The sequence below is a fragment of the Solanum stenotomum genome, chromosome 4, assembly GCF_019186545.1.
Source record: "Solanum stenotomum isolate F172 chromosome 4, ASM1918654v1, whole genome shotgun sequence".
NCBI lineage: Eukaryota > Viridiplantae > Streptophyta > Magnoliopsida > Solanales > Solanaceae > Solanum > Solanum stenotomum.
In genome coordinates this window covers 4573466-4633323 of record NC_064285.1, presented here as the reverse complement: position 1 = coordinate 4633323, position 59858 = coordinate 4573466, and the positions used below count along the sequence as shown (strand labels likewise).

Sequence of the window (59858 nt, the reverse complement as noted above, 5' to 3'; positions counted from 1 at the left end):
AATTAACTGTTTAATTATGTTTGACATTATGTTAAAATAACCATTGGTGCATATTATATTGTATTGTTAATTAAGACAATTTAAATAAGTTACAAGTTATGATTTGATAAAAATATATGTTTATATATATATATATATATATATAAATTATTATTATTATTGTTATTAATATAAAGTGTGATTTTATTATCATTTACTCTCGTTTTTATTAGAAAATATTAATGATAATTTTTCTTTTCAAAAAATTAATTAAATACCTCTTAAATTTGTAATATTGGGCCCGTTAACGGGCCCTTTCATATCTAGTATATATATATACCTTAAATAAATGAAAAACTACAGAAATCTCATAAAACTAATTACATCTTATTCCAGAAGTTTTCCCAATTACAAAAAATCCCGAATTTTTCATTGCTCTCAGATACATTCCTTGGTTGTATGAAACAACAAATGATGCATTACTTAATGATAGGGATGAGGGGATAGGGATATATCCAAGAGGGGATGTATGTATCCAAGAGGGGATAGGGATGTATCTGAGAGGTGATTTTTGTAATTTTTTTAAGTAAAAAATTAAGCAAATGACATAGTATAAGAAAGAAATTACTTCCTTTCCCTACTCTTTCATTAATTACCAAAAAACCCTTTTTTTAGTGTTTTTCGGATACATAATATAGCAGTGTGGATACTTAATATAGCAGCGCGGATACTTTAATTAATAACGGGCGGATACTTAAATTATTAAGTTGTTAGCAGCACGGATACTTAATTAACGGGCGGATACATAATATAGCAGCGCAGATACTTTAATTAATAACGAGCGAATACTTAAATTATTAAGTTGTTAGCAACACAGATACTTAATTAACGGGCAGATGCATAATATAGCAGCGTAGATACTTTAATTAATAACGGGCGGATACTTAAATTAATAAAGTATCCGGTTAAGTTGAATTGGGGGAAAATAAGGGATTTTTGTATTTTAGTAAAAGAGTAGGAAAATATTGAGAATAGGTAAAGAATTGTTGTGTATTTAAGTAATTTTTCCTTTTTTTAAATGGTAAGGAATTTTAGAGATTATGATCTCTTAAGTTATGTAATCATGTTATTTTTTCTAAATAAAAAACACATGTTCTAATGCTAATTTTATCTCATAATCTTAGAATCACGAGATAAAATCACATGTCAAAATTTCTACTAATTTTTTTTTACTTATTCTGCACCTTGAATTGTAATTTTGAAACTGAATTAAATCATAACTCACAACTATAATTGCATCACAATAATCTCACGCCAAATAGTCCTGAATTGCTACAATGGTCCGTTGAATTAAGTTCAAGAATAGTCCCACATCTTAGGGTGTGGTTGATACGGAGAAAAATATTTTTAATGAAAAATACATTTCTTCTTATCAAGCACACTCTTAATTGAACGCATAATAAACGCAAAACAAACCAACCCATCTCCAAAAAAAACTGCAAGTTGTGTGACACTCTTAATTATATGTTTATCAATCAGTGTATCATGAATTGATATTGACATAAAAATTATCTTTGGAAAAAAACAAGAAAAATGAGAGGAAGTAGTTAGAGGCCCAACTATATTTCCAATTTTTCTTTTCTAGTTTGACATTTGCACATTAAATATATAGTTTTTGAGCATATTTTTGTGACTTATTATAGTTTATAATTGACCAGGACTATTAATTACCAAACCACGAGCATCGTGTTTTAATTTAAAAGAAAAGAATAAAAAATTTTACACCTAATCAGGATTACAGGAAAATTAAATTTTACACGTAATCAGGATTAGGAGATTCAAAACAAATTTGTCCATAAATCATACAACTCTATAAACTTTCTAGCTTTTCTCGTTGTTTGCGATAAATTTCAAGCTCAAACTACAACTATTTATAAAATATGAAGAAAAAAAAATTATTGATGAATATTTGTGAGTACAATTATGTTTGTTCGTTGATTCTTTATTCAGAATTTTCTTCGTGACTCAAGTTAGTAGCTTCTTTATACCTTACAATTTGGACCTCATCAGTAGAAACGTCGGGCAACAAAAGACAATATTTGATGTCTTGATCTCTTTATAAATATTTCAGGAATTTATCGAATTTTGATGTCCATCGTTTTCAGTTGAAAATGCTAAATTTCATCACCCAAAAAATGCATTAAAAACATTATATTAAAATAAAAAACATAAAATGCGGTCCCCTTTTAGTAAAGTATTATTAACAAATAAATCAAATCAATAAAAACACATCACTATCTTTGGACTTAGCTAGAAATCACGCATGCTACGTATATACACAAAGATAAAGACAACAACCAACACCAAACACAAAACAAAGAAACAACATAACATGAAATAAAACTAGTAATGTTTTTTTTCTCTCTTTTAATGGATCGTATGCATCATGAATCTGAAATAATTATTGCCCAATACAGATACCAATCACCATTAATCAAAAACCAAAAATAACACCGAGTGTTCCACTAAATTTATGCTACCTTCCACCGACATAATTAGGGCTAAAGTTACAGTTTTGGCTACGGATTCTACATAATTCAGTAATTTTGACTCACATTCTATATTTTTACTTTAAATTAACTTAATATGTATAAATAACTTATTAAAAATCTATTAAGTTGGGGTTTCTTGAATCAAGGACTCAAACTCAAAATCTTAATTTCGTCTTTGAACACATACCGAGTAAATTTGCTCACGAAGGCCTAAACAATTTTTTAAAAAAACACTTCATTATTTTTTTTTCTCTAAGGATGATTTTCATCCGCCTCATTGACCGTGCCTTCTGTTAGGTGCAACTAATAATGCTTTACATGCCAAAAATCACCATGATTACAAGTTAGATGAAATCATTAACTAGTTACACATGAGATTCTCCAGCTTTTTAACATAATTGGTTTATATACCAAAGTTTTCAGTTTCATAATAATTGCTCTTTTGTTGTTTTATTTTTTACTTCAGTAATCGTATTATTTATTGTTGTTATTACTTTACTTAACGTATGATATGTTTTACTTGAGTCAAGATCGATGTATATTAATAACAATCTTTCTATCTTCACAAGATAAAATTAACTGAGATCGCATACACTTCACCCTGTCCAGACCCGACTGATACAATACACATGATTTGTAAGTAACATGACATGATCAAGCAAAAAGGAGCAAGAAAGTGATAGTTGGGACCCAAATTACTCACCAAATATGCACTTGGCCATATACACAGCTAAGACATGAATGAGACATGTCCACAAAATTTCAATATCATAACCAGTGGTTCAATGTCTGTTGGCTGTTGCTATCTATGCTTATCAAATGTTACATAACTTCTAGTCATTATTTTTCAAAAGTTCTCTAATTCTAGTTTTTTTTTTTTGCCCTTTGCTTAAAACACCCATTGAGCCCATGGAATAGCCAACTTTAACTGTGTTTTTGGTACGAAGTTCACTTATTTTCTTGTGTTCGATATGCAACCGGATAATACTATGAGTTGGGGTGGGTGGTTGCAGAGGTGGGGGAGGAGACAAGCATTTGTTTTCCCACTTTCATTATGAAAGTTATTTCATCATTTTCAAGATACTTGTTTTCCTAAATATTTTAACACCAAAAAAACAAGAAAATATTTTCCTCCGTATCGAACACATCCTGAGTGAACAATGCAAGGATGAGCAAACTAAATTTATCACATAACTATCACTAGCAATTACACAAAATGCGTTCATGTTGCATCAAAAAACAAGGTTAAAACACACAAAATACAGTTCACATTAGCCATTTCGAATAAACGATACGTACATGGAATGAAACTAGAAACATTTTGGACAACAAACTTCAAACCATGAACACATGGTGGAGTAATTCTTAACTTGTTAAGAAACAATAGCAGAGCATATACATAATGCAACAGCTAAAAGAAAGACAGCGTCGCCGCTACAATTGCTGTCATGAGACTAGGAAAACAGCAAATGGTTGCAACTTTGACAAGATCACGCGGAAAAGAGCAAGAGAGTGCAGCAAGCACAACAACTTCCAGAGGATCCTAACTGAGGTATATGTCGTCATCAACTCGTTAACTGAGAGATATGAACGAGACATGACTAAAGACTTCAAAAGCACAGCTACTGCTTCAATAGAATGATGGTATTAAGAAGCCATAAGGGTCTTCGATCTGCATTTCTAGCTTACGAGATTCAGGGAAGTGCTCTTTACCACACGACGCTTGAGCTTATTTATTCACAAAATCTTCAGTCAGAACATTATGTCACGAGTGCCAATACTACTAGTACTCGGACTAGTATTAGCAGGAGCATAGAAGCTCAAAGAGTATCAATTCCTAGAGACTTGGCTTTCACCTTCAAAGATCTCAAGTAACAGATTGCTTCATCAATGACATCCATCGAGTTTTTTCCTTTCCCTCCGGGGATTATTTTCTGCAAAATGCTTATAGTCTCGAGAATTTGATCTTTTCTTGGCCTCTTTTTCCCAGATAGAGAAACAAATTCTGAAACTTGATTATTGTGACTGTTCCCACAACTGGATTCTGCATCATCTTCTAAGTCAGAACAAGTACAGGGTTTTGCAGACGTTGCAGTATCCATGAGTGATGGTATATCGCAGCCACCATCTAACTGCTTACGTCTTTTGCTTGGCCATTCTGAACTATTTACTTCTTCACCCATCTCGTCATGCCACGATGGTAGACCATGAGCTGTCATAGTACTAGGCGAGTGCCCTGTGCTCATTTCATCACCATCCTCCGAATAACTATCATCGTCATCCGAGTAGAGTAGCGCATTCAATTCTTCAGTATCCTCGTGCAATTCACTTTCTACATCATCTCTATGATTTTCTTCATAATATTCACCACCGGAGTATTTTTCAGATGGATAAATTCCGTTCCCTAAAATCTGTTGGCCTTCCTTAATCAGATTACAAGGTGCAGGGGATTTTGGATGCCAAGAGGGGAGGCATTGCACAGGAGTACCATTTGGAGAACTGTAAAGTAAAGTTGTTTGATCACCAGATTGATCAAAAACAAGAAATCTTTTCTGCGCGGATCCGGGGCCAGCATTGGCTTCTTCATTTACTCCGGAATTGTCAACTGACTGAGGAGCAAACTTCTCTTTTGATATAGTGCTCAAAACAGGAGCAAAACCCTGATGCAACTGTGGTAAACAGTATAACCAATTGTGAGCTTCAGTTGATTGGCTTGCCTTCGATTCTAGCAGCCCGGAAAACGGAAAGGGAGAATACCCTTTTACTGGAACCTCATTCGCGTACGGAGGCATGTAAATAGGAACAGAATTCTGCTGCCCAATATTGAGTCCACGACTAGATAAGTTCGAATGGGCAGATTGCAGATCAGGATACTGGCGACGGAACCACGATACAAAGTCTCTTTCCATTCAACCACAACAATCACCTGATGATCAAACCAAATAACATCCAATAAACCAGATGATCCAAATATAAAAACTTAATCTTCAAAACAATACAACTTTCCAAGAACAGCGAAATTGCAAAACTTACCAGTTCTAAATAACTCAGGTAATACAAATTGCAGATTATTCCTTGTACACTTGAGAAACAACAGAAAATCCAAAAAATTCCAGCTTAACTAAGATGCAGCAACAAGAAAGACGAAAACTACGTGACAGGTTTCAACAACTGTCGGAAATATTCAGCCTGAAATAAACAAGAACAGAAATAAGCTTTCTTCCACAACAAAGTACAAAAAAAGGCAAGATCAAGGATACAACAAATACACTAATGTTGAAATCTTAATTCAAAATTAAGAAACATGACGAACGCTAACCTGGCAATCTTGAAGAGGTTGAAAGCATGCTATAACTCTAACAATTATGGTGGCACACCCCGCAATTCCATTTTCATGTTTTAATGCCCGAAATCTTGTCTGGCCAGCTGCTTGACACACCATAACTACTTGTTCCAACCCTTCCACCACAATCTTCCACCAGAACAATCAAAAAGACCAGTGATTTCAAACAACTCCCACCAGAAAATGCTTGGAAAACAATACTACTTCGCGCGAATCTTTCTAATAAACTCAACCTATCTCCTAGAAGAAATGACAAAGATAACTACACCCGAAATTATCTTGCAACAGCAAACACTAATATCCCCAATTCAACAACAAAGTTCTGAAGAGGAATAGATTCTCAGCTAATCCTCAGAACGTAACACGGTATAACGATGAAACGTGTGGATCCCATGGAAGATTACTAACAAGAATACGAGTTCCCGAGGTTCAAAAACTGAAAAACTAATCAAGATTTCACAAATAAACTGTTTTTTTTTCTCAATTCTACAGAATTACATGACAGTACAAGTTCAAGGAGATGACTTTCCGATATACATCAACAGATAGACAGCAACACAGCATACTGTTCCTCAATTTAGACAATAACCTCAAGACTACTGTTTTTCTGTGTTTTCCACCAACTCTTAAGCTCCTGTAAACAGTACCACAAACAACATCAGTTTACAAAGTCAAGAACATCATATGAAAGCATGTTATTGAAAAAAAAAAGTTAAGAATCTTGTAATAGCACGCCTTATTAGTGGGGTAATTGAGGGGTGGGGTAAATTATTACTAATTAGAACAAAGATTTGTACTTTTTTGCTTTTGGTTACTTTAATCTTTGTTTCAGAGATTTACCAGTCATAAATTAAGGCAGTACAAAAGTAGTGTAAAAATTGGATCTTGGAAACATCAGTGTGAATAAGTTTTCTAATTTTTGTCAAAATCTATAGCACAACTTGTAGTATTTAACATAGATCTTAGTGAAAAATACAGCAGAAAATGCAAGAAAAAATCCATAAAATTCAGAATTCAGAACCCAACAATCAAAAAACAAACCCCATGTAATAAAAAACTGATACATAGCAAATAGACTAAAAAAAAAAAATCGACAGTACATTATCAAGAAAAAGGGAAAAATCAGAAATTAGGAACTTACAGTGAATGACAATTGCAGAAACAACACCCAAATTGAGTATAATTAAAAACCCAGAGAGATTTTTAAAGGTAAGAAATTAAAAGCAGAGTGAATTATAGAGAGAGAGGAGAAGTAGAGTACAGTCAAAGATAAGGGTGGAGACTAATATAGACTTATAAAAATGATGAAAAAAAAGAAAAAGAAAATAAACATTTTAAGTCTTCCGTTGGTTGGTTTGGAGGGTGGTTATCCGTGTAGATGACCAGGACTGATTCCTCCTCAATATTTTCAGAGTCAATTCTGTTACATAGAATTTGCATGATACGATTTATATCTGTTATGTGATTTGCGGGCTATTATAAAGTGAAAGTTTACCCAATATACTCAAAGTGTTTACCCGAATGATAGAAGTTGTGACAAAGATTGTAGTCGTTGCGGGTTATTCTATTTTTTAAAAAAATAAAAAACATTTTAAACTTTGGTTGCTGAAATTAATTGCTTTCATGCGTGCGAAATGCACGCTTGGATTTGTGTACAATCATATCACCTTTAATTTTTTGTTTTTTATTTTTTGGTCTAGAAGGATTCCACTTGTTTTTTCTTTCTCTAAAAAATAGATCTAAAACATTATTTGGTCATGTTTTGAACTAATTTTATTTTATAAATTTTGGAAGATGATTTTTCAAGTTAATTGGAGCAAAGTGTAGGCCAATTAAGAACTCTCAGATTTAGAAGATGAGAGTTGCGGAAATAAGAATGTTGAGGTGGATGTGTAGGCATAATAGGAAAGACAATATTAGAAATAAAATATTCGGGACAAGGTTAGAGTGGATTTCGTGATGGACAAGATTAGGGAAAGTGAGATTGAGATGGTTCATACATATGAAGAGGAGATGTGTAGAAGTCCCAGTAAAGAGGTGTGGAAAGTTGTCAGTGGTGGGATGAATGAGGGATAGAGGTCGGTATGGGAAGTTCGTTGCTATGTCTACTATACGTTTGTATGTTGTTTTTAAAAATTGTTTGGTATGAGTTACTTGTGTCGGGATTTTTAAGAGACAGTCTCTCTACCTTCACGAAATAGAGATAAGATCTATGTATATCATATTATTTCCAGGCCTCGCCTAATGAGATCAGACTAATATTGTGGTTATTGTTAAAAAATATTCACCTTGCTATCCTTCAATTTTTTGTGTGTTTTTGTTTACGAAATAGAGATAAAATCTACGTACATCAAATTCTTTTTGTTACATGCTCTCGAAACCAAACAAGACTAAAAAGAACATAAAAATTAGTGGCATTCATATAAGTGCTTTTATTTTGTTTCTTCAGGACAATAAAACGAAAAAACATCCCTTTCGAAATCTCAATTTCGATTTAGCATCAAATATCGCTTTGAAAGAGCTTCTTTTTTTTTTTGGTTATAATGCTTTTATTTCTTTTAATGACCGATATATCTATAAATTTTAGTACTACTAATTTTTCACCTCTAAAAATTGAATCTAATGCCCCTTTTTTTTCCTTTTCTTTTATAAACCCTTTTTTGGGGGTAATTCTACCATTGAATTAGCAATGCTAAAGGAGGAAAGTATCCAATGTGGGAAGAGAACACCCAATCATTTGAAACTTGACCATTCAAACCATGAATGATACAAAGCACAATGTAGGCCCCCTCTAACTAGCTATGGCTACTTGATTATCAAGATTCAAATATTATTTCAATCCATTAACATACTCGTTAACTTCAACTATGAACAAGGGTGTGATGAACCACCAAAAGTTAGGGCAGGGTGATAAGTATCTCTTTATTCAGATTTTAGGTATGAATTTTAAGAACGAAGTTGATTTGATAAGGAGAGTTTTATCTTTTAAAGTGAGACTTTCCAACATTATTTTGAATTAATCAACTTTAAAATGGAGATGGATTTACACTTTTAGCTCTGTGTGTCCAATCTTTGAAACTTTAGTATTGAAATTTTCATATTTTTAGAATTATGGATTTATGTATATACTATCTATTACAATTTTAATGAATTTATATACATAAATTAATATTATTTCACATGAAAAAGTATTGGATTTTAGATGAATTCGCTATATAACAGTTGCATCTGTCCTTGTTCCAAAGCGAATATCAATCACTAGGTGAAAATATAATTTGGAATATTCCTTCACGCTTAATTAGACGTTATCAACTAAAATACTGTAAATGAGGAACTTTTCAATAAAATAATTTTACACCTTTTAGTAGACTTGCTTAACTCGAATTCAAATTAATCGATCTAGTAAATTTTGAATATCAATAATTGATTTTTTTTTAAAATGAGGGGGGTTGAAGGGGCAAGAAGAACAAAGAACAAAGAAAATGGTGAAATAACAAATAGTAGTACAATAAAACTTTTTCATCATTAAAAAAAAAACAGCTTTATTCCACACACTTTGCAAGAAATATTTAATCAAACATTACTACTATGACTACTTTACTCTTCAACCTTGAATCACTTTTTCTTTTACTTTACTATAAATAATAATAATAATAATACATAGTAGTGAAATACTACATGATTATAGCATGCAAAATATTAACTATTGCACTTTGGCCAGTCATGCCCATACATACGCTATTGTCTAGTAACTTTCACTATAAACCTTAGACCTGCTAAATATAGATTTTATTATTACCAAAGTTATTTCACAATCATGGTAGTTGGCATTAAAATCATCCACTTCATAGTGCAAAGTTTTTTAAAAATAAAATCAAGAAGTTGTCCTAATAATGTTGAATTCTAAAACCAAAATTTGCTCATATTCAAGGGTGGATTGAGTTAGGGAGAAAGCTATAGATTCGATTGAATTCAGTACCGTTTTGGTCAAAATTTTGTACTTATATTTGAAAAAATCATTTAATTTATTTAAATAATATACTTAGCTAGATTGTCCCTTTTAGAATTTAAAATCAAGAAACTCAAAAGTTGATTCTACACACACACACACACAGATATATATATATATATTGTCACTTGCTTAGTGGTATCGTATAAGGGAAAAGAGCCAAATATATCCCTCAAGTTTGTGATTTAAAGTGAATATATACACATCGCTAAAAAAGTGGTACATACTTTCATTGTTTTATAAATGATGCATACATTCTCTTGTCGTCTAACAAATGGTGCATAATTACCTTTTTCGTAAAAACACTGAATTATAAATTATAACCTAAAACACATTTTTTAAAAATTTAGAATGTCACTTGGCTTTAAAAAAAAATCACCCTAGTCATTTTCTTTACACCTCCAGACCCGTCCAAACAAAAAAGAAAATTGGAATCTCTATTATATTCAAATCCGATCCAAATTGATTTTATGACTGATTGAAAGACGAATTGTATTCTTTTCATTTGAGTTGAGTCTAGGTCTGGTTTGAAGGGATAAAAATAATTTTTTAAAAGTCACATGATATTGTTTGAATTAAAGAAAAAACAGATTTAAGCTCTCTTTTTTTAATTCAGTAAATATAGGTCAGTTAACGAAAATGATAAATATGCACAATTTGTTAAACTATGAAGAATAAATATACTACTTTATCAATGAGTAATATATTCATTCTAAATCACAAAATTAAACAGTATATTCACCAATTTTCCCTTTAATTTAATATGCATGTGAAGAGAATATATTATTTCTATTGGATATCTTTTCGTGTATATATATATACTATACTATACTATTTTTATTTTCTTGATTTAATCATACTTTTATTTAGAACATAACTATTAAAGCAGGTGAATATTCGAAAAAGACAGTCAAATTCTCAACTGTTCCCTTCTTTGACTATTGCTCTAATAATACCTAAATTAGATATTTGTTAGGTTATATGTGACATACATGGAATACCCCATCTAATTAAATGACATTCTATTGTATCGCGAAGTCAGAAATTTTATTAAGAGCGAAAAATTATAATATCAAATATAAATTAGATATCTATAGATCAAAATTTATTCTGTATACATATACGTCAAATTTTAAATATTTTTGTAAAAATCCTGACTTCGACACTAGATATTAGGAACATTATTCCTTAGTGAACTTATAATATTGTGAATTTGAATTAATCGAGGCAGTACACTTTAAATTCAAATACTTAAAAGCCAAAAAAAAGAAAAAAAAAAAAGAGGAGGAAGACAAAGAAATAGTATAAAATAAACAATAAGTAGTTAATTATTAATTAGTTAAAGAAATGAAAGTGAATGTACTATAAACATATAAATAACCCTAGAGACCATCATTTGATCACCTGAAAACAAATCTTTTGTACAGATGAAAAGATCCAAGGCAGACATTAATTAATTTATAAACCATAATTAAATTTAAACTTTGGATAATAATAGAAGATGCTTTGATAAATTAAATGCATGATGTTTGGAGTGGAGGGAACAATATAAATCAAGATTATTTCACTTTTGGTGGCAATATATAATACTTAAACCATCCATCACTACACTAATTTATTTTAATTAAATGTAGTAATACATAATTATAGCAATGTAAAAAGCAAAAGGATTCCTCTAGGCACGTCTTAATTAATTAATCTCTAATTTAATCATCCTCCATACTTGCTTTAATTATCTTTTTCGTACACTAATCAAGATTCTACTCCATACTTCCATCTGTATTGAAAAATATTTTATTTTATTTTACTCTTAATAATAAGTATAAATTTATTGTTCCATTTGATAGGTGTCAAGGAGTAATTAACTCAAGATAAATAGATATTAATTACAGTAATTACCACTTTATTTGAAGTGAGACAATTTTTTTGGGGGTCCTTGATGTTTTCAGTAGTACTACACCCACCCACAAAGAAATATAAAAATATACTAATTCTATGTTAGATAATTTTTTACTTTATTTGAAATTAATCAACGTTTGGTCAATAAATTCGATAAACAATTTAAAGTTTTATTTGGAATTTGAAAACACCCAAAATTCTTTTTTCACTTTTATAAATTTTTCATTTTCAAATGTATTCTGGATTTTATATTTAAATTAAAATAAACACATTTACATTATATTTCATGTTTAAATCATCTTTCATATATTTTTTTTAAAAAACATCCAAATTCTAAATATTTATTACTAAAAGTATGATCAAACACAACTCCAACTTTGAAAATTCCAAAAAAAATGATATGATTTTTTCATTATTATTATTATTATTATTATTATTATTATTATTATTATTATATATTTTTCTTACTACAACATGATTCAACTATTTTTATCATTATATATTTTTCAAGATCGATAAATATCCGAAAGTATATAATGTACATAACTATATTGTATTTTTCTTAATTCGAATTTTATAAATGGGTTCAAACTCGGTAATGTCCCTTAAAACCCAAAATCATCAACTCTTAATCTTGCATTAATTTTTAAATTTCTATATGATAATAATTACAAACGTGAGGCATTGAGGTGTATTAATATCTCTAATGATTTTTATTAACTTTTATATGAATATATATCTGATTGGTTTTACTTCAGGCTAACCACTAAATCATTTTTTATAGCATTTCCAAAAGATGCACTATAAATAAATGTAATACTTTTAAAGCAAAAGAAAAAAAAAGTTGCACTATAGATTTTTATTTTTATATTTAAAAAAAGGAGGCACACATGGGGCACTTATGTCCAATCTTTATGTGATCACTGGTTTTTCCTATGCAAAATTATTGCTTTGGGGTTCATGATTAATTGACTAATAAATTTCATCAATATTAATCATTATGTCAAAAAAAAAAAAAACTTTGGGGAATTCATATTTCTACATAAATGGATTATGAAAATTCAAATTTCAGATTCACCTCAAATTATACTTTAAAAACGATTTCTTAAATATGAAAATGATATAATGTAATTTCTCGAAAATTTAAATATTGTCTTTTCCTTTAACAATCTAATGTTACAACTTTGATTTTATGATCTCAAAAAACTTATTCATACTCGATATTTATATTCAACTAGTAACAAATATGCATTCACACATCAATTTATCACTTAATTATGCTAGATTATATGATTTAATATAAATATTATTTTTTAAGATGGGGATAGTGATAATATTGGTGGGACATGAAACCCCATTTGGTTGTGTTTGTGGAATTTCCAACAGAAAATTTCCACGCTTGTAAAGCTAAATTTCTTTTTTCAAACTTTAATACATATAGTACTTACTAAGTAATATATTTTTCTATTATTACCCACAAACCCAATACAAAAAGTGCAGAATATAAAGGAGGGAATCCCTTTGCATGCTTCATATTGATTACTCACCCCACCACCACTTAATAACATATTTTATATTCTAATTCAACCCACTTCTTACACTTTTTTATCTCTAGATTTCTTGTTACACTTTAAACATGAAAAGGGCCACCACTAAAAAAAAATGTTTAGCCTATTTCTCCGATATTTTGATTGAATTAGCGAAAAAAGAAAAATAGTAATAATGTTTTTATATTGACAAACTAGGATCAATGAAAATATGTTTTTCGTTGTGTATTTTTTCAGTAAGCTAGTTCATGGAAAAATTATATTTTATATAAATAAATTTTATATTGATTTGTGGTGGAAAAAATCTTTATTTCTATTACGGAACATATTTTGTATTTTTTTATCAATAAAAAAAAGTGGGGGTGTGGGATTTCCATTAATACAAAGTGGTAAGTGGTAACCTTCTTATTTGGTCCTAACTAATTACCTAGTTTTGATTTATCTATTAACCTAATATAAAAATACTAATAAAATTATGATGTCTTATGGCTTTAGGTCATGGGATGCATCATATCTTATACTGTTAAAGAACTTATTAATTAATGAATATGCCACATTAATTAATTATATATGCAATCTACACATATATATGTTGGATGAAAGAGAACATTTCATGAGTTTAGGAGTTATGGAACATCATTTTTGGAACTAGTTTTTTGCATGTTTGTTTCCCTTGGAGGGTAAGGAAACATGAACTTCCTCATCATATATGTTCTCCTAGTAATTGTGATGTTCAAGTTTTGAATATGTGTTAAATAATATAAGTTTGTGGGACTTCATCTTATTTCCCCCTCAACAAAAAAGAGTGAGTTGCAATGCAAGTAACAATTAAGAAAAGCCGAGATCAAGGAGTGTGATGGAATGAATGAGACACCTTCATAGTTAATCAGAGATGTGGGGTTTAAGTCATAAGAATAAAGAATTATTGATAGGAAACATTTTCGACGAAAATTAGCCTACATATGTGAAACAAATCTTAATTAGTCAGGTGACACAAATATGAACTTATGTGAGTGCTTTAGAAGTGAATAGTTTCTTTTTGCATATGTCAACCCAACAGAAAATATTGGGTTCAATAACAAGCCAATAATATCTTGGTGGAAGATGAAGTAATGTCATTATATATATATTACTATATAATATATGCTTCCACTTATAAGTAAGTCAATATATATAGTGTTTGAGTTGCCCCTCCACATATTGAGAAAATCATAAAACACGACATGAAATGAAAGTAGTAAAGGAGGAAAATTGTGTCATGACCTAGCATGCAATTGCTTTCTCTAAATTTGGATGTGTAGGCTAAGATACAAAGTTTTGGTTACCATGTAGATTTGCACACATGTAGGTCTGATTTTCATCGAATCTTTTTTTTATCTTTTTTGAGAATTGTCTAAATCTTTTTGTTCAATTAATCTTCGTATGTACAATGTTGCTATTAATGCGAGTTGTAAAGAGTCTTGGTTTTGAGTCAAGTTGGGCCGACTGTCCCCCTTTCCACCTCTAATTAGTTGATTTATATTTAGACTTTTATTATAATTTTTGATGAATTCCATATTTTGGTTAACCACCTTAATTAATTCCAATGACGATTTTAATACCTCATTTGAGCTATTTTAATTCACCATCAAGAATCTCATAGGCCATAACTATATTCATCATCTTTTTCAATCTTCCCGTAACTACCATTAATGATATTCTATGATTATATTCTTCATTATTGGCAACCTTTAACCACCAATCAAGCCCAAGAATTATCATCTAATATCATTATTATTTGTGCATCATATATGAGAAGGAAGTGGTAAAATTACCTCAACTCAACCAAATCTTAAAAACCAAAATTTGATTTTTTCTACGTAGGTGTTCAATTAAAACAGATCATAATTAAAGTAGGGGAAATTATGCGGATAAACAAATATATACTCCTCTGTCCACTTTTAATTGTCATGTTGTCCTGTTTTAAGAGTCAAACTATAAAAATTTTGACTAACATTTTACGATGTATTTCTTCATCATCTTGATATCCAAAAAATTGCAATTTATAATATTTTTCGTATAGTTTTTGAATATCTGTTTTTTTTTAAAATATCGAATTAATGTAATCTAATTTAACTTTGAAAATTAATCAAATTGACTTTCGAAAAATGCAATATGACAAATAAAAGTGGACGGATGAAGTATTAGTTAATTATCTAATATAACTATAGTTTCCATTAATTACCACTCACAACTTAATTTTAAATATAATTATGTGCGCCTCTGTCCTCTCTTCCTCTCTCTCGCCTCTCTCCTCAATTATAGATATACAAATACAAATTATACATATACATATACAATTATATGACCAATATAGAAATACAATTTTTCTCTCTCCACCGTTTGCCCTCTCTCGCTCACCTCTCTCTTCCCTCTCCCAATCTCACTCGCCCGATATACTAATACATATGTATATCAATTACATATATACAATTATCTAACAGATATACATATATAATTCAATAGATATATAAATACAATTCGCTCCTATCCACTCTCTCGCTCGCCTCTTCTCCTTCTCCCAATCTCGCTCGCCAAATATACTAATACATATGTATATACGTTACATATATACAATTATCTATATACATATACAATTCAATAGATATATAACTCTCAACTCTCTCGCTCACCTCTCTCCTCCTTCTCCCAATCTCGCTCGCCTCTCTCCTACCTCTAATATGTAGTTACGAATTATAATTAACAAACTATAGCTATAAAAGCTAATTAAATTTATTTTAATGAGTATCTGCAAACTTTCCTTATTAAAGTATCTAAATAAAATTTAGTACTACTAATATTGACCAATTAATATCTTAAATAGTTAGAAATTGATGAGGTAAAAAATAGGTCAAACCATTGTTTATTGCCCCTTTGGTTTTGGGGATTGCACGCATGCTACCATTAAATATTTAGGAGGATACGACAGACACGCTCTGCTGACCGCTGGTGATAAATATTTCTCTGATTATAAATCACTTTATTGAGAGTATAATGAATATTTTAAAGTTAAATTGCTACTTAATATAAAAATGTGTCATTTTTTTGAGAATGACTAAGAAAAAAAAAGTGAATCATATAAATTGAGACAGAAAAAATATTTATTATTTTCTTAATGAGTGTGACAAATAATACCCGAGGCACTTTTACATATCACATTTGCTTTTTAAGAAATCATGTGTTTAGTAGATCTTTTTTTCTTAATCTCTCGCCAATAAAATAAAAAGATGATTAAATATGTAATTAATTTTTTAACATACACTTATTTTTAATTAATATTATTTTTGAACAAGTAAAAATAAACGGAGAAATTTAATCAGAAGAGATGGAGGCATGAGAAGGGTTTGGCATGTGAAAGTTAAAAGTAGTGAGTCAGTCAATCAACACAGCGGCTGTTCCGGAAAAATAGCTTCGATCGCGCCGTCACTGGTGGAGAGCGTGCTTCATTTTTAATTTTTTTTTTTTACACCCACCTCAACATTACTTTTTTATATTTTATATATTTATATTATACTACTAAATATATTTATTTTATCCACTGTGTAATTTGGTAATTTGGTCCTTTGGGTTTTGTCTCTTCCTCTAATATTGCTGCTTTTGTGTTGAGCAAACATGATTTTTTAAGAGTTCAGAGTTAAAAAGGGTAAAAAAAAAAGGAGTAGAGTATTAAGAAGGCAATAAAATTGAGTATGAAATCAAAATGACAATACTTAGATGAAGGGGTATACGTCAGACGACGTTAAATGGTAGGTTGTAAGGCTCATGCTACATGAGCCTTCCTTTAAAAAGAAAACGGCGCATTTTTTTTTTAAAAAAATATTCTTTCTTCAATCGTTTTGTTGTTGTGTATATTTTATTTTGGTTTCCTATTTTCACTATTTATATTAAATGTAAATAAAAATGTAAGTGATGCGGTCAAGTTTAATGATTTATTTTTTATAATTTGATAATATGGAGGACAAAATATAGAAACATGAAAAAGAACATCACAATTTAGGCGTATCGTTCGATTCAATTCAATTTTGAACCATGACCAAAATTCAAAGCTTGTCCGAATGACTAAATCATTTACATCATAATTAACTACCAAACGTTGTAATAATTTATACGAAAATTAATACATGAACTCGATATTTTTTCTATTTGTTCAAAGCAAGAGAGCATGTTTAAGGGTCAATTCTTTGTACTCCACTTTTTCCAAATTCCAATGATAGATAGCAATAGGTGAGTAAGTGTGCAAATCTCAAACACAGAGAGATCTCCTTCGCATGCCCTTCGATTATTGAACCAAATTAAACGTCAACCCTTTACATCACTAAAATGATGTTGCCAACAGAGTCGGACTCAAAATTTTGATATTTATTTAAATCAAAGTTGCTGAGTTCATTGAATCGTATCTGAACTTCTAGTATCGTAGTCTTTTTAATGGGATAAGGCAATTTTGTGCTTGGATTAATAAAGTGGTGGACTAATATAAATGTCAAATTAGAAGTTGGATATAGGAAAATTCATAAAGCCGATCAGAATAGTTTTCTTTTTGTGTGTAAAGACTATACGAATTGACTTTCTTATACAAAAATTAAAAAAGTTAACTTTACTATATATTTTTTATTGAAAAGGGTCATATTTGCTTCTGTTCTCTAAAAAAGGATTATATTTATTTCTTATCATTCTTTTTTGATGTACTTTCCCTTATCGTCAAATTTAGGGCTCATATTTGCTTTTGAACTGTTAAGTAATATGTCTTCAGTCTAGTTGTCTTATGTGACACCTACATGAATTTATTTTTATCACTATTAAAATTTGCTCTTCACTATAACTATTATACCCAACCTAATATTATACCTATCCATCTAACCCATTAAACTCAATTCCTAATACTATATTTCCTTTGTTACTTTTCCATAGAAAAAAAGTCATCGACAAATATATATATATATATATATATATATATATATATAGAGAGAGAGAGAGAGAGAGAGAGAGAGAGAGAGAGAGAGCGCGCTATAGCTAGGGATGCACATTCATGTCTTGATCGAAAGTGAGGCTTCACACAAAGATAAAATGACTTATGCTACATAATTTTCATTAGTTGAGTGACTTAACCGCTCTATGCGGTTAACTCTTCACCTTATTGCCGTTTGCCCATCCCTTCTTGTTGGTTAAAGATGTCTATTTGTATATCAAAGATATGGAAATGTTCTTTGGACCAAACAATATGTATATTTGTGGCCCAAACCTTGTTTTGAACAACTGGTCTGGCCTGTAGAACAAGTACTATCAATATGCTTCTTGAGTTTAAATTATAGAATGGGCCATGATAAATTATCATCATTCATTTTCCTACCCAATGCTACTTAATTTGTTAGGTATTTAATAAAGATCGTTTCAAATATACATAATAAAGTAATTAGTTTATAATAAATATAGCCATATTTTTATTTACATAGAAAAATGGTCAAATGTCATTGAAAATATACACTAACTATACAATATAGCTTATCAAAAGTTATAGAAAGTATACATTGACAATACAACTTACCTATACACTGACTATACATTATGATACACTCAAAGAGTTGAATATTATAACTTAACTATACATGAAGTGAATATTGACTATTAAATATGGATCAACTTAAAATTACCTTTAAACAGTCTCAAATTTTAGATATGAAATCCTCTTGATGTTTCAAGTCTTTTGATATATAATTCTCTCAAAATGATTTACATTGATTATGAAGGGGTTCAAATGTTGCCACCGTAGCTCCACCCTTGTACTTTTCCATATCGAACCTAAAAGCACACTTAAGAGCCGAGCGGCGCTAGAGTGTAGGAAGTGAATTTGGTAAAATTCAATAGTTTTGATATAAAATATATATTTGTCTTAAAAAAAAATCTTTCAAAATATGTATAAATTGTTAATTATAACCCAGTAATTGAAATGGACTAATATTTTGAACTCAGAAATTTCAAATTGGATTCCCCTTATGAGCACAAAAATCATTAATATTAATTAGCTGAGAAAGAGGTACGTGTAACAAACTTCTACTAGCATTTCAATTGTTGTAGAATTAAAAGATACAAAATGGATTAACAATGTTCTTTATGTATTTATACTAATCTTTAAGTAGAGGAGATTAATTATACAATCTTTAATATGCTTTTCCAATTCAGTGAAACAAAGGGCAGAACAATTTTTTATTTTAATAAATTTTCATGGATTATAAATATTGCCGTTGTTCTTAACAATATTTACGGGTAACTTATCGAAATTTCACCAGTTTAGACTTCAGATACATGTATCTAGCATTCAAATATGTTCAGATACATGCATCTCGAATATATGAGGTCAAAATTATGTATAATTTGTTGTAGATATACTATATCTAAGTGAATTCACATGTATCTGACTCTCTCGCCTCGCCACTCTCCTCTCTCGCTTGCCTCTCTCCCTATTTTTGGCATCCCAGATATATGTATCTTGTATGATTCACATATATCTAGGATACATATACCATCTTGCTCACCTCCCTCCTATCTAGCCCGCCTCTCTCCCCATTTTAGTGTATTTGGTAGCAAAAACACATGTATTTAGGTGCATCTGACTTGAAATATGATATGAAAGTACTCATTAGTGAGACAATATGTAATTATTTCAAACTATGATAGGAATGCTTGTCTAATTAAGTAATTTTTCCAATATTTATTGATTATTCATTTTACAACTAATGAGATAATTTATTATCACACAAATATATAATTTATTTTAGATTATAAATTATAAAATTATTTAACTAATACGATTTAAAAAAAATTAAAGTTATGAATATATATCGAGCTTGTGCACAAAACGACTAGTCTTCGCAAAAGACAAAACTTAAGTCCTCAAACAATAAGTGATGAATTGATTATTAATAGCTCAAAATGAAGCACAAATCTCAACTTTTTCGTTCCTATTTTGGCCCTTACTGTTTAATATAGCCCCAAACATAAAACAAAATTTACCTTTCTAAAACTTAAAAGCAAGAACAATTTTATTTAAAGTCTTTTTTTTTTTTTGATTTTTTCTAGGTGTGAAGAAGTCTAATGTTCTCCCATGATGTACTTGACTTGAACTGCGCGCAAGCTGTTCTGAACACCAAGCTTATGCTTTCACTCATTCATTTCATCCATCTTTGTCCTTTTAGTAACTAGTTCATCATCTAGGGAACTTGGACCTGAATCATCATCACTCATGTCACTTGAACTTGCAACATCCCATACACCTGTTGGACTTGGAGGAACCATGAGAGTTGAGGCACCAAAATCACTTAGCAAAGATGATTCTTTGATCAAATCAACACACTTCTTTACTTTATCCTACAAAATAGTCACAAAGCCGAAGAAGAAATCTTTTAACATTTTGGATTAAATGTAAAGTTAATCAAGATGAAAGACATAAGATTGAAAAGTAATAGTAAATAATCAAAAGTACTACTATATATGTTTTTTTTTTTTAAAAAAATCAATCTAAATAGCAGCACACTCAATCGCTTAAAATAAAATAACCAACATATGATAATATGTGTATATAATTAATATATAATATATGTATATGTATAGTAGTTTCATCTATTTGATGTTAGGTTAGTGTGCTTTGAATGCTTTTCTCGAAGCTCATATTGAAGCTCATCGGTCAAGACATTGCATTCTGCCTTGAGCGACAGGGAGAAATTCTGATCTTACAATTGCGTCAATATAATAAGATAGATGTCTAAATCGTTCCGTGACTTTATACACCCCAAAAAAAAATGAATAGACGCTCAAATAGAAAAATTACAATAGATATAAAGCTTGAAAATAAAGGATGCAGTCGCAGAAAAACAATGAGATCATCAACATAAATTTTGAATTCCAAGAAGTGAATTGAAAATTTACCTTTTGTACTTGCTGAGTCAGGGTAGATATTGCTTTCTCAATGCCACTTGTCTTATTTTTCACCACAACATAGATTGCCACAGCTGCTGCAATCTCAGAAGGCTTGAATTCCAAGAAATGAATTCCTACATTAAATTTTCACCCTTATAAAATTTGAATTACATATTTCATTTTCATATTTCTATAGTCAAAATTTTGCAAGATGAAAATTTTACCTTTCAATGTTCCTATTATGAGATTAGTAGCTTTAAACATTGTAGATGTTGAAGCAATTTGATCACCATTAATCTTCTTAATGAAATAATCAATGAATGAGAATGGTGTAATTGCATGCATTCTCCAATTCAATGTTTTCAACACAAGAAGCTCCATTCTTTGTATGGTGCTTGCTTCAAACTCAAATTGTGTTCCCTCAATCTGTCAATAATCATTACAAATTTATTAACAATTATTAGACAAGTACCCAAAAATTAAATAAAATGACCCTTCTATAGACAATTTATGTGTGTTACTATTTCTTTTAGTCTGTTTAAAAAAATAACGTCACACAATATAATACTCTTTCCTTTTTAGGTAATTCAAAAGAATGATATACTTCTATATTGGTAATAGTTTATAGTCAGAAAAATATCTGACTTATTTTAGACCATAATATAAATCAGAACAAAGTCTCACCTGATATATCTAAAATCACAAGATTTAATAATATTTTGATACGTTACACACATCTTTAATTTAATATCTTAAGAATAATTTTTTTTTTGACTTTTTTTTTTAAATTTCGTGCTTAGTCAAATTAAGACATGTAAATTAAAACGGAGGGTATATATTTACCTGTAAATCTTCAGATAGAGGAACTTCAACCTCTTCCAATTTAGCAGCAATAGACACACATGCTATAGCCAACAATTGCATTGTCCATGCTCTTTCCTCCTATAAAACAAGCAAATCATATTAAAATTAATAAAACTTGATGATTAAAATGAAACTACAATTAAAAAAACTTGATGATCATATGAAGTTATAATTAATAAATTTGATGATCAATTAACTTACAGGTAACTCAAAGACAGAAAGAAATCTATCAAGATAGTTCACAGACAAATATAGACACAATGGTCCAAATTTGAAATGTGAATGAGCCTGCATACAAATAATTAAGCCAGAATTAGCATTGATCAATACTTAATTAAACATTAATTACAAATTAGATTGTAAAAATCTATGTTTCACAAGTAGAACAAGACAAGAATAAACGTAAAAAACTCAGTCAAAGACACCTAAAAATTTAATAAAGTAGGAAAAAGATAAAAATACATTCAAGGTACAAAATTTATATGAAAAAAAACAAAAAAGATCCTACCAACTCATATAAAAAGATTTTCCAATATAAAGTAAAATCCAAGAATTATATCATCATATACCCCCCCCCCCCCTCCCCCTTTGCCCCCCACCACACACACAACAATACACAACATCCCTTTTTGAAACAAGAAATGAAGTTACCTTGCAATTTAAAGTTAGATTTACTATTTACGGGGCGGAGCTAGCCTTAAAGTTATGAGTTCGCAAGAACCAATAAATGAAAATGATTGTGATTCAGTACTAGTAAACAAAAAGTTCGACTCTGCCTATCCATGAAAGTAACGTGTAATTGAAAAAGTTGATTCACTATTCACACAGACGGAATCAACCTAAAATTTATCGAGTTCGACAAAATTCAATAAACAAAAATTATTTATGATTTAAAATTCATAAAATAAAAAATTCAGATTCTGCCTATGATTATATCAATGAAAGTATCCTGTAATCGAAAAAGTTGATTCACTATTCACATGAACGAAGCCAGCCTAAAAGTTATCGAGTTCAACAAAACTCAGTAAACAAAAATGATTTGTGATTCAAAATTCATAAAGTAAAAATTCAGGTTCCACCTCTGACTATATCAATAGAAGTACCTTGTAATTTGAAAAGTTGATTCATTATTCACACGGGAGAAGCCAGCCTTAAAGTTAACAGATTCGACAAAACTCCATAAACAAAAATGATTTGTGATTTAAAATTCATAAACTAAAAATTCAGGTTCCGCCTCGGACTAATCACAATCCATCAAACTTTAAATTGAAATCTACTTAACATTAAATTGATTAACAAGTACTAATCAAGAAAATTTCCACTAATCACATCAAGAATCTAAATTATAACCAACCAACCTGGCAAATCCAATCAAGAATTTGCTCTCTTTCCCCCAAATCAAATTCCCCATTTTTCAACTTTTCAAGATAATCATCACAACACATATATTCACATTCTTTTTTAATCATCAAAGCCACACAATCATCACTCTGAAATGGCATAGTTTGCTGATTGTTTTGATGATCCCCATGAAACAATGTATGAATATCATCATACACATTTTCAAGCATGCTTTTATTATATTCAGCACAAAAAAGGCCAGAAATTACAAAATCCATAGTTGGAGCCATTGAAAATGCCTTAAAGATTGTATCTTTGTATACTAAAAAATAAGTCCCCTTGTGAATATAAATGTATTTAATGTAAGTAAAATCTTCTAGTTTAAAAAATACAATGCAAATAAAGAGAAATGAATGTAAATTTCATGGTATAAAGGGGAAATTTTTCAAATCAAAATGATGAATTTTTAATAGAAATAAAAGGGAAAAAATGGAAATAAATAAGAATGTAATGAAAGACTGTGAAGAGTAATAGTGCCCTTTTATAGGGACTTAAGGTGGAGAGAGATTGAGGGGTGGCACTTCTTCTGTTTCATATATTTGTCGTGTTTCTCAGTTACACGTTTTTTAGCAGCTTTAAAATATTTGTCGTATTTCTCATTTACACGTTTTTTGACAGCTTGTTTAAATGATTGTTATCTATTGTAATATGCTGAGTTATTAGTTTGAATACAATATTTATGTTAATTGTAATTTAAAATTTTAATGTATCGTATCATTAAATTCAGCGGTGAATAACTATTGAAAGTCTAGTTTTGTATAATGACCGTTTTAATGTGATTGTATCATTATTTTTTCTTCTTTCTTTTTTTTACTTATTATATGACAATCTTATTATTTATCCTACCTTTTATAATAGCTCTATATTGTACTCTATTTTTTTTTATAGGTTTATCTTTTTAATTGTTGATATATAACATTATATATGTAATAACGCAAAATGATATAATTAATTCAAATAGTGAATTCATTAAAATAATACAGTATGATACAATACAACCGTAATATTTCACCATTGATCGCTCAAAAAATTTCCTTGATAAAGGCTGATATGGTGAAGCACTTCTATGAAATCTCTAGCTATTATAACTTTGAATTACGAATTTCTAACGAAGTTACCTAATAAGGTTTTCAGGAAAATCTACCTCTAAGGTTGAATAATGAATTTTCGTTGTTCGTGCTTCCAAATATCATATTTTTCTCAAGTATTTGAAGAACCTTCGAGAATTCTCCATGAAAGTATTTATTCTCTATGATATGCCTATTTCCTATAAGTTGTACAAGTCTCACAACGAAATTGCAAACAACATGAAAAGGGAATGTTATTTTGTTGATAAGAACCTTATGATTTTGAATCATGAAACCTACTTAAGAATGTAAATATTATAAAACTATGATATGTTTCTATTGATTATGAAAAATGATATAATATTTCATGATTGCAATTAGTTATGATACTAGAACTACAAACTTATGAGCATGAGCCCTCAGATAAATTTACCACTTAGCATAGGCATAGCATGTTGTACATTTCTAAAAGAGGTTTTTGGGACACAAATTTCCTGCTAGCTAGCACTTACCTTTTCACATTATCCAATTACTATATATTTCAAGATACAATAAATTCCTTTCGTTTTAATTAAATTTTCAATTACAAATTTAAATTATGCGAGAGTAATTCATATTTTTCATATTATATACCACCCTATACTATGTGAGGATTCTATCATCCCCTAAACTTATTTTTTTTTAAATTATTATTTATCCTTCACTTTGATAAAGAAAATACGTTAAAATATATTATGTGCATACACACACTTACGCTAGACCAAAAAAGGTTAAAATGTCTTATTTAATTTATTCTCGATAAATATATCAAAATCGATAAGATCTCATTATCCCTCATATCTCAAACAACAATGAAGTACAAAATCAAAATTCTGAGTAATATTTCACTATAGTTTAAGGAGTGGTGGGGTGTAATTGAATAATTTACTACAATTTTAAGTGTATTTTTTTTTAACATATGCCTTGTAATATGGATCTCTGGATTCTACAAAAATGGCTACCTTACCTAGGATTGCTCATGGTTATGGTTTAAAAACCAAATCGAATTATAATTCGAGCCAAATCGATTAAAAATATTAATATTTGGATTTGGTTTAGTTTTAAATTTTGAAAATCGATACTATTTAATTTGATTTTGGTTTTACTAAAAAAACAGTTGCAAAAATAATCAACCTGTCACGACCCGAGTCTACACCCTGGACGTGGCCGACACTCAAGAACCATTGCTGGTCCCCAAGCGAACCCTCATCCTGGCTGACTACAAGCGGAAGACTAACTTAAGCATACAAAAGCTTAAAACTGAAATAAAAGTTCATAAAATTTAAATACAAACTTTAAGTCCAAAGAAAACTCTGTATAATAAAATATATATAACTCACCATAAAGAGGCAACTTTAGTATTTAAAACATTTAATAAAACAAATGATATAGACTTCTCAACTATACTGACTATCTATGAAGCCTCTAACTGATAAAGATGGAAGTCGGGACAAGACCCACGACGTCCTAACAACTGATATAAATGAAAGGTAAATGAAATCCTCCGGAAGCAAGGAGGCTCACCATAGCTAACTCGAACTCTCAGATGTATTAACGAAACTCCTATTGATGATCCTAAATACCTGTGTCTGCATCATGAAAAGATGCAGGCCAAATGACTCAATATGTGGAATGCACGAGCATGTAAGAGGAATTCTAAAGCATAAACATAAGCTTGAAACTTGATAAAAAAGAAACATACTTACCTCTTTTCAATCTTACTCAACTCAAGGTATACTCTAAACTACTCAAACTTACTCAACTCAGAAGTACTCAAGGATAAGATACTCAACTCAGAGATTAGATACTCAACTCAAGGATATGATATTCGACTCAAAGATATGTTATTCGACACTGGATACTCTTCAACTTTGAATACTCAACTCAATATGACTGAACTCATTTCAATATAAAACAATTTAAAACAAGTGCAATATAAAGAAACAAACTATTTAAAAACATGCTGTCAACTATGTGTGCATGCAAGGATATAACATAACTCTGAAATTTATGTGAAAATACAATAAACTGATGTATATAAAAATACAATAACTTCTGTGGGAGTTTTTCTAACCGACAACCATCATTATGAGCCTAAGTGATGGTACAACGTTTTACCTCACGTTGCCAAGGACAATCCTATACCTTGCCATCGGTATAGAACCTGAACTACTAAGTGGATCCACTAGTCTATGCTGAAAAGCACTAAGGAATCATCTAAAAAGTATGACCTCTTTTCTGTCCATGATGGCTACATGGTTTATGGGGGCTTGAGTTAATATGAACTCGCGTCCCCATATCGGTGCTCAATACTACTCCCAAAATATACTTAGCTCATATGTTTTTAAAACAACTTGTTCTCTGGTTTGAGATAATTACTCAAACTTAGCTTAAAAACTCTCTTGGAATCAATGTTCCCTTTTCTTGCTCAAAACTCTTTTGGAAATCTCAGTTTCCTCTCATCTTAAATGTGAAAACATTTACTCTTGGGAATACTTAGTTCCCATATATTATTTTAAAGAAAATGAACTTTACTATTACTCTTTACTCAAATTCAAAGCTTAAGTCTTAAAACAAAGTTTAAACATTTGTAAAAGACTTATTAAAATATGGTTCGTGCCGAATGATGGACTTGAACGACTCAATGCAAGGTTTTTAATAACCATAGATAGAACTCAAATACTTGAAACTCAAGAACTTCAATAATACTACTCATTTCAAAAATGCTCAATTCAGAGTTCATGCGGAATTATGAGCATGAACTACTCAACTCAATGACTCAAAGATACTTCTCAAAAAAGATTAGGAACTCAACACTTAAAGGTTTAAAACTTGAAGATACCACTTATCTGAAAGATGCTCAACTTACGAAGTTCATGCGAAATTATGGGCATGAAACAACTCGACTCAATGGTCTACATAACTATATGGAACTCATGTATAGGACTCTTCTTATTCTCTGACTTACTTCCTCAAAACTTAGTTCAAATCGATAGTTGATCTCAAAGGATTCACAATTCACTTTTAACTCTCTTTTGAATGTGAATTATGAATTCAAGAGTTATGGTTCATGATATGAAGGATATAGATGATAGTGTAGACTCATGAATACATTTTCCTCACTCTCATGCTCATTTACTTGAGTCTTGAAACAAGTTATTTAGAAGTTGTAAAAGACTCCTCAAAAAGACTCACAGGGACTTTCTCAAAATGTTCAGAAGAACTCTCAAGACTTAATTCTTAACTTTACCTTGAATTTAAATTACGAATTCAAGGTTATGATCATGTTATGAATGATTTCTAAGTGTTTGGAAGTAGTTTGAAGTGTTTAGAATCAAAAGGGGTGAAGATATACTTCATAGGAGTTCAAACGGGACAACCGACGGAGAATGAGTGGGGGCAGGCGACCCTGGCGCGTTCTGAGAGTGGGGCGCCAGCCCCTAACTTCAGAGACTGCATATGGGCGCACTGCAAGCGTGCTGCCCCAGCCCCTTGGGCGCATCTGGGGCGCGTCGCGCCATCATCTCCCCAAGCAAAGTTTCGACGAATTTCGCCTCTCGTTTTCTGACCCTAAATCGCTTTTAACCGATTTCTTTTCTCATGTTTTCCTTAGATTCAATTACCTAACCTAAGTAAACACTAATACACTCAAAACAACACTCCAAACAATCACTTTCAACTCAAGAAATCATCAAAACCCCAATAAGACAAGATTTATAATAAACCTCAAGAACACCTATCAAGAACTTAAATCCTTCAACTTTTTGAGAATGAAACTTCGCTGAAAATAATATGTTTGGCGTGTTGGTGAACAAACCCAACACTATGGAAGCTTACATACCTCTTAGGGATCAAACCCATGGCGACAATCCGCAACAACTCTCAAGAACGTCGACAAACGCCTTCATCCTTTCTTTTTCTCTTCTTCTCTCTTCTTCTTTTCTCTTCTTGAACTCTCAACTAAAACCCTAGGAGTAAACTATGATTATAAAAATGAACCTAATCATATTAGACCCCTAAAATATTACTAAAAACGAATTAAACTAATTGGGTAAGGAAAAGACTAAAATACCCCTCTAAAATCCGGTTTTGACTTTCCTTAACTGGAAACCTAACTTTAAAAGGCCATATCTCACTCATCCGACCTCGAAACTTATCAAACTCGGCGGCGTTAGAAAGATAATTCAAAGGTCTTTCCTACGGTATCTTGTGTCACACCTAATTCATCCTGAGCTAGAAGTTATAGTCGTTTGAAGTCGACCCAAAACTCATACTTAACTTAACTTGCAAAATTTCAGATTTTGCTATCTCCAATTTTATTCTTTTTGGAACTCAAGGTGCTACATCTAGTGACCTTAAAACTTAAGAAATTTTAAATTCCTCGGTAAAATCCTACTCAAAACGAAGGACGGTTCAAGTCTTAGCTCAAAAATTTTCTGGAGTGTTACACAATCGAACCGATAAATTAGATACATATATTTTATAATAATTATTTACATATTATTCATAAATAAAAAAAATATTTTGTTAAATTTTAATCAACTTAAATCTTTAACTTTACCATTTTCTCAAGCCCAATACTTAAAATTTTAGCCCAACTATTACAATCCTAAGTTCAAGTCCATCAAAGTTCATTACTTTAGTCTTTACCTACCCTACCTCACATAATATAGTCATACTTTCCCTTAATTGAATCACTTTATTTGTGTAATGATAACTCTAGTATTGCTTAATTGGACCAACAATAACTTTTCTGTGGATTGTTCATGCATTAGGTGTTTGTGCCTATGGAGATAGTATGTCCCCAAAAAACTTATTACATTCAAACCGAAAAAATCAGAAAAACTTAACCAAACCGACAATAACCAAAGCGACGGTTATTTTTTCATTTGGTTTGATTTGGTTTTAGAAATTTAAAATACCGACTAGATTGGTTTGGTTTTAATTTTAATCAATAACCGATCCAAACTGAACCACCAACACCCCTAACCTTACCTTCAACTTATTAGCTAAAGCATGAGGTCAAGAATCACCTAATTTCTGTAAAATGGCTAATAAATATTTAAAATATGTGTAAAAAATGGTGATGCTGCGTTACTGATGTTTTATTAAAAATGTATTTTAGACTAGGACTGGTTTAAGAGTCGCCACTTAATTTTTAAAGAAATATCAAGAAAACTATTTTTTCAATCGATTAAACAGAGAATCAATTTGAAAATGTAAGGGGGGTTCGGGGGTTCATATTAGTGTTCTAGGAGGGTTTTAAAGCACCTAGAACACCCGCTAATGCGGTTATCCGATAATTAATTATTTGGCTAAAGTAGATTAAATTGAGCATACATGACTAAGTTATGAAAATGAAGAGTTTGAAACTTGAAATCATTTTTTAAGGGAAAGGACAGTATTATAAGAGCATTTACTTAAGTGAAATATAATAAATATTAAGGTCAATTAAAGAATGAGTTGGTTTTAATTTGAATTCAAAACGGCTTTCTTTTGGGGAGTTGAATTTTTAGAATCTTAAGATTAATTTTAACAAATAAAACACATAGTAGCAATTGAATAGACAAGGAAAGGAAGTTTGGGCCCAAATCTGGCTTCTGTCCGCCTGGGCCAGTATTTGGGCCTATTTTCGTTTTGGACCAAAGGCCCATTTGAGTGACACCTGTTCAAAATTAAAAGAAATAATTTCCTTTGGGCCTTTGGCCCATCCTTCACCTGTTCTAAACTTTTAACATAAATAATAATAATAATTAAATAGGCTTAGGCCCAATAAATGACAAAAATACAAATTTTTCTTTAAAGAAGAATGGGTCTCTTTAAGCCCAATCCTTTCAATTTCTCGACCTGTTACTTCTTTCAACTTCGAGACCTGTTCGTCGGTTTCAAAAGGGGCTGGCCGACTCAAAAACTAATGAAATTTGGGCCTTCATGGCCCAAATGAGATGCGAATGGAGGAAGAGGGAGTTCATGGCGAACTTGGGTGAATTTCCCATGCAATAAAAAATGATAATAAGGATTAGCCTTCGAAATAACAAAAACAAAGGAGATATAATTTAAATAAGATGGGATTTAATTACAATGAAAAATCACTTAAGGAATTCAACTTAGACTGAAGCATACGACCCTAAAGAAGACCAAATGAATCGAATTAACAATGACGAGGTTAATGAACAAAATGCAACATTAAACAGTAGCCAATATATATATATATATATATATATATATGTATGCTTATGAGCATGCTATATTCCAGGGAATACATAACCATTAACCAAAATAAACTCAGATGTTAAGAGGAAATATGCCGTATAATTAGCAAGTAAAATATCACGGGCTTGAGTCTAACCAACTCTATTTAATGAAATCTAATAATGTTATACGTGGATAAACACAAAAGTGCAAAGAGAACTATGTTGCCAAGCAAAGACACCACATGGGTAATTGAGACAGGTGGCAAACCAACAATTAGGATAGGTATCCTCAAATTTAGACAAAACAGGAGAACCATTATGATTTTAATTAACACACATGCTGGAAATTAATTATTAAGCCCCAAAACATCAAACAATTAGCAGGGTTGAAACAACAAAGCAATTTTCAGACTTGAGCAAAATAAGAAACGAACATCCTATTCAAGGTTATATAAAAAAAACACATAATCATGTTACTGGGCAGCATACAAAGCTGATGCAAAATATTAGACATTTCTTTTGAAAGGCTAACAAAACTCGAAGGGTATATCGCATAGATTTCAATGCCTACAAAATAGCATAACAAGACCGGTGAGATTCGACATTATGAAGGACCGAACTAATAAGACTAATAAGCCTAGTAATGACATGATCAAATGCTATTCAAATTAGGAAAAAATTACAACACCAAACAATGAATATTCGATTGGACTTAGCCATCACTACCAATGGCAAAACACTTGACTCTATCTTAAACTAGAAAATAAAAAAAAAATAAAAATGGACAGCAGCTACTCATGATAAAAAACAGAGGAATGAACACTAAAAAAAGAATGGAGCAGGTCAACAAACAAGGTGGATCACAAATGCATAGAAAACTGAAAATAATAGTGTAAATCAGATATGATACTTTAAATACATTGTGAGATAGATAAGGAGTAATCAAGAGTCTATACTCTTCCCGTTTAATTGATAAAACTTAAAAGAGTATTCATACTTAACATGTAAACTTACACGAGATAAAAATATCATACCAAGTCCGACAAATTTGAGCTTGAATCATACATATGCTTGCTGTCCACAAGGGTTTAAAACAATTTTTTTTCCCATCTTTTATCTTTTTCGAGTCATTAGCTTTAAGCTATATGAAATTTTTTTTAACATTAGAACACAACCAGCCGTTCAATGAAGAAAGCGAGCTCCTATAAAAGCTTAAACATCTCAAAACACACCGAAATTCGCGGCAATGCCACTAAGCCTCATTTCAGATTTGTCATAGTCAAGAGACTTAACAGAAAAATACAACTCAAACAAGCATAATAAATTGATTAGAACATGAGATGTTTGATACAAATATCTCACTTCTAAACATGCTTGAATACACACGTACAAAATGTATTACATGAACAGACTAAAAAAATAATGATTACCTATTTAACAAAGAAGAACAAAAAGTGCAAAAAGTTAAGTTATTACCTTCCACAGGGCAGTGAACTGGGAAGACAAGTCGGAGACGACACTTCTTCCAACACCACGAGTGAAAGATTCCAACGGAAAGCTCTAGTATCCAAAGGAACGAACCAGAAATTTATTCGAATACTATCGCCTTAAATGTAGAATAGTAGTTCTTTCTTTTGCTCTTATCACTGTTTCTAACTTCGATTTTTTTTTTTGACTCAAAAGATCCCCTCTTAACACTAAAGAGAAGAGAGTATATAAAGGAGACTTCTAGGGTTTCCTATTTTCTGGGGGAACGGACGAAATCCAATTCCAAGGCAAGGGACCATTTCAAAATTCAAAAATCCAAAAATCTTTCACAATTCGGGATAAACAACTTTTTCTCTGAAAATTCACTCCATTCCGGAAGAGGAACAGGGAGATGAACGAGTGGGATTGACTCCCTTGTCCTTGCTGCTCGACGTGGCATGATCCCGTAGCCGTAAGGACGATTCTTGCAGAAGCTCTGGACTAGAGTAGCATTGCTGTCCGTCTGCTCTGTGTCGCGTTTGGAACTGGCGTGAAGACGCCGTTCCTCCTCTGTTTGTCGTTGCTACTGGAAAAAAAAAATAGTTTGGGTCTCTTTAGAATTGAAAAAGTGGGCCGGGTAAGAGGTTGTGAGGATGGGCTGGCGGAATTGTTGGAATTAGAGTTGATTTGGGCTGAAGTGGGTCCTCTGGAATTTTTGTATTGCCGGAAGTTGCATAATAAAAAGCCCCAAATTGGTTAAAGAGTGAGGTAAGAGTAATGGCTAGTAAGTCACAATTTTAACCGAATGGAGTGGTTAATTGCATTACAAATTTAGCCGATGAATTAGGAATGTAGCCAAAATTGAATTTATTTAGTAAATTCGGCTAAAAACTAAATAAGGTGAATCAGTAAAAATTAACTAATGAGCTTCTTAATCTTAACGAAACAAAATAATTAACTTAATAAAAATAACTAATTCCACAACATAGTTATAATTCAAACTAAATTAGATTAATAAAGCATTTAACGTTATAATAATAATAATAATAATATCAAAATCTTTTCAAGATAGTTTTCAAGTATTTATAAAATATATTAGTTACATACGCGACAATATAAAACATATTTATTAGTTAAAATATTATAAAAGTGAAATAAAATTCTTAAAAATATCTTGAAACATATTTTGAATTTTTTTTTTATAAAGTTAGTTATTTCAAATCGTTTGAAATTAAGGAAGCTCGCAAATTAATTCTTATCGTGGAGGGTCAAAATTAGGTGTCAACAACTGTCCCTCATTTTACTTGGATTGATGCAAGAAATTCGAGGAAAATGAAATTGACAAATCCAATTTTGACCGACCACATCTTCATCCTTTAGGAGAGGGATTTGGTACGGACTTTAGGAATTATGGCCGAACCCCGGAAAAGGGTTTCCTACATATCTCAGGTTATATGAGAATTCAGGCAACTTGTAGTTCGATACGCTTGATTTAACGCACAATTTTGAAAGAATTCAAAAACGATCTGATATCAAATTATGAAGAAATTAGAATGATCGAAAATAAGATTTAAGAGCGAATGTTGGAATACAGCCGAGCTTTTCAACATTGAGCCCGCCTACATATCCCTCTGCTTAGGGAATCTGGCTGCTTGTAGTTCGACTCTATCGGTTGAAAAGGAAATCTATTATGCTAGATCACCTGTGGTTCTGGAAAAGTGACAAAGCAAGTCGAGTATGAAAAAGAGGCTTGCAACCTCTTAGCCATGAATGTGGCGCGCTTCACACCCATAATTAAGAACTTACACGGACATAATTCCCAAAGCTCTTGGCACATTTGTCACTCGGACTGGAAAGCTGTTTCCGGTAGAGGCGAAAAATTCTCGGATGCAAAATTGAAACCAGGAAACCTAAGGAAAAACCCACATGCCTTCTGATGGGGTGTGGTTTGATTGTGGTGGAAGTCGCTCCTCTGCTCGTGTCCTAAGAGTTTGACACTCCTCTTTGGACTATGTCCCAGTTCGCTGCTAAGAAAAAGTTCTACGTTGTGCTGCATCCTTTTTGATGTCGTCCGCACCTGTGGTTCGTTTTGGAGAATTCATCCTTTCGGATGCTCTCGATAAAGACTGAGATAAAACTCATTAGCATAAAAATGCAAATTAAATAGGAGACAGTGTCTTTTACCGTGTTGACACTTAATTGCTCTTCTTGAATATCTGACGTCAACTCCATCGGGTTTGACGTAAAGCAAATAAAGTTTGTGTCTCATATTTGCAATATAATCTTCAATGTATTCTTCTTTTGATGACAATAATAAAATAGGCTGATGCAATATGTGGATAGTTCTCTTGATGTCGTCTTTGCAAAGGAACATGATGCAGTTGATGTTGATTCTCTTGTGATGGGTAAATCTTCCTCTTGCGATGCATAACTCCTTCTCTTGCTATGCATGAATCCTTCTCTTGCGATGTATGAATTCCTTTCTCGCGATGCATGAATCTTTTTCCCGCGATGCATGAATCTTCTCTTGCAATGCATAAATCTTCTTTTGCAATGCATGAATCTCTTTTCTCGCGATGCATGAATGTTTTTCCCGCGATGCATGGATCTTCTCTTGCAATGCATGAATCTTTTTTCTTGCGATGCATGAATTTTTTCCCGCGATGCATGAATTTCTTCTCCCGTGATGCATGAATCTTTTTCCCGCAATGCATGAATTCCTTCTCCCGCAATGCATGAATCTTTTTCCCGCAATGCATGAATCTTTTTCTCGCGATGCATGACTTTTTCTCTCGCTATGCATGATTTCTCCGCGATGCATGACTTCTTTCTCTTGCAATGCATGACTTCTTTCTCTTGCAATGCATGATTTCTTTCTCTTGTAATGCATGACTTCTCTGTGATGCAGGGCTTCTTTCTCTTGCAATGCATAACTTTTCCGCGATGCATGACTTCTTTTGATGATGCCTCCCTGATACCAAATGAAGATAATGCTTCACCGAGCAACGTATGTGATCTTCTGGGTATCTTTTGGGACGGCAGTATCGTCTCAATCGACAATATAAAAAAAATGACCCTCGGAGTAGTAGTATCATCTCATTTGACAATACAATATAAATGACTCTCCGGGTAGTGATATCGTCTCAATTGACAATATAAATAAAAACGACCATCGGAGTAGTGGTATCATCTCATTTGACAATACAATATAAATGACTCTCCGGGTAGTGGTATAGTCTCATTCGACAATACAATAGAAATAATCTTCAGGGTAAGAATATTATCATATCTGATAATATAATGCAGATAAATATCTTCCAGGTATCTTTAGTTGCTAGAAAATAATAATATTTCTCTCTTCAAGGTTTTAATTTGTCCCATCTCCGAACATAATTGCATGTTCGTTATGAACCTTGCCTTGCTGAGAATTTGAATAAATTAATGCTACTCATATTTCCAATTCTTGGTATAAGAAGCATGAAATATTTCCTGCATCCACAGAAAAGTTGTCAATTTGAGGAGCTCTTCGCCCTTTTGACTTCTCCATATTCATTGAATGGAAGAATATGCCGATCTTGAGGCAAACCTATAGACCTGCATCCATAGAAAAATTGTTAGTTTTTTAGAAAATGAACTGATCTGTATTGATCTCTTCGGTTGTCTGCTCCTTGTCTTGCTATCTCCGGTTGATTTCTCCGATCTCCCGCTTCTTGATAGATAAGACAAAATATTTTTATGCAAAAATAATTGAAACATGTAGGAAAAGTTTTAAGAAAAAATAGATTTTCAAAAAGTAGCATTTGGAAAATGTCACTGCCAAGTGTCATGTCACGCCAAGCTTAGTGGACACCATTTGGAGTTGATGTTTTGAGATCTATCTGATTACTCATTGGGAAGTATTCAAAGTTGTTCCAAATTGCAGATAAACTCAGTTGAAATTTTTGAGGTCTTTCTAAAAAATTTCTGTCCCAGTTAACTGTCTTGGTGTATCTTTAACCATTGGTGATCAAATCACAGAATTTTTGAGATCCTCTCGAAAATTCTGTCCCGGTCGCAAATTTCAAAGTAATTTCAGTCTCGACTTTGTTGGAGAGACTTCTTTCTTGAGAATTTTTGAGTCTCTCTCAAAAATTCTGTCCCAGTTTCTATTGTAAAGAGAAACAAAAATCTTACGGGAGATATGACCGAACCTTTGTGGCGCCTACGTATCCCGTTGAGACAGGAATCAGGTCAAACGTAGTTCCCCCTCGAGGGTTGACAACAATAAGAAAAATTACCAAGAAACACGACCGAGGCCGACATAGGACGCCTACGTATCTCATTCTTGAGAATTCAGGTCGAACGTAGTTCAAATACAAGAAAAAAAAATAAAATAATAGGGATAAAGGGGTGACCGAAGCCGACATAGGCCGCCTACGTATTTCAATTCTTGAGAATTCAGGTCAGACGTAGTTCATTACATAGGGATAGATTCTAAACAAAGAAATTACAAACAAATGGAACGATTACAAAGGAATGACAGAAAATACAAATAGAAACTTCACACATAATATCTCTTGACAGCATCTGAGTTGATTGGTTTCGGCCATTAGGTGCCATCCATCTTCGACAAGACCAATGCACCTCCAGATAATACTTTGCGAACCAGGTAGGGTCCCTGCCAATTTGGTGCAAATTTCCCTTTGTACTCATCCTGATGAGGGAAAATGCGTTTGAGAACTAACTAACCAACTTCAAACATCCTGGCTCTTACTTTCTTGTGGAAAGCACGAATCATTCTCTGTCGATACAACTAACCATGACAAACGACAACCATTCTTTTCTTATCAATTAATGTTAACTGATCGATTCGTTTGCGGACCCACTCAGCGTCACTCAATTCAGCTTCTTGAATGATTCTTAATGAAGGTATCTCAACTTCGGCAGGTATAACTGCTTCTGTTCCATATACAAGCAAATATGGAGTAGTTCCAACTGATGTTCTGACAGTCGTTCGGTAACCCAACAAAGCATATGGCAACATCTCGTGCCAATCTCTGCGATTATCAATCATTTTCCTCAAAATCTTCTTTATGTTCTTGTTGGCAGCTTCTACGGCTCCATTCATTTGGGGACGATAGGCGGTTGAGTTTCGGTGAGTAATCTTGAACTGTTCACATATCTCTTTCATCAAGTGACTATTGAGATTCGCTCCATTATCCGTGATGATGGATTCTGGTACTCCAAACCTACATATCAAATTGTTGCGAACAAAATCAGCTACAACCTTCTTAGTTACCGATTTGTACGAAGCTGCTTCTACCCACTTGGTGAAGTAGTCAATGGCAACCAAAATGAATCTGTGTCCGTTAGAGACAGTTGACTCTATTGGACCAATGACATCCATGCCCCAAGCTACAAACGGCCAAGGTGAACTCATAGCATTGAGTTCGTGAGGCGGTACTCGAATCAAATCACCATGCACTTGACATTTATGACATTTCTGCACGAACTTGCAACAATCATGTTCCATAGTCATCCAAAAATAGCCGGCTCGAAGGATCTTCCTTGCCAAAGTGAGCCCATTCATGTGAGTACGACAAACTCCGGCATGTATCTGTTCCAGAAGCTTCACAGCTTCACTAGCATCAACACATCTGAGAAGACCTAAATCTGGAGTCCTCCTGTAAAGGACTTCCCCACTTGTAAAGAAATTGAGGGCCATACAGCGTATCGACTTCTTCTGGTTAAACGTTGCATTCTCAGGATAAGTCCTGTCCTCTAAATACTTCTTGATGTCAAAATACCAAGGTAAACCATCTGGTTCCGCTTCAACATGTGAACAGTGGACAGGCTGCTCTTTTATCTCTACATCCACTGGATCAATATAACTTATATCTGGATGCTTAATCATCGACGCGATGGTGGCAAGAGCATCAGCCAACTCATTCTGTGTCCTGGGAGTATGTTTGAACTCAATCTTGCAAAATCTCTTGCACAACTTCTGTATATACCGCACATACGGTGTGATCTTTGGATTTTTCACGGCCCATTCCCCTTAAACCTGATGAATCAGCAAATCTGAATCTCCAATAACCAGCAACTCCTGAACATTCATATCAATTGCCATCTTCAGACCGAGGATGCAAGCTTCATACTCAGCCATGTTGTTCGTGCATTCAAATCGGAGTTTAGCCGCCATAGGATAGTGCTGACCGGTTTCTGATACTAAAACCGCTCCGATTCCTTTCCCTTGATGATTTGCCGCTCCATCAAAGAATACTCTCCATCCGGGGTACGCTTCAGAAATATCTTCACCCACGAATGAAACTTCCTCGTCAGGAAAATAAGTCTTGAGCGGTTCATACTCTTCATCAACTGGATTCTCTGCAAGATGATCAGCCAAGGCTTGCGCCTTTATCGCCTTCTGAGTCACATAGACAATGTCAAACTCACTCAAAAGCATTTGCCATTTAGCTAACTTCCCGGTCGGCATTGCTTTCTGAAAAATATATTTCAACGGGTCCATCCTGAAAATAAGGTATGTGGTATAAGAAGACAAATAATGTCTCAACTTTTGCGCGATCCAAGTCAAAGCACAACATGTTCTCTCCAAAAGAGTGTAACGAGCCTCATATGGAGTGAACTTTTTGCTCAAATAATAAATGGCTCGCTCTTTCTTCCTAGTTTCGTCATGCTAACCAAGCACGCATCCCAATGCATTATCTGAGACAGACAAATATAGCAATAATGGACTCCCCTCTCGCGGAGGGACCAACACCGGCGGATTGGACAGATAGTTCTTGATGGCATCAAAAGCAGTTTGACATTCTCCGGTCCACTTGGTCGAGGCATCTTTTTTCAATAACTTAAAGATAGGCTCACACACCACGGTGGATTGAACTATAAACCGACTGATATAGTTCAACCTTCCTAAAAAACTCATCACCTCTTTCTTGGTCTTCGGATGAGGTAATTCTTGGATTGCCTTGATCTTGGAAGGGTCAAGCTCAATGCCCCTCCTGCTGACTATAAATCTCAACAACTTGCCAGCTGGCACTCCAAAAGCACACTTGGCAGGATTTAACTTCAAATTGTATCGGCGCAAGCGATCAAAGAACTTCGTCAAGTGAGTCAAGTGGTCCGAACTCTCGCGGGACTTGATTATGACATCTTCTACATACACCTCGATCTCTTTATGAATCATGTCATGGAAGATGATCGTCATGGCCCTCATATAAGTAGCTTCGGCATTCTTGAGACCAAAAGGCATCACCCGATAATGATATACACCCCAAGGTGTAATGAAAACTGTCTTTTCGGCGTCTTCTTCATCCATCAGGATCTGGTGGTAACCTGCATAACAATCCACAAACGATTGCATCTCATGCTTAGCACAATTATCAATGAGAATGTGAATGTTTGGCAATGAAAAGTTATCTTTCGGGCTAGCTTTGTTGAGATATCTGTAGTCAACACAAATTTTGATCTTTCCATCTTTCTTGGCAACCGGAACAACGTTGGCTAACCAAGTCGGATACTGCGTCACTTCCACTACTTGGGACTCGATCTGCTTTGTAATCTCCTCTTTGATCTTCAAACTCAACTCAGGCTTGAACTTTCGAGTCTTTTGTTTTACTGGACTAAAATCTGGTTTGATCGGCAACTTGTAGGACACCATATTCGTGCTCAGCCCCGGCATGTCTTTATAAGACCAGGCAAATACATCAATGTACTCCTTAAGCAAGCGAACCAGGTCTCTTCTTTGAGCTTCCGTCAGATGGACACTGATTCTTACTTCTTTAATACATTCCTCATCTCCGAGATTCTCAGTTTCGGTTTCTTCCAAATTTGCCTTATGTTGATTTTCGAATTGTCGAAACTCTTCAGCAACATATTCGAGAACCTCATTTCCTTCTTCATATTCCTCACACTCATCATCACCTGTCTCATTTNTCCTCATCTCCGAGATTCACAGTTTCGGTTTCTTCCAAATTTGGCTTATGTTGATTTTCGAATTGTCGAAACTCTTCAGCAACATATTCGAGAACCTCATTTCCTTCTACATATTCCTCACACTCATCATCACCTGTCTCATTTCGTTCAATCGGTTCATGACATGACATGACATTGGCAGGTTTTAAATTAATATTACTGAAATCATAAACAAACAAAGTTAGGAAAGTAAAATATAAACAGACAAGTAAACAAATTTCGATAAAAGAGGCTTTCATTTAGATTGAAAAAACAAACACAAACTTAAGCCATGGCCGAGGGCCATTGCTTTTTTTTTTTAACATCACAAAGGAATTAAAAACTTCAAACAAATAAACTGCATAAATGGTGGGTCTCGGGCCTCGTCCGAACTACCACCGATTTGAAAATAAACAAAGACACATGTCTTTTTTACCCAGATGTGCGGGAAATCAGGAGTGGTGTGGAGGTCCAGTTCTGCAATCGCTCCTCAGGTTCTGCATCACGGATGCCTGATGTCCCAGCCTCTTCCTCGATGACTGCATCAATCTCCTCGAAAAGGCCCCAGATTCCTTCCCCGAGACCACCATCATTGACATTTTCTCGTACTGGAAATGATTGGTACAGATGAGGAATTGGCCTGGCCAATGCTTGATCAACATTCCTGTTCTTCATCTCTGCTTCGTTATCTGTTGGGACATACCCCAAACCAAACTTTGCTCCTTTGGCGGGATTTTGAATAGGCTCAACGATTCCTTGGAAATGCTTTCCCAATCCAAATCCTAGTTCGAAACCATTCCGGAGCATAACAGTAGCAATCATCTTGTACACGGCAGGCATAGGAGGCTGTGGAGCCAAGTCATCACCGGTGGCATTTACCAGCTCCACCGTGTAGAAATCACAACCTCGAAAGACATCATCAACGATCGGTGCATACCCATTGGAATGACTGCCTTCACCATAAATGACCAATTCTTTGTCCTTCCAAACAAACTTCATTAATTGGTGAAGGGTAGAAGACACAGCCCCAACCATATGAATAAACGGTCTTCCTAGAAGTAAGTTGTAACTGGTGTTGATATCCAATACCTGGAACTCCACATTAAAATCCGCAGGGCCCACCTGAATATCCAAGTTTACCGCACCCAATGTGTCTCTTTGCACTCCATCAAAGGCCCTCACATTGACTTGGTTCTGGTGAAGCTTTCCCAAGTCGAATTTCAGCTGCCTCAAAGTCGAAAGTGGGCAAATGTTAAGACCGGATCCGTCATCAACCAAGACGAGATTAATTATCTTGTCTCGACACATACAGGTGACGTGCAGAGCTTTGTTGTGCATCTTCCCCTCAAAGGGGAGCTCTTCGTCACAAAAACTGATTCGATGTCCTCGGATGACCTGGTTTATCATGGCTGCTAAATTGTCACTGTTAGTACCCACCGGCACATAAGTATCATCTAAAGCCCTCATCGGAGCTTGCCTATGTAACTGCGAACTCATCAATAAGGCCCACACAGAGATCTAAGCCGGCGTCTTCTCCAAATGCTTCACAATCGAATAATCATTCGGCTGCATTTTTCTCCAGAACTCCTCAGCCTCGGCTTCACTGATCAGTCTCTTTGTTTGGTCCTTCTTCTGCCCTCCTTGGGCCAATTCTTTCGGCGTGTAGCACCTGTCAGATCTGGTCATGCCTTGAGTAATAGCCGTTTCAATCACAAATTTTGGTCGGGTAAGAGTTTCTCGTGGCACCAAGGCAACAACCTTCTCGGGTGTCAGAATCACAAACTCTTTCTTCTCTCTAATGCTCAATGAAGCCACAGCCCTTTCTAGTTCATCAGGAGCAATCGGAACTATTGCCTTCGTCACGCACCAATCATCATCTGTCTCTATCATATTGATAGTGGCGCATCCATGATTTGGCAAAGGATTACTATTGACGTTGGGCGCAACTGTCTGAAGAGAGACCACATTCTGGTCAATTAGGTCTTGGATCTTATGCTTCAGGTTGATACAATCTTCAGTATCATGTCCAACATTGTTGGAGTGATTCACGCACCTCTGATCAGGCCTGTAAAACTTTGAGCTAGTGTCAATCGGCTTGGGTCCCACCGGATGAATATATCCTGCCGTAGTTAATCGTTCGAACAACTTTGTTCGGCTTTCAACAAGTGGAGTGAAAAATCTGGCAGGCTTCTTCTCAAATCTAGGACGGGGGAAATCGTAATTGCCTTGTTGAGGAGGAGGCATTTGATGATAATTTGGAGCGTTTGGACGGGGGGCTTGATAACTGGGATATGAGTTTGTTTGGTAGTTTGGTTGTGGAGCTTGGTAGTTCGAAGGGGTATTTTGGTAAAGTGGAGCTGGGGTTTGGTACATTGAGGGAGGCGTTTGGTAATTTGTCTAAACGTTGGCACAGTTGGGGGCGGCATTTTGGTAGTGATGAGATGGAGTCTGGTAAACTGGAAGGGGAGTTTGGTAGATAGTAGGGGGAGTTTGGTAATTAGGATGGGGTGTATTTTGATAGTTGGGAAGAGGGGTATTTTGGTAACTAATGGAAGGGGTATTTTGGTAATCAGCCTGTGCATAACAAGCCGGGTATAAACTCTGTGAAAGTCGAGAACGACCTTGGTATGATGATGACTTCTTCGGGGTCTTCCTCCCCTCATAAGAGATAGAGGACACATCCTCTCTTTTCTTCTTCAACAAGCCCGAAGATTCGGGCGAGGCAGCTACACAGGAAATCTTCCCGGTTCTCAATCTGTCCTCGATAGTCTCACCTACCTTGACTATCTCAGCAAATTTTGCTCCAACGAGCAACATGATTTTGTCATAATATTCGGGCTCCCGCACCCGCACAAACACTTCAACAATTTTCTTTTCTGACATGGGAGGTCTAACTCTAGCCGCCTCCTTTTGCCATCTATATGCGAATTCCTTGTAGCTTTCGGTCGGCTTCTGCTTCATCTTCTCCAAGGAGTAACGATCAGGAACGATCTCTACATTGTAGGCGAATCGTTCGACGAAATCCTTAGCCAAAGCGTTCCAGCTAGACCACTGCTTCATCTCATGAGACGTAAACCATTCTAGAGCCTCTCCGTTCAAACTTCGGCTAAAAAGCTGCATTAACAAAGCTTCGTCTCTCCCAACTCCCACGAGTTGGTCACAGTAGGCCCTCAAGTGTGCTAAGGGGTTCCCCGTTCCTCCGAAGATGTCGAATTTTGGCACCTTGAACCCTTCTGGGAGGTCCAAATTCGGGTGGATGCACAGGTCTTCATAGCTCAATCCGGCGACCTCAGGAATGCAGTTCAGCTCCTTCATGGCTTTTCTAATTTCCTCCTTCATATCCATCTTGGCGGTCTCTTCCTTTGACCTCCACTCTCTCTCCCTCTCCTCATAGTGGTCGAGCTCCGAACCATGGGCGTCATGCTCGTTGGGGACGGGTATTTGAAAAGTGGGTTTTTGTGGTAGTGGTGGAGCAATGGAGGGACTTTGGGCATTTTGAGTAGTTTGGTAATTTTGAGGGAAAGTCTGGGGGTTGGTATGTTGATTTTGGTAATGAAGGGAAATATGCGGGCGGTTAAGATTTTGGCTTTGAGGGGGTAGGCCAGTTTGGTGGTTTGCAATGGGGAAAGGGAGTGGAGCTTGGAGGTTGGTATTTTGAGGAGGGGGTGGTGTTTGATAAGAGGTTGAGGCATAGTGGGGGTTTTGAGTGGTAAGGTCAATGATAGAAGGGTTACGAGCAGGACTCGAAGGAAGGTTTTGAGCTTGTTCCACGTTAGGAGGAGGAATTTGAACTGGAGGTCTTCCGTCTGGTGGAGTGTTGACAACAAAAATCGGAGGAGGTAAATCTTGTCTTTTCTGCATCTTGACCCTCATCTCAGCAATTTGTTGCATCAACTGCAGGATTAATTCATTCTGATCAGCAAGGGCGGGCTGAGCCACCACGACATCAGTAAGGCTAGGTTCTTCGTTGTTATCGCTCATTGCTGTTTTTCCCTTTTGTGAATTTTGGCTGGGAAAGGAATCTGTAGGCCCAGTGTATCAACACAGATCAGTTCTAACTACCTGTAGGGAAAACAACTCAAAGGCAAATCTGTTAGTATTAGTCCTGGATGAATAATGCAAGATATTACATAGAAAACAGATAAACACATAAAAGTTGCTTTGTTTGAGAACATGTCAACCCACGAATAATGGGGACTGACTTTTGAACAAGCAGGAATTTGTTCGTTTTTATGCTGAGGTTGGTGACTCAGAAGGGTTAAATTGCGTTGAGCTAAGGTCTTCTTGTTGCATCTCTCGGCATGTTTTGATGTGAATTCAATGTTTCCTTGTAGAATGAAAGAGGGGGAAAAGAAAATTTGAAAAAGATAGGGGCCGGACCGTGAAAGGCTGCCTACGTATCTCCGAAGAAGAATTCAGGCCCTACGTAGTTCGAATACAAAGGATATTTTCATTTTCATTCATTCATTTCTAGTGGTTACAAGGAAAGTGAAAGACAAACAATAAAACTCCTAAAAGATAAAGTGGTGCCTTCACCGAAGCTCCTTCCTCTGACTGCCGTATTAACCACGGGGGATAAACTCAACTTGAATCTTTCCCATGTTGATGAGGGATTCCACGTCATAGCGAAACTTAAAGCACCTCCCAATGTTATGATCGATGGCATCATGATAAGGGCAGGGCTTCCAGATCTCAATTCCAACGGGATCGATTGCTTCGTCATCCTTTCTGATAGAGGCCAAGACCCCTTTTTGAACTAATAGACTGTAGATGTCCAGCAAAGTTTTCTTGAAAGGCGTGAAGTAGTGACAATAAAACAAAGTGTGCTTAGTGACCGGCATATTAGGCTCCTGTTGGTCACAGGTAAGGACGGTGTTCCTACCCCACATATACGGGATCTCCCCAATGTTGATCAGGTTGCAGATCGCTGCCTTAAGCTCCACACATTCCTCTATAGTGTGTCCTCTTTGGTTCGGGTGGTAGGCACATGTCTTTTGAGAGCTTTCATTCCCAAACCTGAAAGTGGTTCCTTCGAGAGGCTTCAGCATACCTGATGCCTTAAGGTGCTAAAAAATGAGAGCACACGACACGACTCTTGCCCCCACGTTATGTGTCCGCTCATAAGCCGGGAGAGTGATCTTTTGGTCCCCTCCTTTCAGACGTCCCAGGAAGGGAGGCATATAGATGATTTCCTCATCGACATCTTCTTCAGTAGCTCTAGGGTGAGTGTCTTTTGGACCACTATTGGCTTCTTGATTGAAGAATGAGCATTTCCCGCGTATCTTCTGAAGTCTCATAGTTGCATCTTTGAGGGCATCGCATTTCTTCCACACAACAACTATCTTTTCACTTATAACATCGCATTTGGTCATCTTTGTTGCCAATTCCGCGTCTAGTGCCGCATTTGCTGCTTGTGCGATCGCTGTGGCAAACTCCACTTCTACTCTCCTTTCTCTGGTTTCTTGGACCTCTTTCCTGAGCCGCTGCAATTCCATCCTCAAATCCTTCTTAGTTAGCTCTACGTTGATACCCTTGCTTTTTTCCATCTTAGCAGCAATCTCACCTTTTCTGAGATGATAGAGTAATATTTTAGGATTTGGTAGTAGGTTTGTATTTCTTGCTGAAAAACTTAAGACTCGTGAAATTTTGGTCGGACATTTTGATAGTGACTTGTACTTGGTATTGTAGAGATTCTTGGAAAATTTTTGAAAAAGGGTGGGCTAAAATATCCTTAGTCAAAGCAACAATATCACATAAACAGTTAAAGCACACAAGCATATATCGCGTGTCCTAAACAAGTAGGGGCCCCTTTTGTGCCAAGGGTAGGCCTAGCGTATTTGAAAGATGTATGGGTAGAATTGAACCACTTTGTTACCCCAAAGCAAATTTCGCATATAAAATGCTATTCAAGAAGCGAAGTAGGGAATAAACGAAAATCACAAAGGAAGGGCCCACACAGGGGTCATTTGAAAAGAGTACCAAAATACGAGAAAGGCAAGCCCACGCAGGGGCAAATAACAATAAGTACATATAGAAAAACCCACGCAGGGGCGAAATCCGCTAAGATGTTCCCGATGGCCCCGCCTCTGATCTGCTCCTCTTGTTCTGCGCCATGAGATGTTGAAGCCTATATTGAATCATTAGCAAGTATCCTTTGCTCCGGCGACCTTTCTCTTCCTAATCTTCGAGGCACATTCCGCTTTTCTTATCTCCAATCCATAAGTTAAGCTCTCCCAAATCGCTTCTCAAGCTTTCTAGTTCTTGAGTTACGCTCTCGAGGGCGTACTTATCCTCTTCTTGCTTTCGAAGAAATTCCTCGTGCATTTCCTGGGCTTCTCTTCTTACCTCTCTCAGTTCTATCAAAGCTTTGGACTTTTTGTCCTCTACACTGCGGTAAATGTTCGGAACTGAGAAGGAGATACCCTGTATATTACGCTTCAACCAAGCTTTATAAGTTTCATCATACCCCGCATTAAATCGATCTACGGCAATAGTGTCCTTGTTCATTCGCACTGCTCTTTTCCATTCTCTCAGCATCTTTGAAGCCTCAGGCACTCTATCATCCCCAATGTCGAACACATAGATATGGTAATATGCTTTTGGAGGTGTAGTCTGTCTTCTTCCAAACTGTCTCAAGACCCGAATGGGTGCATATGGGCGAATACCTCGAATACCTGGCAGAGAAAGCACAAGTTGTCTGTCGCCCCGCACTATGGCATCTTTCGAGATGAAACGGTCGAACATCCATTGGATGCTTTCTTCTCTCAACTCAGAGAAAATTTGAGCCCATCTTTCTCTAGTTCTTCTTTTTTCCAAGTCTGCCCAGAACAACATGTCATTCAAACTCTTAAGAGCATTATGTTCATCGAGGGTATGGAGTTCTTGAGTTCCATGTCTCTTCACCAAGTGACTCATTATCCACCATTGAAGAAGAAGGTTGCAACCTTGAAAGTAACGATGCCCCTCTTTGCATTTCCCCAAAGCACGGTACATGTCGGAAAGGATGACAGGTGCAATAGGATAATACTTTATTTGCCCTTGGTTCAGATGTCCGTGGAAGAGAGTGTGTGCAAGCATTATTACCCGGGTGTTGATACTGAGGCTTGGGCCGTGTGGGAAAACCATGGTGCCTAACAGTGCGATGGTAAATGCCAAAGGTCTGATCCCGTCCCATTCTCTGAAAGTGACCCTGAACTCTTGGTTGTAATTCACATAAAAGCTCGCATCCCCGAATCTAACATAGAGATCCATGAAAGAAACGCTAGAACCTTCGGCCCAGTAAGAACAATCGTTTCTTAATCCGAGCTAGTTTACAATATCCTCGAGGGTAGGCTTGTTAGGGATTAAGATGTTTTCCCATTTTCTCACTCTTCCTTCAAGCCCTGTACCAACTGTGTCTATTTCGTCTCGAATTTCCTCAATTATCGGGGTGATTTCCATGGTTCCAAATCGGAACACCATTTTCTCGCTGTCCCAATAGCCTGTGAGGACTTCAATAAGTTCGGGCCATCCAACCATGTTGATGAGTTCTGTTAAGGCCCCTACATATTTGTTGAGGTCTCTTTTGTGAAACGTATTGAGGTCGTTATACCACATCTTGAGCAAAACTGGAGCTTCCACTATAATGTCGAATTTAGGAAATCGATCCATACCTACAAAATAAAACACGGTTAAGATTCCCTCCCCCACATAGGCAATAATCAGGTTTCCACGCATACATCTTTCAAATGTCAAATAATATGATAGGTCGTTAGGTCGTGGACCTTGGACATGATTTTGGCGGTTTTACTAATGAACTTAATACACCTTGGGTATTAAGCCGTCTTAGGCTAATGCTTAGATTTGGATTTGGTTTCGCTCTACTCTAGGTTGACTCGAATTGGTTTTAAAATAACGGTTACCCGAGTCGGACAAACAACGGGGTGAAGTCTAATAAACGACGTTGGATGACCATAAGCCAACTATTCGTTTATCACTTCCAAAGAGTTCAACCTGTGTTTTTCTGAAGGACAGCCGTGGTAAGCCACGTAACCACCTTTTTCCTAATGCAATCTATTTGCCGTTTGGCGGAATCGGGTGCCATGAATGCCACAATTCAATAAGATACGATAATTTAAACAAGTAAGCAGTTAAACACATAGCCAAATAAATTAATCTTAAGGTTAGAACCATTCAAATCCCCAGCAGAGTCGCCATTCTGTTTTATTAAAAATGTATTTTAGACTAGGACTGGTTTGAGAGTCGCCACTTAATTTTTAAAGAAAAATCAAGAAAACTATTTTTTCAATCGATTAAACAAGCAATCAATTTGAAAAAGTAAGGGGGATTCGGGGGTTCATATTAGTGTTCTAGGAAGGGTTTTAAAGCACCTAAAACACCCGCTAATGCGGTTATTCGACAATTAAATATTTGGCTAAAGTAGATTAACTTGAACATACATGACTAAGTTATGAAAATGAAGAGTTTGAAACTTGAAATCATTTTTTAAGGGAAAGGAAAGTATTATAAGAATATTTACTTAAGTGAAATATAATAAATATTAAGGTCAATTAAAGAATGAGTTGATTTTAATTTCAATTCAAAACAGCTTTCTTTTGGGGAGTTGAATTTTTAGAATCTTAAGATTAATTTTAACAAATAAAACACATAGTAGCAATTGAATAGACAAAGATAGGAAGTTTGGGCCCAAATCTGGTTTCTGTCCGCCTGGGCCAGTATTTGGGCCTATTTTCGTTTTGGACCAAAGGCCCATTTGAGTGGCACCTGTTCAAAATTAAAAGAAATAATTTTCTTTGCGCCTTTGGCCCATCCTTCACCTGTCCTAACCTGTCCTAAACTTTTAACATAAATAATCATAATAATTAAATAGGCTTAGGCCCAATAAATGACAAAAATACAAATTTTTCTTTAAAGAAGAATGGGTCTCTTTAAGCTTAATCCTTTCAATTTCTCGATCTGTTGCTTCTTTCAACTTCGAGACCTATTCGTCGGTTTCAAAGGGGGCTGGCCGACTCAAAAACTAATGAAATTTGGGCCTTCATGGCCCAAATGAGATGCGAATGGAGGAAGAGGGAGTTCATGGCGAACTCGGGCGAATTTTCCATGCAATAAAAAATGATAATAAGGATTAGCCTTCGAAATAACAAAAACAAAGGAGATATAATTTAAATAAGATGGGATTTAATTACAATGAAAAATCACTTAAGGAATTCAACTTAGACTGAAGCATACGACCCTAAAGAAGACCAAATGAATCGAATTAACAATGACGAGGTTAATGAACAAAATGCAACATTAAACAGTAGTCCATATATATATATATATATATATATGTACGCTTATGAGCATGCTATATTCCAGGGANAATCAGGTTTCCACGCATACATCTTTCAAATGTCAAATAATATGATAGGTCGTTAGGTCGTGGACCTTGGACATGATTTTGGCGGTTTTACTAATGAACTTAATACACCTTGGGTATTAAGCCGTCTTAGGCTAATGCTTAGATTTGGATTTGGTTTCGCTCTACTCTAGGTTGACTCGAATTGGTTTTAAAATAACGGTTACCCGAGTCGGACAAACAACGGGGTGAAGTCTAATAAACGACGTTGGATGACCATAAGCCAACTATTCGTTTATCACTTCCAAAGAGTTCAACCTGTGTTTTTCTGAAGGACAGCCGTGGTAAGCCACGTAACCACCTTTTTCCTAATGCAATCTATTTGCCGTTTGGCGGAATCGGGTGCCATGAATGCCACAATTCAATAAGATACGATAATTTAAACAAGTAAGCAGTTAAACACATAGCCAAATAAATTAATCTTAAGGTTAGAACCATTCAAATCCCCAGCAGAGTCGCCATTCTGTTTTATTAAAAATGTATTTTAGACTAGGACTGGTTTGAGAGTCGCCACTTAATTTTTAAAGAAAAATCAAGAAAAACCAATGGCAAAACACTTGACTCTATCTTAAACTAGAAAATAAAAAATAAATAAATAAAAAAATGGACAGCAGCTACTCATGATGAAAAACAGAGGAATGAACACTAAAAAAAGAATGGAGCAGGTCAACAAACAAGGTGGATCACAAATGCACAGAAAACTGAAAATAATAGTGTAAATCGGATATGATACTTTAAATACATTGTGAGATAGATAAGGAGTAATCAAGAGTCTATACTCTTCCCGCTTAATTGATAAAACTTAAAAGAGTATTCATACTTAACATGTAAACTTACACGAGATAAAAATACCACACCAAGTCCGACAAATTTGAGCTTGAATCATACATATGCTTGCTGTCCACAAGGGTTTAAAACAAATTTTTTTTTTCCATCTTTTATCTTTTTCGAGTTATTAGCTTTAAGCTATATGAATTTTTTTTTAACATTAGAACACAACCGGCCGTTCAATGAAGAAAGCGAGCTCCTATAAAAGCTTAAACATTTCAAAACACACCGGAATTCGCGGCAATGCCACTAAGCCTCATTTCAGATTTGTCATAGTCAAGAAAGACTTAACAGAAAAATACAACTCAAACAAGCATAATAAACTGATTAGAACATGAGATGTTTGATACAAATATCTCACTTCTAAACATGCTTGAATACACACGTACAAAATGTATTACATGAACAGACTAAAAAAATAATGATTACCTATTTAACAAAGAAGAACAAAAAGCGCAAAAAGTTAAGTTATTACCTTCCACAAGGCAGTGAACTGGGAAGACAAGTCGGAGACGACACTTCTTCCAACACCACGAGTGAAAGATTCCAACGGAAAGCTCTAGTATCCAAAGGAACGAACCAGAAATTTATCCGAATACTATCGCCTTAAATGTAGAATAGTAGTTCTTTCTTTTGCTCTTATCACTGTCTCTAACTTCGAAATTTTTTTTTTTCGACTCAAAAGATCCCCCCTTAACACTAAAGAGAAGAGAGTATATAAAGGAGACTTCTAGGGTTTCCCATTTTTTGGGGGAACGGATGAAATCCAATTCCAAGGCAAGGGACCATTTCAAAATTCAAAAATCCAAAAATCTTTCACAATTCGAGATAAACAACTTTTTCTCTGAAAATTCACTCCATTTCGGAAGAGGAAAAGGGAAATGAACGAGTGGGATTGACTCCGTTGTCCTTGCTGCTCGACGTGGCATGATCCCGTAGCCGCAAGGACGATTCTTGCAGAAGCTCTGGACTAGAGTAGCATTGCTGTCCGTCTGCTCTGTGTCGCGTTTGGAACTGGCGTGAAGACGCCGTTCCTCCTCTGTTTGTCGTTGCTACTGGAAAAAAAAATAGTTTGGGTCTCTTTAGAATTGAAAAAATGGGCCGAGTCAGAGGTTGTGAGGATGAGCTGGCGGAATTGTTGGAATTATAGTTGATTTGGGCTGAAGTGGGTCCTCTGGAATTTTTGTATTGCCGAAAGTTGCATAATAAAAAGCCCCAAATTGGTTAAAGGGTGAGGTAAGAGTAATGGCTAGTAAGTCCCAATTTTAACCGAATGGAGTGGTCAATTGCATTACAAATTTAGCCGATGAATTAGGAATGTAGCCAAAATTGAATTTATTTAGTAAATTCGGCTAAAAACTAAATAAGGCGAATCAGTAAAAATTAACTAGTGAGCTTCTTAAACTTAACGAAATAAAATAATTAACTTAATAAAAATAACTAATTCCACAACATAGTTATAATTCAAACTAAATTAGATTAATAAAGCATTTAACGTTATAATAATAATAATAATAATATCAAAATCTTTTCAAGATAGTTTTCAAGTATTTATAAAATATATTAGTTACATACGCGACAATATAAAACATATTTATTAGTTAAAATATTATAAAAGTGAAATAAAATTCTTAAAAATATCTTGAAACATATTTTGAATTTTTTTTTTATAAAGTTAGTTATTTCAAATCGTTTGAAATTAAGGAAGCTCGCAAATTAATTCTTATCGTGGAGGGTCAAAATTAGGTGTCAACAACTGCTTCCCCAACTCCCTACGGAGGGTTCCGTAAATGTTCTGCAAAAAAAATTGTTCGTGAGCCATATCACAAAAATATTCATGGGCTAACACATACGAAAAACTGAGAAAATCACCTTATTCCTATAAAATGGATCCTAAATGCCCAAAATACGTGCAATAAATAGTGAGGATTCACGTAATGCTCCCCATCCTCCCTACGAAGGGTTCCGTAAGGTTTTGCAAAAAATTCGTCTGGAAGCCATATCACAAAAAATATTCATGGAATAACAAACATGAAAAATTGAGAAAATCTCATAATTCCTATAAAATGGCTACTAAATGCCAAAAATATGTGTAAAAAATGGTGAGACTTCACGTACTGCTAGCCCAAATCCTTACAGAGGGTTCTGTAAAGGTTTTACAAAAAAAAAAATCGTCTAGAAGACATCACCAAAATATTTATGGACTAACACACACGAAAAACTGAGAAAATCATCTAGTTCATGTAAAATGTCTCCTAAATGTCCAAAATATGTACAAAAAATGGTGAATTTTCATGTATTGCTTTCCCAACTGCCTACGAAGGGTTCCATAAAGATTTTAGAAAAATTATGCAGAGTCTTACTTCAGAATTTATCCTTCACTTTGATAAAGAAAATATGTTAAAATATATCATGTGCATACACACACTTATGCTAGACCAAAAAAGGTTTAAAATGTCTTATTTAATTATTCTCGATAAATATATCAAAATCGATCAGATCTCATTATCCGTCAGATCTCAAACAACAATGAAGTACAAAATCAAAATTCTGCGCGTTATTCCACTATAGTTTAAGGAGGGGTGGGGTGTAATTGACAATTTTACTATAATTTAAGTGTATTTTTATGCCATATGCCTATGTAATATGAATTTATCGATTCTACAAAAATGGCTAGCTTACCTTCAACTTATTAGCTAAAGAATGGGGTAAAAAATTGGCGTCATTAATTCCTATAAAATGACTATTAAATACTCGAGATATGTGCAAACAATGGTGAGGCTAAGCTTTCTGCTCTCCCAACTCTCTATGGAGGGTTCTGTAAATATTTTACAAAAAAAATCATTTGTAAGTCATATGAAAAATTGAGAAAATCACGTAATTTCTATAAAATGGCTTTTGAATGCCCAAAATGCATGCAATAAATAGTGATGCATCACGTAATATTAATGCTCCATATCCTCCCTATGAAGGGTTTTGTAAGTTTTTTTTACAAAAAAATTGTTAGGAAGCCATATCACCAAAATATTCATGGGATAACACACACGAAAAATTGAGAAAATCGCGTAATTCTTGTAAAATGGCTGCTAAATGCCAAAAATATGTGCAAAAAAATGGTGAGGCTTCACGTATTGCCACCCCAATTCCCTACAGAGGGCTCCATAAAGGTTTTGCAAAAAAAATCTCCAGAAGACATATCACCAAAATATTCATGGGTTAACACACGAAAAACTGAGAAAATCGCCTAATTCGTATAAATTGACTCCTAAATGCCCAAAATATGTACAAAAAAATGTGAGGCTTCACGTGCTGCACCCCCAACTCCAAACGGAGGGTTTGGTAATGTTTTACAAAATAATCGCCTAGAAGCTATATCACCAATACATTGATGGACTAATGTTGACACCCAATTTCGGCCCTCCCCGATATAGATTAATCATCGAGCTTTTTCAATTTCAAACGATTTAAAATAATTAGTTTTATAAAATTTCAAAAAAATAATAACAATTAATTAATTAATAATAACATAGTTTGCAAGTCATTTAAGGATAGTTTTATCACTTTTTAGATAATATATATGTTTTGCATAATTATGTATATAATTAGTATATTTTATGATTATTCGAAAGTCGCCTCAAAAAGATTTTCTTTTAATTAAATATTTGGTTAATTAATTTAATTAATACTTATATTTTTGCTTTATTAATAAATCATTAAATTAATTATTTTATTTCGTTGAAATTAAGAAGCTCATTAATTAATCAATATTAATTCGTCTTATAATAAATTTTAGTCAAATTCTCTAAATTAACTAAATTTGGCTAACTTCTTAATTCCCATTGACCATGATTGTAATTTTTTGTATTACAATTCTAGCCCTACCTTAACTCATTTGTAAGACCACTTTTTGGCCGTTTCTTAAAAATTTCCAGCAGCCATTTCCCATTCTTAATTCCAACCAGCCCACTAATACTCTTAGCCCAATATTCCCTTTATTTCCCAGCCCACAAAGACCCATAAGCATTGCCAATTAACCCACCAGCAATATCAATACAATCAGCAACAGTACGTGACCCCAGTACACGTTCTTCTTCTTCTTCTTCTTTCACGCCAACGCATCGAGCAGCAGCCCAGCGAGCAGAAAACCCAAAAAAAATGCAACCCGAGTCCAGCAGTAGCGCGCGTCTCTCTCCTCTCAATGTGTCCCGATCTCCGCGATTCACTCGTCCTTGCCAAGATCGAACGACTCTCATCATCTATCCATTGAAAATTGTACAAGATTGGTACAATTGATAGTTGGCCAACCTTATCTCCTAAGAAAATTTTTGAATTTTAAATTGGAAAATTCCAAAATTTCACACCCGCTTCCCCCCTTTCAACTTTAGTTTCCCCTATATGAACCTTTTCCTTCTTCATTGTTTGAAAAAAAAAAAAAAGAGGAGGAGAGTTAGAGAGTTGAAAATAAAAGAAAATTGAGAGACCTGCAATTAGAGCCGAAGCCACAGTAAAATTGCTAGCTATACATTTATATATAAAATACTTAAGATTAGGTCCTAAAACCAGAGAGTGAGGGTTCAGATTTTGTTCGGTCTTCTTGCTCGTGTCTTGTTCACCGAAGTTTATTAGAATAGTCGCTTGTGGTGTTGGTGGTAAAAGCTTTGCTTAGCTTGAGATCTCAGTCCGCTGCACGGAAAAAGGTAACATTTTCCGCCATAATCTTCTTTCGCTCTTCTTCTAGTTATGCTATGTCTTGCTACTGTATTGTTGCGTTACTGTTATTCGTGGTTGAAAATGGTTAGCTTTCATATTGTATATTTTGTTCTAGAGTGATGTGATTCCAAGGTTGGCTCAAGTTTTTTGTTGCTTTGTATGTGGTGTTGTTCGTTTTTTTTTGCTTCTTGGTTTAAGTGTGTCCCATTTTTCCCTTGTTAAATCTGCTTGTCGAAATGTCGTCGCATTTCCATTTTTTCTTTTTTTTCCATTTTTCACCATCTCTAAGCATCGGGTTTTATTCAATTTCGCTACTGTTAATGTTATTCTTGCTTTTCAAAACGAGGTAGAATCTGGAAAGCTAATTAATATGGATGTTGTATGTTGTATGTTGTATATCTCTTGTATGTGGGTTATCGTTAATGCCATGATTTTCACATGGAATAAGCATATCTATCCTTTCTCTTTGTCCTCGTTAGTTTTTACTAAATTTGTAAGTGTTAAGGTCCTATTTTTGGTCACCTCCGGAGAAAATACTAGTTCTGTCTTACTTTGCTAATATTGTGTATTGGTGGTTTCGTTAGTGTGTAAAATGTTTAGTTTCTTTAGTATTATATAGTTCTGTTGCCTTATCTCCCAATTATGCAAAGTTTAATCTTCATTTATTCTTCATTATTTGCAATCGGCTACTAATTAGAAAGAAAGAATGGTTACTTGGATGACTTGAGTTATGTCAATTAGAGTTGGCTTATTACGTTTTCTTTAGATTCAGATTTCTATTAATCCCATGTATTTCGACTTGAATTCGGTGACATCGTTTTCCATCATAGGAGTCGCGTCTTGGCCTAATTGCTTTATGTTAACCATTATTGGAAAACTATATTTGCTCTTTTTGTGATTACTGTAACTTAGCGTAGGTATAAAGTGTGTTTATTATGTTATAAGGTGTTTGTTTTGAGATGGATTTTGCAAAAGCTTTGTGTAGATTCATTGTCTAAATTAGTATGTTTTCTCTTGTTTCATGTTAAATATGTGTTTTAGGATAGTTTTTTTTTTTCAATTCTTGGAGTGTAAAGAATTATGCTAAAGCTTACTGTAATGTCTTATTGTCCTTGGATGCCATCTCTTCATTAATTGCTAATGACACAAATGTTTGGCACTTTAAAATAATTAGTTGAGAATTGTATCTCTTTATTTCTTTACAGTTAAATTATGGTATATGAGTCGTACATTTTTTTTAATACACTGCTGGTTGGCTTGTTAAAATACAATAGTATTAATACAAAAAGTGTGTGAAACTGATCCTCTTAGTGTCTTGCATTGTTCTGTTCCACTGGTGTGTTTCATTATTATTTTTTAGAACAGAGTTTCCTTTAGTCTTGATGTAAATGTATGTACAGTTGTCTATTTGTGCCTAAGTGTCTGTTTGCTTTATTCGATTGATAATTACATTTAAATCAGTTTTCCTTCAGTCACTTACTAATTGCTCTCTCTCTTTTGTTTTTTCTTGCATGAACCTTTGAGTGAGTCCATTGGACTCTTTCAATCTTTCCTGTGCACATCATTTCGAGCCAAGGAGGCTCAATCTTATCCTTTTCGAGTCAAAATCGAAGTACAAGGTTGCTGATGTATTTGTGGGTCCCGGGAGCCCTCCTAAAATTCCGGCAATTGCATTTTGTAATTATTGGGCCAAAAGTCCATTTATCCTGATCATTATTGTGTTAGTCTAAGACAGGTACAAGGAGACAAGGATTGGGCCAAAGGCCAAAAGAAAAAAAAATAATTTCAAAGATTAGTTTAGGACAGGTACTAATTATTGGGTCTTTGGTCCCAAAACGCAAATCAGGCCCAAGTGTTGGCCCAAGCAGACAGAACCAGACTTGGGCCCAAATTTTCTCTCCCTATTTACGTGACTGATATTATGTGCTTATTTGTTAAAAAATTAATATTAAGGTTTCAAAACTTCAAATCCCCAAAAGACACCCATTTCAAATTAATTACTTAACTAAATTATTCATCTTCTATTTGACTTAAAAATAAATAAATAAATAAACAAATAAGCTTACAAAACATTTCATTATTTTTCTATTAAAATAGGTCTCAACTATAAAGTAGTTCACTTTTGTAATTCAAGATAAGTTAAAACATTTTAGCCAATTAATTAATTGCCGGATAACCGCATATTAGCGGGCATTTCGGGTGCTTTCAAACCCTTCTCGAAATGCTAATAAGAACCCCCGAACCCCCCTTATATTTTCAATTGATTCCCTGTTTTAATCTATTGAAAAAATAGTTTTCTTGATTTTTTTTTAAAAATTAAGTGGCGACTCTTAAACCAATCTAAATAATATTTTAAGTAAAACAACTAACACACACGAAAAGCTGAAAAAAATCACCTAATTCCTATAAAATGACTCCTAAATACCTAAAATATGTGCAAAATATGGTGAAACTTCATGTACTGTTCCCCCAACTCTCTAAATACCCAAAATATTTATACAAGTTTTTTAAACGAGGTCAAAATTTAATTAGTAATTGATGGTGACACTAGTTCGAGAAAAAGAGGGGGAGTCCTAGGTGCAAATTATCAGGGGCAGAGCTACTGTAGCGGAAGGGGGTTTGGGCGAACCCACTGGCTTTTCCGTAGATCCTATATTCGTATTAAATATCAAATAAAGCGTACAAATAAATTTCTTGCGAACCCTCTAGCATAATGAGGCGGACGCGACCCAGTGGTCTCCATGCACCCAGTGAAGTCATTCAATTCGCGCGAAGTGGGTTCGAAACCCACTCTCGGCGCTAATTAACTTTCTGGAATTAATTTCAGATAAAAACATTGGATTTTTTTTAATAAAAAATAGAAAATTGGCAAATGATAATTATATATATAAAAAAAACAGAAAAAGGGTTAATGATAAAAAAAATAAAAAATAGTGTTTGTGTCATACTCTAAAACAATATCTAACTATTGATTTCTACTCAGATATTCAAAAAAATTTAACCCAAATATATTTTCATTGATTTCTACTCAGATATTCAAAAACTTTAACCCAAATTTATTTTCAAAAGTTAGGGTTCTAACTTCTATTGTTGATCTGATTGCTATCATCCGATCTCTGCCCTTCGATATGTATTACTACTCTCGCCTATCCTTTTTCATTTTTTTCTAATTTCTTTGCTTTTACGCCGTAGAATTATCTATTCAAAATCAACTTTTAATCTTTTCTAGGGTTATCCCACTTATTGATAATTGAATATAGTGAATAATTGTTATTTGCTTTTTCGGAATTTTAACTTTTGAAGGTAGTAATAGTTCAAGGTAACAACGAAACTAGTAAAATATACATTTTAGGTGCGAAAATATTAATGGTGAGTTTTAACAATTTTTTCTCACTTAAAATAGTATTCTAGATTATAATAAAAATGTTCAAAATTTATATTTAAAAAATTATTCATTTTTCATTAACAATATTTTAGAACTTTAAATTAAATTACTCAAATCTTCATATTATTGAAATAAGCTTTTAGAATAACAATATTTAAGGTGATGTTTTCAAACATCTAATTAACATAATTTGTGTTTCGTGATTTTTAAGATCGTTATCCTTTTTAAAATTTAGAACCCACAAGCCTGGAATTCTGGCTCCACCTCTGCAAATTATTGGCCGGTGTTATGGACACAAGGCAATAAGGAAGTTTCGAAGAGCTAGGGTGCTTTGTCAATCACTGATTTTTAAACTTAATTAAGAATTGCTTGTCAACGAAGAATTTAAATTATATACGTTACAGTATAAAAAATAGAAAAGAAGTTAAAAAAATTCCTAACGCACATGTTGGGCCCCCAACCCTTACGTATGAGGTATACTAGATATAGGACCCCGTGCCAGCACGGGGCCCAATATATATTATTTTTTTATTTTAATTTATGTCATATTATGGAATTTGAGAAGTTATTGAAATTTTTATATGATTTTAAAAATATTTTAAATTTTTAGCCATTGTGATTTGTAGTACTTTTTTTTAACATAATTTTGAAAATAATATTTATTACTTTGTTTGTTCTAATTTATGTGACACACGCAGAATTTCAAATATTAACCATTTTTTATATGTCTCTTTAATATATTAAGTTGTTAATTATTGTATTTTATAGTACATTTTGAACCTAATTTTTTAATAATATATGTTATTTGCCATGTCCCAATTTATGTGGCATTAATTGATAGATTTGTTGGAGTGGAGGGATTTATTTTGTTAATTATTGTAATATATAATTTTTTTTCCGTCAATTTCAAACAATATATGTTGTTAATTGATAGAATACTTTTAATGTAATTTTTTTAAAAAAATATGTGTGACTCTCCATGTCCCAATTTATGTAGCACATGTAAAGTTTTGACAATTAACCAAAATTTTAATACATTTAAAAAAATATTTTTAAGTCGTTAAATTTTAAGTAATTTAAATTGTTGTATTATTTATTACAATTTATAATACTTTTAAAGTAGTTGAAATATTGTACTATTTATTATGATTTATAACACTTTTTTTAAAATTTATGTCATATTATGGAATTTGAGAAGTTATTGAAATTTTTATATGATTTTAGAAATATTTTAAATTGTTAGCTATTGTGATTTGTAGTACTTTTTTTTA

The 59858-nt window shown here is 33.9% G+C and overlaps 2 protein-coding genes and 1 pseudogene across 2 annotated transcripts; all 3 read right to left on the bottom strand.

Moving 5' to 3' along the window:
• Positions 1-3776: 3776 nt before the first annotated feature.
• On the bottom strand, positions 3777-7154 carry LOC125862024 (transcription factor bHLH143-like). The gene is made up of 4 exons (XM_049541993.1): positions 7016-7154; positions 5851-6508; positions 5565-5720; positions 3777-5457 (listed from the first exon to the last, which is right to left on the bottom strand). Exon 4 carries the CDS (start codon positions 5438-5440, stop codon positions 4352-4354), a length of 1089 nt encoding a protein of 362 aa, XP_049397950.1. The 5' UTR covers positions 5441-5457; positions 5565-5720; positions 5851-6508; positions 7016-7154; the 3' UTR covers positions 3777-4351.
• LOC125862862 (cyclin-D4-2-like) lies at positions 5682-23844 on the bottom strand. The gene is made up of 9 exons (XM_049542986.1): positions 23502-23844; positions 22345-22431; positions 22123-22221; positions 21504-21705; positions 21289-21413; positions 20528-20730; positions 6373-6508; positions 5851-6003; positions 5682-5720 (listed from the first exon to the last, which is right to left on the bottom strand). Exons 1-9 carry the CDS (start codon positions 23772-23774, stop codon positions 5682-5684), a joined length of 1317 nt encoding a protein of 438 aa, XP_049398943.1. The 5' UTR covers positions 23775-23844.
• Positions 23845-46441: 22597 nt separating this feature from the next.
• Positions 46442-47914, bottom strand: LOC125862857 (uncharacterized; annotated as a pseudogene).
• Between the last annotated feature and the right edge of the window lie 11944 nt (positions 47915-59858).

What these genes read in the sequence shown, in the direction of transcription:
- LOC125862024 (XM_049541993.1), bottom strand. Translation starts at nt 5,440, where the DNA reads ATGGAAAGAGACTTTGTATCGTGGTTCCGTCGCCAGTATCCTGATCTG.
- LOC125862862 (XM_049542986.1), bottom strand. Translation starts at nt 23,774, where the DNA reads ATGGCTCCAACTATGGATTTTGTAATTTCTGGCCTTTTTTGTGCTGAA. An exon ending in AAGATGGATGAAATGAATGA is followed by an intron (nt 6,509 to 20,527) that starts GTGAAAGCATAA and finishes TACTGTTTACAG; the next exon opens with GAGCTTAAGAGTTGGTGGAA. An exon ending in AACCTCTTCAAGATTGCCAG is followed by an intron (nt 5,721 to 5,850) that starts GTTAGCGTTCGT and finishes TGTTTATTTCAG; the next exon opens with GCTGAATATTTCCGACAGTT.